The sequence below is a fragment of the Tinamus guttatus genome, unplaced genomic scaffold, assembly GCF_059628265.1.
Source record: "Tinamus guttatus ecotype Peru unplaced genomic scaffold, ASM5962826v1 Tinamus_guttatus_pri_ptg000155l, whole genome shotgun sequence".
NCBI lineage: Eukaryota > Metazoa > Chordata > Aves > Tinamiformes > Tinamidae > Tinamus > Tinamus guttatus.
The window spans coordinates 7,258,483-7,330,571 of record NW_028288689.1 but is presented as its reverse complement, the minus strand read 5'-3'; positions in this window follow the sequence as shown (position 1 = coordinate 7,330,571).

Sequence of the window (72,089 nt, the reverse complement as noted above, 5' to 3'; positions counted from 1 at the left end):
GCTGAGCTGCAGATGGGCCATCCATACTGGCTGGCAGAGGATGGCTGCAACTCTCTCTGATCATGACCGATGTTGGTGCCCACAGGCACCTTGTTGCCTCAGGAGCCACAAGCTGGACACCAGCATCCTGCTGGCTATGCTCCGCTGGGTGCTTGCTCAGGAAGCACCTTGGCTGGACCCAAGCAGCCCGCTGGGTCTGGCATCAGGTAGGCTGTCTTGTCAAGCCCTACAGTTCCCAGGAGGTTTCTTGGCCATTTTCAGCCCCATTCTTGGTGCTCAGCACCCACTTACCCACCGACACAAGACATCACCTCCCGCAAGTTTTTCTGCGCAGAAGACAGTGCCCCATACACTCTGGCAGCAGCGAGCTGCACATTTTTGACCTCCGGGCTCAATTACTGCAGCTCATTATATCTGGGAACAGAGCCAAAGAGGCTGAGAAAGCTTTCACTGGTGCAAAACATAGCAGCCTGCATGCTCAGATGCATAGGGACTGTGATCCATCAGCCTGCAGCTCCTGCTCCCTTACCCACCTCCCGCAGTTAACGCAGCACCCCTGCCCAGCCTCCAGCCTGGGATCCAAAGTGTTGGCATTCATTGAAACCAGCTTCCTCCCAACGCTGTGCTTCTCATCTGGCCGCGTTTGGGGAAGGAGCTGTGGCTGGAAAGGGGGCTCATGGCAGAACGCATTACTTCCCATGCAAGAGACACCGCAGCCGCCTCTGCTGGTGGGCTCTCATCTCCTTTGCTTGCTTTCTGCTGATCTGAAGGCCTTTCCATCAGAGATGTATGGACCCGATGGTCTTGGGTTGGGGTCTGGCTCCAAGGCAGAAGAGGGGCAAGGCGGAAGCATCAGAGAACAGGGGCAACTGTAGACATGCAGAAGGTGCTGGGCTCCTGCTCGGGCAGGTGCCAAGGGCACTCGTGTCCCTGCTCTGCACGAGGGGTCAGGGAGCATCCGGGTTTCCCAAGGCTCTTTGCACATGCGGCTCCGGCTGGGCAGGAGCAACTGGGCACCCCCAGCTGCGCTTCCCCAGTGTGGGCCGTGTCTCTTGGCCTCCAGCCACGTCTTTTTGCCTCCTTCCTTTGTCTCCTCTGTCAGGCTCTGCTGCTGCCCTCGCGGGTGAATCAATGAACACTGCAGTGATGCCCATGCAACAGTGACATAATAGCGGTCCAGGCATCCCTTTCACCCCTCTCCCCATCTCCCCTTTCATCCCCTCGGCTCAGCCCTCCCCTCCCCTCCCCCAGCCTCACTAACTCACTTTTCCTGCTAGTTTATGGCCAGAACATTTTGTTTGCAAAGTGCTGTCAGATGCGACATTAAGAGGCGCAGTAAATCAGAGCACAGGGGCCTCTCCAAGCCTCCGCAGATGAAAACCTTTTATCACAATTTGGATCTGTTTGCACTGGTATGAAAATTATGGCTCCAGTTTAGCATCAGCTTCCCATTATTCATGTCCCCGTGAGCAGCGCCTGCTAAATTGGATTGTTTCTAGCCTCCCCGCCCTGCTGGCCCCGAGAGCCCGGCAGATCCAGCCCTGCTTCCCATCCTCACCTTGATGTCCGTTCCTGATGGGAAGCGAATGGGAGGGAGGTCCCAGCTCCCTGTGCATCCTCCTGGCTGGAGGAAAGCTTGGGAAGCCAGACGGGAGAGGGAAGCCAGCAGAGAGCCTAGCAAAATGCGAGGCTTCTGCATCACTATGTCTTGAATCCAGGGCTGATTCCAGGGGCCAGGCACGGCCCCTGCTGTGAACAACAGCCTCGTCTCAGCAGTCCCCCTCACTGATGGGAAGGACCTATTGCTCCCTGCAGCTCCCTTTGCACATCCCTTCCCCATCCCCAGGAGTACTCGGGTTATTGGTAAGTGTTTGGAAGGAGGGATCTGGAAGGAAGGAAGGTGTAGGGACCAGGTGGAGGGACAAAAAAGAATGGGAACAGGCTGGGAGGGGAGGCCTTGCTCCTCGCATGTGCTATCCCAGGAGCTGGTGCACAGAGCTGGAAGCAGCGCTGAGTCCTGGCACGGAGCTCTCTGTGCTCCAGAAGGAAATGCTTACTTTGGCCATGGGAAACTGTGTCCCTTCCCAGCGGCGGCAGGACAATTCTGCTCCGTGCCAGGGGCTCTGCTTCTCCCTGTTGCAGTGCCAGCCAGGTCTGCAGTGTTGGGGTGCGGAGACTAAGGCAGGAACGTACTGGGGCCCAATGCCTCCTGTCAAGTCATTATGAGTCCTGGCAAGTCAATGGTTGGGCCAAGACCTAGCCTGGAAAGCTCATTTTGCCGCCGGATAACTGTTCCCCATCATGGGAAGCACCGCAGACAGGTGCTCCCAGATCTCATTCTTTTTCTGATGTGCAAGGGATTTCACACAACAGCTGCAAAGACACACTCTCAAGAAATGGGGAGCTGGAAAAAGGGCTTCCACATGAGCAGTCCTCATTAGACTTTCTGGCTCATCTGGGAACAGTTTCTTTTTTCTTTTCTTTTCTTTTCTTTTCTTTTCTTTTCTTTTCTTTTCTTTTCTTTTCTTTTCTTTTCTTTTCTTTTCTTTTCTTTTCTTTTCTTTTCTTCTCTTCTCTTCTCTTCTCTTCTCTTCTCTTCTCTTCTCTTCTCTTCTCTTCTCTTCTCTTCTCTTCTCTTCTCTTCTCTTCTCTTCTCCTCTCTTTCCTTTTCTTTCCTTTTCTTTCTTTTTCAGCTTTCTGTAGAAATTTTGCTGTAATTGTAAGCACACATTAAGAAAAAAGAAAAAAAAAAGCCCTCCAAACAAATCTGGAAGTCTGTTGTTACCAGCCTCTCTTCATATCTGTTCTACCTGTAGATATTTTGCTGTCCATGAGTGGGACTACAATAGTGGGTCCAGCTTCTATCTATCTGTCTGCTGCATTTACTTTTTCTAATGCAATCAACTGCTTTATCTGCATAAAATATGCAACCAGCCCTGTAACAGATACACCCATTGAACAGCACCTGCCTTACTTAAATGGCTGCACTTCAGCAGTGATAACAAGGCAATATGTATTTTAATTTTAACTTAACACCAGTGTGACTTCTCAGAATGAGACAATGTCACCGTCTGGCAAATCCCTCAGGGTTTATCTATCACAGACAGATTTGGAATGAGTTTTGCCGAGCAGGTGACCATCCCAACAAATCTGGGCATCTCGTGTATTTTTTTATTAACACTTATCCGGTGCTTGTCCCCCAGGCTATCATCTCTTCCCAGTCAAGTCCATGCTAAAGATTCCCATCTTCTGTCAATCTCAGGAGAAGTGAGATGACACTAATAAATATGCTTGCAGTGTTGTGAGGATCTTGTGCTTTCTGTGTTCTCTCTTGCATCGCAGGCCATTCAGAGCAAGACTGGCTTTATTTCTCTCTCATACATCACTGATTTGCTGCACTGTCAGAGTTCAACAAAAGCAGCAGTAATTAACCATTTAATCTGAATCAGACACTGGGTCATGTTTGCTCTTTCTGTGTATAAGATGGAAAATACTTGCAAAGATCGGGTTCTGATGTTATTTAGCTCAGTGTTAAGTGTCTTGACTCTGCAAAATTTCTCAGAGTCTTTCATTTTGCTCTTTAAGCTCGTTAGTACAAATTAAAAACAGCATTCATTCCAATTTCGGCTTCTTGAAATCCCTCCAAGATCTGTGCTATTATTCTTTCAAATGCTTTGGGAGCAGAACTAACACCACAAGACATTCACTTACATTCCTGATGTCCAAATGGTTTAATAAAAGCTTCTAGCTTCAACTTACTGATTCTGTCATTCACCTTGCCAAAATGTATGTTGTGCAGCCAGTTTTGAGACTCCGATTCCTTCCAAGAGCTTAACTGACATTTCTGCAGTGTCCTCGCAGCCTGCTGTTCACTCTTAAGGTTTTCTATGAATAATATAGATTAATTCAGTTCTATTTTTATTTACAACCTCAGAATTAATTGGGTTTGCAAGTGGATTTGTATTTTCAGTGGTTCAGGATTTCTAAATTTTGTCACGTTTTGGTTTAAGCTGAGCTTTTAGGAAGAATACATTTTTCTTGGTCACTGGATTGCTTGAATCATCTGTCCTCATGTGGGTTACACCATCAAGAGAGGACTGCAGAGTGTTCTTGTAGCTAGCATTGCATTGCATTTCTGAACAGACAGCAAAGCAAGATCTTAAAATCCTTTAGATAGATAGTGCAAGATTGAGGTCACACACGAGGTATTAGAGAAGCTTCAGCCTCATGTTGGCTTTACATGTAGTGTTAATGTGGCCTGGCATGCAACTCAAGCACAGCAAACCTCTCTAATATCCAGGCATTCTCCTCTGTTGTCTCAAACTGACCATGGAGCAATACATTTTCTGTGTCATGCAACCTCAGGTTATAGCTGCCAGTGAGTCAGGCAGGATTTTAGGGTGTTTTCCTAAAGTATATTGAGCTTAATTTCATGAACTAGTATGTTGGGCAATGAAAGAGAAGGAGATGTAGGAACAGCCTCAGCCTTGCCTTTCCTTCCCTTCAGAGCATCCTCGGGAGAAGGGAAAACCAGAGGCATAGGCTGGCCTGGGGACAGGAGGGGGAATGGGTGGCAGGGCTGGGGTACAAGGCCGGCATCTCGGCAGCCTGACTATGCAGTCCTGGCACTCCCGTCCCCGTGGTGTCCACCCCTGGAGACATTCTGAGTCAGTAGTCAGTATCCCACTGAGATATTTTGAAAGAGTTTCCTGGACACCCAAAGAGAGCACATTGCGGAGAAACTCACAGCGAGCTACCCATTGCTCCAAGATGAAATTTCCAAGCAGCTCTGCAGACAGCTGGTCTGTGTCCACCCACAAACCAATTCCTGACCCGTTCCTGCTCTTGTTAAAGCAGCATCTGAAAAGCTCACCACACTTTGCCTTATCCCAGAGGGACAGCAGCATGCAACTACCAGGCCTCTCCTAAAGAGCAGAGCAGATCTGGCCTCTGGGACTCACTGGGACTCTGCAACCTGGCAAGGCTCTTTTGCACCTGGAGGAGCAGAGGTGTTGGAAAAGCACGTGCATTTATTTCTAAACAGGAGCAGTTCCACAAGGGGAGCAAGGAGTAGGGGGTGAATGTAAGACTCTTTCATGCCTACCAACATGCACCAGGGAATGTAATTTAGAGAGACCTATCTAAAGCCATACATGCCTCAAGTCGTACGTGGTCTTTGGAGAGCTCAACAGAAGATGAAAATAATGAGTCTAGGAAGATATAGATGCAGTTAATACCTATTTCATATCTACAGTTGATAATATGTTGCCATAGTCTTGAAAACGTTGTGACTTGGAAGCCATAAAAGCTGGAAGGAACATGCTAATTGAGAACACAGTCAAGCTACAAATACAGAGGAGATACTAGGGCTGGCAGGCAATAAACCCAGTACCACAGAAAAAGGGAGCTGGGGGAGAAGCCTGCTTGAAAATCAGGAAAGAAACTACAGAGAAAGAGGAAAGAGAAAGAAAAGGGGACTCTGCATTTTGCTGAGCTTGGCTTGGCCTCAGGTAACTCTCCAGGTTGATATTAGACAATCAAAGCAATTGAATCAAATGAAAGTGTCATTAGAAGAGAGAATTTATTGCAAATTGGCAGCATGAATAGAAACTAATTGCCAGAACTAGAGATATTCACTCAAAAACTGCGAGGAAGGAAAAGATGACGTTTCCCAACTATTAACTGTAGTATATAATCTATGGCTTAAATTCTCTCTGTAGCAAAATAAGAGAGGGTATCAAATGTGATTCTTGATTTTAGGGTTTTTCTTAAAAGAATTAAATGGAATGTAGAGTCTTATAGAGCAGTAGGTCAGACTTTTGTGTCAAGCAAATAGCTGGAAATTGTAATAAAGAATGCTTGTAAAGACAAATGAATAAATATGATATAATAGGGGAAAGTTGTTGCAGTTTCTGTGGAAGGAAATCATGCATCAGAAATCCATTAGCATTCACTGAAGGAATCAATATGTGCACTGAGGTGATCTGGTCAATATAATCTGTTAGGATTTTCAAAGTAGTTTTGGCAATGTCCCTCGTCAGAAACTCATAGGGAAATTAAGCTGATGAGAGCCAAAAAAGAAGTTCCTCTCATGAATAATTCTCATGGTTAAAAAAAAAAATAGAGAGAGGGTAGGGCAAATGACTGAATATTTTTTCAGTGGAGGGAGCTGGCCAGTGAAATCACACAGGGAGTTTTGCTGTTCAGCATGGTCAGGAGAGGAAGTGAACAGCAAGATACAGAATTCACTAATGACATAAAATTAATTTGAATAGGCAAAAAACTCTGATTGTGAGAAGTTGCCAAATGTTTTCATGGTACTGAATGATTAAGCAAGAAAATAGTTTGATGAGACTGAACTTCAGAAAAAAAAAGTGATGTGCATGGGAGTGGGGGGGAACTATCTCATCTGTACACACAGAGTACAGACAAGGGAGCTCAGAGTTAGACTACCCACTTCCAGGAAAAAAGGCCATTCTGAGCCTTTGTGATGATAGAAAAGAAATGAAGTGATAAGGCTGGCTAAGAAAGAAAGAAAACAAAGAGTACAATTTTATTTGCTGCTCCATAAATCTGGAATGAGCCCAGCTTTGAAAAGAGTGGAATGGGAAGAGGGCTGGGAATTGACACATGCCATAGAAAATGTGAGTTGGAATGCCTATCCTCTGTTTCTAGTAGTAGCAAAATTATGAAGTACTAATTGAAAATTAAAATTAAATAAATAAATAAATAGAACTCGCTTCCACTGGATAGTCTAAATGCTAGAACTTAAGCTGTGCTTAAATGCCACTCATGGAAGAAAAATGCATCTCAAGGGTTACAAATACAAATTTACCACCTCTGGCTCAAGAAGTCCCTAAGCCAGAGCTTACTGGAGGGTGAGAGACCATCTGTGGATAGTATTAAAATATGCTTTTTTTTTTTAACCACCCTTGGTCATTTTTATTGGCCACTAGCAAAGATGAAATACAAGAGTATTTGTATCTGCCAGAGCCATTTTTATGTCCTTCTGTAGTGGACAGTACTTGCCAGGCCAACCTTGCTCCCAAAGACATTGTCTCCAGAAATATACCTTGAACAAGGGAGTGAGGAGCTGTGGTTTAGAAAGCATCTCTGGGGTGAGGTGGTCTAGGGATGGCTGAGCAGGGAGTGCCGGAGTGTGAGCTGGATCTAAGAGCTGGATTTGTCAAGTGTTTTGTAATGGAAAAAGCTCTAACGAAGTTTTCATTGCTCCTGAGAGGCAGTGGTGAAACATCCCACAGCTTGGGGCATAAACATCCTTTGGATTTGGGGGAAAAAAGAGTCCTTGAGCTTATAGTCCGCTTGGTTTTGCTTTGGGAGTCCAGAACAAGAGCTATTTGTTCCTCCTCTTCCTTTACTGCCCCAAGATCACAAAGGTGCAGGGAACCAGAGGGCAGAGAGCTTATATATCACAGAAGCCAGCATCCTAGAGTGCCGGTGGGGATGATTAAAAATGGTATGTAATGTCAGCAGAACAGACCCAAGACCTGGAGCATCTGTGAGGAGTCATCTGCATGCTCAGTTTGGACCTGCTCCTCCCTTGTGCTGTGCTACGATGCCACGAAACAGTTGACTGGCCCCATGAGAGAAAATATCTCCCAGTTTTTAGGGGAGTTGCCCTCTAATTTGGGTCAGAAGGGTGCCGTCTCTTGTGCCAGCCGTGCAAAGACTCATCTACGCATATCACTTTGAAAGACTTGCCAAATCCTGATATATTGCACACTATCTGTCTGGCTCTCCAGGACTGATGCATTTGGAAAGGTTGATAGATATCGTTCCTATAGGCTGAACCCCCAAAATTACACTTGGGGGACTGGGGAGGGTTGAAGTATATTCACAGCAATCAGCCCTCTCCTGCCCAAGGGCTGGGTTGGCAGATTCCTGCAGTTTGCAACCCTTAACATATTTCAGCTGTGTTTCAATTCTTGTTTTCAATAAGAAAGAGAGATGATAATTTCATGGGAGCTCATCCATGGCTGTAGCTGTGTGTGGCGCCAAATGGGATGCCTGGGAGCTACTTGGCCTCCTGTGCAGTGCCTAGCCCTGGTGGCACTGTCTTCCCTGCTCCCCTTTCAGCGGAGATGCTTAGCAAGTGCTCATTGAGCAGGGGCCCTCAGCTCAGAGTGTGACAAGAAGGCAGCATGTGCTGGTAGGCTGAAGGAAAATGCTCCTATGAGAGGACTGCTCTCTCATAGAGCAACCATGAGAACAGAAAAGTGCGTGGAGATCACAAGAACATAACATGGCCATGCTGCGTCAGGCCAAAGGTTTATGTAGCCCTGCAGTTCTCCTCCAGATGGATATTAGTGGATGCAGAGGTAAAGATGAGAGGAAACAATAGATCCTTAGAGGGGTCTTTGCCCTGTCAGCCCTCCCCCACAGGGCAGTGCTTCAGGAGCCTTCAGAGATGGAATTGGTACTCAGATCATGTTCGGTGCTGTGGCTTTGTCTCATCTTTTTAAAAATCTGTTTATGCTTTTGGCCTCCAACATTTGTTGCCTTCCAGGGCAACAAATTCCAGGTTTTAATTATGCACTGGATAAATTGGTATGCTTAGGCAGCTGCCTGTCCACCATGTTGGGCCCAGAGCTCTGAATAGCTCTTCCTGGCCCCTTTCTCACACTCTTCCTCTCTGGTGTCCTCCCTCCCCATGCTCACTTTATTCTTCTCAAGTACCTTGGCTATGATGAACCCTTTGTAAATCTTCTCCATTTCCATCTCTGTGGGATGCAGGAGGAGGGCATGAGAGAAGCTGGACTGCTGGAGGGCAATGACATTCTTGATTCCTTTCTTCCTTTCTTAATAATTCCTTGCTTCTGAGTTTCAGTTTTACCCTCTCCAGAGATGACATTTTAAGGCTATTGTCCACAAGAAATGACAGGACTCTTTCCTGACAGTGATTACTAGTTTGGAGCCCATCTCTGGTTATACACCTGGGGACTGATCTTCCTCACATGCCTGAGACTTTTATAAATAGTTATAGTTAATTTTGGTTTGCCTATACTCACTTTATCTCAGCAAACTTCAATTCTGCACACTTAGACACCCCCATGTCCAGATGATGAAGATACTAACTGGCTCAGCCCGGGTGTGAGCCCAACTGGATGCCACTTTAGGAGCCCTTTGCAGAGACTCTGTAGTGCTATTTACTTGGCTGTCAGAGCGCATGCTTACACTGTGTGCAATATCTGCATTGCACGGTATACATACTGTATACATGGAGGATTTTATAGAACAACGTCTATATTGAATCCAGCATGCTTAGCCGCACAGTCACCTAGAAACAACCCAGAAGCTCCCTGGAGCTGGAGGATGGGCAGTGCCAGGGTGAACCGCTGCTATTGTGCTCTGGGGTAGAGCCTACACCCTTCTGCTCACTCAAACTGGATCATGCTGGGTTGGCTGGGTCTTTCATTCCTTTCTGCCCTGCACCAGAATTGCAAGATGCTGTAATAGCTATTGGCAGCACCACTTGCCGGCCTGTCTCTCATTTCCTCACGCTGCTCTCACTGGGGACCAGCCACAGACCCTCTCCCAGGCTCTCCGAATGACCCTCCACTGCTTCCTGCTTCCCGCAGTACCCTGCACTGCCCAAGCAGTCCCGGATCTCCTGCTGGGCCTGGGCCTCTGCTTTTCCCCTTGGCACAGCGGCATCCCTCAAGCTCATGGCAGTTCTGCCTTAACTAGCATTCTCACTGGCAAAATAATGAGGAGCTTGAGAAAGGCCTGGTCCCTGTTTCTGCAGGGCATTTGTGTTGCAACAGCATCTCGTTCATGCTAAATTAATCTGCCTGTGAGTTCAGAGCTGTTGGTTCGGATAAAGCAATGCTCTTCAGTCTCACAGTGTTTCCCCCACCCAGCACATGAAGCCCGTGTCTGATATGAGATCGGGGGGAGATAAGGGTCAGGTGCAGGGTGGTGGAACTGGAGGAAAACCCACGCTGCAGAGGCCAGGCTACCCAAGTGGGGAGCAGGAACTCTGCGCCGGCATTAACTTCTGCAAGGCAGAAATGCTCCAAGCAGTTGACTGCCTAACTCAAAGTCACAGTCCCTGGAGCACTAAGGAATGGACTGAACCCTTGCCAGAGATTCGTGGAGAGAATGCTCATCACATGGCTTGCTTCTCATTTCCAGCCACCAAATTGCATTTACAAGAAGCAAAACATACATTAAATAACTGCTGAATGTCAGAACAAGCAATTGCTGTGGGGGATGATCTGCGAGAGAGAAGGAGAAACAAATGGGCAACTCAGGAGCAAAAAGAGAAACAATCGTCAAGGCTGGTATAAGTTGGAGGGAAAGAGGAATTTGGAAGAGGGTCATCAAATCACATGGGAGCGGGGAGAGCTGAGACAAGAGGTGGATGTTCTGGGGTTGGAGGGACTTGTGATATACTCTCTTCATCCCATGCTGTGACTACGGCTGATGGAGCAGCTGGGGGAATAACCCGTAGCGTAAAACGGCTCATTGCAAGAGTCTTTGCTTGAGGCTCGTGGTACTTCTCTTGCAATTGTTCAAAGGAATTTGATGCAAACATTCAGTATCCTGGATTATAAATCCAGGCAAGATGTGATGGTTCTGGAAGCAAATATGTCCATAGGCCCTGCTTTCATGCAGAGCTAGGTCTGGCTGGTAGAGCCTGCTCCATGCGCATGACCCTATTGCCTCTTTTCTGCTCTGATTCCAAACAGGAAGCAACAATCGTACCAGAATTGACCCAGGGGAAAATGAATCTGATGGGGCTGAATGTATGGACAAATCCCAGCAAATATCTGCTAGCTTTCTATAGTGGATAATGACATGTCCTCTGAGTCATCCAGTGATGATCCCAGGAAAGCCAAGCCTTTGAAACCCAGGCTGAGCTTGTCCTCAGGTTCCTGCTGTGAATTCCCACAGTGCCATTTATCCGAGCACGCTTCAGGAAGCAATTGGAGATTCCCATAGGCAGCAGCACTGCTCTGCCACAGCCTGCATCTGTGTCCTGAGGCAGCAACAGGCCAGGGCAGGGGCCTGCCCACATTCACAGGTGAGAAAATACCTCCCGATTCACTGCTTCTTGCCATGCTCTTGTACAGAAGCGGAGCAGGTGAATCCTCTGGCTTCCCAGTTCTTTCCTTGTCACGTTCAGGCAGGCAGTGTTTCCGCCTCAGCCCTCCTAGCAATGAGTCCTCAGTTTTTATTTTTCCCCAGGTAGCTTTTGTTTTTCATTCCTGTGTGATATACTTTATCGGGAGCTATATAGGCAAGTACAACGTCTGAATTTCCATCTCTGCAACACCCAGCGGGTAGAGGAGATGGTAGGGTAGAGCCTGTACGAGAAAACCTCTGTGGAAGTGAACAGATTCCCAAGACGAAGCACTGCCTTTTCTTAGGAAACTTTGTCATTGTTTAAGGGAAAACTCAAAAAGTAATAATCTCAGCCAAGCAGAGGAAGAGGCCCTTGGAGGCTGCTGAGCAGCAGCAAGGGAACCTTGCAGATCTGCATGAACAAGAGAGGGAGGAGCAGGAGAAACAAAGAGGATGACTTGGATCAGAGCATGCGAAGGAGGCTGCCTGGGCTGGGAACAGGACAGGCAACCTGGGAGCTTGCAGAGTAGCATCCCATGGATGCCCTCATGATGTTCTTTTGGTTTCCTCCTGGACAGCTTGCGTGGTCAGAGCGGGACAGACAGGATGGTCCTCAGAGCCGGTTCTGTGCTCAGTCACACCATGCACCGGTGTGTCCAGGGCACTTTGCGGGGCTGTCTTTGCCTTTGCTGACTGCCAGCAGCTTCCTGACACTTGGCAAAGGTCCCTCCTTCACTAACACCTCTCTGGGCCTTGACTGGCAACTGCTTATGGACTTGGTGCCTTGGAAGTTCTTCTGGGGTGATAAGGTGCACATTGAGGTTAGTTGCTTTTACTAGGGCTAGATTCCTGCAGGCTTCTGGGATGCAGGGAAGCAAGCAATAATGTCCTTTACAATCCCACATGGAGCCACGTCCCCTCCTCCAGCAGAGTCAGCATTCAAAGAGCTCCCCGAGATGCAAAACAAGGAATAGGAAGGAGGGAGGAGTTTGTTCCTGTGCGAATTCTTCTCTGGCCCTTGGCTATTGTGTGGCTTCCTCCTTCCTTCCTGCGGGCTGCGAGGGAGCTGGGCCTTATCGGGACTCTGTGTCGGACCAGGTAATCGAGGCCACAGCTGCTTCCTGCCTCGCCGGGTACATCGCCCTGCACGCAGGATGGAAGGAGATGAATAAGATGCTCTGCTGCTGAGAAACTCCGGCAAGGAACAGCGTGTGATTTCACTCCCCCACACCAGCCAGAGCACAAATCCTTGTTTCTAGGGGTTCCTGCTGCCTCTCTCCCAGCCTACTTACATCAGTTATCCCAAACAGGGAGCAGTCGGCTAAAACCCTGCTAATAGACTTTGCGAGAGCACAGTGCTGGGTCTAATTAACCGCCTGACGGCTCCTCTGTATTGGACATGCATGAGTCCCTCACATGCAAGGTGTGTGATCCACGCTCCCTGTGCGCTCCTGGGCTTGCCTCCGCAGGGAGCCGTCTGCATCGCCGAGGTTTATAATTCCTGAGCTCAGGCAGGCAGTGGGGATGGAGAGCCCAGGAACGGCAGGTTTGGATGCCCCGCACACGGAAAGATGGAATACTCTTAGCTTGATTTTAAATAATCCCTAGCTAACTGTTGGCTTGTCTCCATCCAAACGAATATCCTGCTAGAAGAATGGAGGTGCAGGGGTGTGGGGAAATTAGGAGAAGCAGTGGGATACTTGGAACGCCTTAAGCCCCAGTTGTCCCAGTACAGAACCCCTCAGGAGGACAACTGGGCAGCAGTATCAGCAATGCTGGTACATGGAAGGACAAGGAAAGCAAAACCTCCAGATCCAGAACAGCTCCAACATTCCTGGTGGGCACGGTGGGGTGTACCTGTGGGTTGGTGGTGATCAATCCCACCAGAGCTGAACCAGTGCCTGTGGCGAAGCTGAAAGAAAACTATGGCTTCTTGGTGGGCTCATAGGAGATCCAGGGCTGCCAAGGTTATCTGGGAAGGGCAATTGCGTTGCATGAAACCAGATTCACCACCCAAAAGATCAGTCCACACCAGAATGAAAATGGAGTCTTTCCAAACACTTCCAAAAGAAATGCGGGAGACCACAAATAGTCCAGAAGCCAGGTCATTCCTTCAGGCTGTGGGAGAGTCAAGCTCATGGTCTGTCTGACCCAGTACCCCAATCATTGGGCAATAACAGCTCTCTTAGAGACCATCCTACTGCTGTATTTTTTTGTATGCACACTTAGACCCTTGGTGGGTTAGAGGGGGACACACTGACATCCAGCAGGAGCTAAACTGCCATGTTCATATTTCATCCGGCTGCCTGGGCCACCAACAGGGTTCTCTTCTAGGACCCTCCTTCCTGACCGCAGATTCCACTCTAAATCTGAGAAGTTTATGTCAGTGCTAAAAACAATTACAAAAATTCATGGGAGAAAAAATCCACACAAACTACAACTTCCATCGTGGGAATTTTCTTTGCTGGAAATGCCAGGGACAGAAAACATAAAACTGTCACTTTGCGGTTGTCTTGCTGTTGCTCACTGGATCGGTGCATGGATTCGCTGTTGTCAGATGATCTTCTACAAGTTTCTTTGTGTGGCAATATAGGGCTAGTCCTGACTGCCAGGATGAGTCAAAAGACTTTTTTCTTTCTTTCTTTTTTTGGAGGGGAAATGAGACAGGGGATGGGGGGTAATCTCTGGGGCAGATGAACACCTCTCTCTGTTCATAAATGATCACTATAGGCTCTAGATGTGGCTGGCGGTTTATTTTTGGGAAAGGATCCAACGTGACTGTAACGGACTCTGTTGTCTCCTGCAGCAGCCACTTCCACAGGTGCTGTGAAAGGGATGATGACCTGGCCACCATCCAGGTACGTGTCCACCTAACCAGCCAGGAACTGCATCCTGGAGGTGCGCGGGCGCGCGTGTCAGCATCTCCTTTACGTTGAGCTTGGGCACGGGATTTCCTGCCTTCCCTCTGCTCCTGCATTGTGTTGGAGGTCCCAGGAGCAATCCCGAGCGTACTTAGAGGTCGTTGTTTTTCCAAGGATAGTGTTTTGTGCTTGGGTCGAGTTTCCGGGTCAGATTCCTTCCAGCTGGGGCTCCTCGAGCTGGAATGGAGGTTCTCTGCATCCCCTTGTCTGGTTACATTCTTCCTCCAAGGACCCGGGGAGCTGCTGCATTATGGTTTTTGTTTCAATCCTTGCTCTCTGATTTTGTTTTTCTACAGGACTATTGATCTGTAACCCTGCAGGGTGCTGGAGCGGGGGGTGCATACGGGAGTCCCTGTGCTATGTGCTGGAAAGAACACTTGCTTTTCCCCAGCTGTGGCTGTATCAAAGCAATTGTTTCCCATCCTCATTCTCATTTTGGGTTCCTTCCCACCCTATTGCCACGGGCTATTTGCTCCCCATGCGAAACTTTTGTGGCCACACTCGTATTGTTTGAATCATTGCCACAGTGTTTGTTTAAAAACATATTAATTAGGTTTTCAGTAACTGGGGTTTCCAGGGCTCTCTCATATTGTTCGGCTGGTGTAATTTGCTCTATTGATCTTCCTGGAGATATAACTCAGGGCCAATGTGCAGCGAGGCTGCGGCGTGCAGCTCGCTGTTGCTATTCGGTGCCACGTGTTTACGCGCGGTGGCCCGCGGTCCGGCGCGCGGGGCCCCGCTCTGGCTCTCGGCACTTTTCCATCACCGCCACCCCAGTCCGCCCCGGCAGCCGGTCCCCGCTCAGCGCCCGGAGCCGCGGTGCGAGGCGCAGGGCCGGCCGCGGGCGTCCCGAGCCCCGCTCGCCGTCACGTCGCCTCCGCCACGACAGGCCCGCAGACACCGTGGCTGCGTCTCCTGCTGCGGTGCGGCACTGCGATGGGTTTCCATGGTAACCCCCAAGGCTCGTTCCCCGACTCCGTGTTTTTTTTTTTTTTTTTTCAAAAGCGAAATTTTTTGTTTCCATCAAAAGAGCCTTTCTGCTGGAGACTCAGAGCCACCTCCCCCAGCCGGAGCCGAGGCTGGCGGATAATGAGCCCAGTCTGGAGCCGGGTGCCAACAGACGGTGTTCCCGGAGACTATTTCCACCGTCAATCTGCCCTCGTCCTGCAGTGGGTGCATTTTCCCACCACCCACCTCGAGCGGGAGCTGTGCTGCAGAATTGGGCTAGTGATGCTCGTGGGCCACTGGGCTGGACCTGCATTAGCCCTTCACCCCCTTCTCAGGCAGTGAACAGTTTCCTGAGCACCCTTCCTCCCTCCTGGAGGCTGCCGATGCTCTGAGCAACCCTTTTCCCTAGATATGAGCTGCACCAGCCCTGTCTGCCCATCCCGTGTCCCCATCCAGCAGGACCAGGAGGGGGACAGCGAAGCCCTGGCAGCGACAGCATCACCCCTGCTATGCCGAGGACTGTGCTGGCCCTGTCACTGCGGAGCTGTCTTGTCACCGGTCCTGACAGCAGCCCCTGGCTCCTTGCCACCCGCGTGCATCGTCGCAGCTGTCCCGATGCACCTGGGCATCGTGGGAGGTCTGCTAGAGATGCGATCATTTTTCTGCCAGCAGACACAATACATTTCCGAACAATAGTCATTGCGCAACTCATCTCTACATTTAACAGAATTTTACAGGCAGAATAAATCTCAGGGCCGTTATAAATCTTGTCAGTGAGGTAAGGAATGTGCATCCAGAGCGCCATGTCGAGTAAATCCTGCCCAGCTCTGGGACACATGAGGAGCATTCCATATTTCACACCTGCTTTGGAGCACATCAGGAGATAAATGAAATGCAGAAATGAAGCCACTGTACTTTGCAAAGACTGTGGCGCTCCAGATCGTCAGCTGGATGGAAAATGAGATTTCTTAGACAAGCTGGGAATGTCCATCAGGTTTTGCTCAATAGCCTGAGATGGAGCAAAAGTTTCCCAGCTTTTGTATCAATGAGGCCAGTGCTGTCACACCCAAGAGTTGCATTTCCATTCTGCAGTAAGAGTCTGGACAAAATCTGAGTGGATGTGTCTACTTCACGTGGTCTCAAATCTCCACAAGCCCTTGGTGCTTCTCCTCGCTTTGCCATTGGCCTGGGGTTTCTGGAGCTGATGGGCACTGAAGGACTTTTGGCACTCAGGACGTAGAGAGTTGCTGTGTGAAGTTCTTAGCTCATCTTTTGGGTTTGCCTCTGCACTGAAACATCTAGCAGCAGCATCCCCTAAACCAAGCTTAATACATTTCAGAGTTAATTGTGCAGAGAGGGAAATCTCTGGAAAGTAAAGTATTCCTTCCTACATACTGACAACAATACTAATGAGAAAAAAAAAAAAAAAAGCAAGGGACCTTCAGTCCAAGGTGAGGTGTTTGGATGCTTTTGGAGCTTCCTTGAAATTGTGGGTCTCAGTCTGCACATCCAAGCACATGGGCACCACCATATGGGCAGGACAGAAAAGATTTTGTGGGGCAATCCTAGTAGCTGCCTGAGAAAAGGCATTTCAGGCATGTCTGGTCTAACGATATGCAATTACAACAATGCTGTGGTTTGTTCTGCAGCTTAGAAGACAGATTAATTCCTATGTTTTTTCCAGCCTGATATCTCCCTTATGGGCAGATATTTGAATAGAGCGAATGTCTGGAGATTCAACAAAGTGTCTTCATTCCACAAAACAAGCTTACTAGTTAAGACATGGACTGATCTGTATGTTGGGTAGGTCTACAGGCTTGGAGGAAGGTAATAGTGAATGGGGAGGAGGACTAGAAAGGGAGTAGAGAGAATTTTTGGTGTTACATATGATGACCAGACCATGGGAGGGGATACCCATGAGTTTAGCAAGGCTCCAAATGTGACCAGTGGATGCAGAAGGATATAGAAGACAGTGAGTGCATTGCTATATAGCTTCCAAATAAGAATAGGGACATGAAGGCAGGTGAATCCAGAAGGCTTTGAGAAGGTAAAGAGAGGGCAGGAGGCATCTTGCTGATCTCAGAGGCATGACCAGTATCTTTTATTTAGGTTATATATGGGTAAGAAGTAAATGCATTTGGACCTGAGAGCTGAAAGTCATGGTGCTGAAGATCTTCTCCTGAGTGCAGGCCCAGGGCAAAGAGAGTGTGTTTCCATGCCGTCAGATGCGTAAGTACATATGGGTGCAAAAGGCAGCAGGAGGGCAGAGAAGCTGGAGGATTCAGAGCATTTTTTTTAATAGGATTACTACCAATAAATATGATTTTCCAATCCATTTTCTCCCTAACAAAAATAAGACTCGGTGAACTACTCAGGTCAGGGAGAAAGCACTAATCTCCACAACATCCTAGTGCTTAGGTATGACAGGTCCAAGCTGCCTAGTGCGGCTCTAAGTGCCCTGGTTATCTGCAGTGGTGAGGATGCAGAAGATCTCCGTGTGGGGCTGAGCTGCAGCAGGGGTAGGGGGGAGCCTGGGGGCACCTGATCTACTCACACAGTCTTTGGGAACTGGGCAGCGGGCACTTAGAGCTTGGGTAAATATCAAGTGCATGCGTGTTGACAGAAAACCCCAGCCTCCATCTGAATGACAAGAGAGAACCACTTTTCTCTGCAAATACCTGTTGTTCTTCTTTATGCACCCAAACTGGCTAAATCAGCTTGCAACCCGGGTCTGCCCACCCTGTAACCTTGTGGCTCAAGTCTTGCTGCTGCACTAGGGTCTGGCCAAAGCATCCTGGAGCGCTGAATCACAGTGTGGCCCTTCTCTCCCCTCCACACAAGAGCCTAGGTTCTTCCTGAGCTTGTCCTGAAGGGTGTCAGTAATTTTCTCCGCTTCTCACTGCAGAAACCTGACCCTGCCAGACACTAGACCTGTGAGAGAGGCTCTGGAGTCTTCTTTCACTCTCATTCTCCACCTTTTGCAGCTGCTGCTATCTGATGTGATGCAAACGTTCCTACACTCCATAAGTGCTTTGCTGTTTGCAGTCCCATCTCTGATTTCCATGGTACATCAGAACACAAGAGGCTGACTTTCCTGGCATCCCTGCTGTGCATTCATTTCGACTTGCAAAGAGAAAGTGCAAGTGTGTACAGAATGTGGTCAGATAAAAAAATCCCCATGGGTTCAAGGGCAGACTGGATGAGTTCATGGGTGAGAACTCCACAGAGGGTTACTAAAAACATAGCCATGATGTCCAGCTCAAGAAGTCACTGAACTGCAAATTGTGAGAGGTTGGGTGCGTATTACAGAGAAACGTCATACCTGCCCACCCTATCTTTATTCTCTTTCCTAGCATTTCTTCTGGGCTCTGTTAAGGAGAGACTTTGCACTAATCAGCCCTCTGGTGTCGCCCAGCCAACCTGTTCCTGTGTCCTGTTCAGTAATACCATGGAGGAAATAGCCCCAAACCATCTGTTGTAGGAGGAAACAAGCACTTGAGGTGTGAAGACATGAATTGACCCCAAAACCTGTCCAAAGAAAACTACCACTGCTCAGTGGTGCCCAGTTGTGCCAAGAACTTTTAAGTGTGGAAAGCGAATGGAAGCCAAAGGATAAAATTTATGCTCATGATGTTAACCCTCTGATAGCAGCATTGCACAGTGCCCCGGAGGGTGCTGGCCACCAGCAGGAATGGCACAGGACATGAGCATCTACCTGATCTAGATGCTGTGGCAGCAACAGGACATGAGCATCCGCCAAGGCTGAGTTATTCATCAGTGAACTGGTGAACAGTCCTCCATCTCCTACCCCTTGTTCCCCTGTTTTTGTGGAAGGGACTCACCCACATTAAAAATGATCGTGTTGTTTGAATGATTGTTTTTGCTATCCCAGTGCAGAGAAATGTGTCTAAAGATGGCCCAAGGGCATGTGTCGCTGCCCATGCTGTCTTCCTGTGTTCAATGGCTGATAGGACATCCCAGTGTTAGGACTTCTCTCAACCAAATTTTGTTTGAACAGAACCACATTTTTTTTTCCGGAACAAAAGGTTAAAAAGCCAGCAAACAGAAACCACCACAGCCCTAGGGCATATGCTCCAACAGTTAATTGCCCTCACTGCGGTGCCTCATCTAAATTTACCAGTTGCCTGAGCTCTAGCTCCGGAACTCTTCCTCCTTTGGTTCCTAAACGAAAAGGTCTATAATCAAAATCTATCCCCCAGCAGGCCCATACAAACAGATCAAATCACCTCATTTTTTTTTTTTAGCTGGTTATTAAAATTTGGCATTTATCTGCATGCATTTCGGCTATCTTCGCTTTGTCAGGTGACACTGTGCTGCGTGGAGGAAGGGTTGGTTGGAGGAGGTTGATAGGGCTGCCACAGTGATGGGAAGGGGCTACTGTGCGTGGGCTCTGTTCCCAGAGCATTTTGCAAGGGCAGATGGCTAGGAGGTAGGAGGCAAAAGTGTCAGCACACGTTCGATGGAGGAATAATTGGGAGGAGGCAAAGCTGGAGAAGGTTTTGGGGCAGAGATGAACTCCCGTTGCATCTGCCACTAGAATCCCCTCCTGCCCTCCTGTACGCCCTGCAGTGCTGACCTTTTCTTGCTCTTAAACTTGTCAACATGACCCTTTTGCTGATCTTGGAGTGATTTCCCGTTGATATATGAAAGGTTCTTGGGAATGTCATTTTTTTCTCTCATTTATTTTTTTTTGCCCAGCAATTAGCTGAATTTCAGTGTCTCCTTCCATTCAGCTGGAGCCGTGCACTGTGGGCTCACCTGCCAGAGCCAATTTGACCTGGACTGTGTTTGAATACATGATCATATTTCTGTCAAATTTGCAACAGCAAACCACACGCTATTTATTCTGACTTCATCCTAGCTACAGACTGGCTGTAAAAGACCAGGAAATACTGAATATGGCAGGAATTTTGCTGAGGAAAAGCAAATTCCACTGAATGCTTTGAACAGCTGAGCCTTCTGAGTTTGTACTGGATTAGGGATCTGAATGCAGCAGTGGTCTTTGGCCCACTCTTGGGCACCAACATCAGATCTGCTGTTTTACAAAACCATCTTGCATCAACAGTAAAATCTGAACTGCAGAACTTCCTAGATGCTGTTACAGTGCAACATATGCACCAGCAAGAGGTATTCCCTGTGCATTGGGAGTAACGGATGGCTGGGAAAAGCAGGGAGCAGCTGCCCAGCCAGAAACAGGGACAAGGAGGAAGAGACTCAAAAGGGTTTTGGAGGGTTTCTGCAAACACCTGGAAGCTGCAAGACCAAGAACAAGCCTAGAGCAAAGCATGAAGCCTCCTGGACAGTGATCAGGGGAAAGATTTCCTTATAATCTCTCTTATTTTTATTTTGTCTTATTACAGCGGAACAGAGTCCATTCCATTTTAGAAATTCTCTTGTGCTGGTCTGTGTTCCGCTAAAATCTGGCTTTAAAAAGCATCAGATAGTTCCCTCTCACATCCCTGGCCAGCTTGGGGCTCTGCGAGCACTCTACTGATTACAAGCAAATGCAGGGTGCTGAGATGGATACCCCAGCCTGGGGCATGCTGTGACATGGGTCAGGCCCTGGGTATTTTCTTCCCAGACAGTTCTGTCAACTAGCAATGATACATCATTCCTCCTTACTTTCTAATTCCTCCTCTGATGGATGCAGCCAGCCCTTCTCCAAACCTGACATTTATAGCGCCAGTTTTCTCTGGGTATAAATATAACCTGAATGCGTTGGAGTAGCAGGAAAATCGTTTAAATGTTCCCTTTGACAGCAAGTTTGAAGATTGCTGACACTAAAACCACTTACTTATATTGTTCTGTATCATCCTGCACTCAGCCTTCAATCATCCTCATTACAGGTGTGCCAGGCGCTTTGCACAGGGCTGCATGCATGAGCTCACCCTCTCCTGCCTGCTGCCCAGCCCACGGCACGTCCTAAAGCCCAGAGACCCTTCTGCCCCTGCTTTAAATGGAGAGCACATCTAGTAGCCACACCAATGCCAAAAGCAATGTGCCAAAGCCATGAGTGTGCACAGAAGCCTAAGGGTGAGATGGATGCACCCTCTGCACAGGTAGGTGCAGATGTACTCTCCTGTGCACATATACCTTTGGCCTATCTCAGTGCAAAATGGGGAAGCAAGCAACTCTGGTTACTTTCGTGTCCTCCAGTCCCCACCCTTAGGGTAATGGCACATGCCTATATGTGATAGATTTGGATTTAATTTACGCAACATGCAGATAGACAATTTTCAAATCCACATGCATTTCAGCATGCGTCCTTTGGCCTGTCTGTTGTCCAACTGGATACACAGAGATGTGGCTCAGAGCAGTCAGACGAGTGGATGGCCCAGTGTGCAAGCATATGAGCTCCAGGAGTGATGGACAAATGGACCTGGGCTCGTTTCTCCTCTCCATGGGAAGCCATGGGCGATGGATGACATGGTGAACAGCAGGATAGGGCAGAACCACGTGCGACTGTGTCCAGCGAGGGCTGCAGAGGTGCTGTTCTCTGGGAGAGACACCCATGAGATGGGGGCATGATGCTGCCTTCAGGGCAGCCGATGCTGCTGTCACCTGGAGTCTGTCCACCCTGCCCGCTCCGGATCAGTGTGAAGGCAATATTAGCGCGGACGTGCACAGCATCTGTCATGGGATACAAGCAAATACCTGTCACCGAGCTGCCGAGGACAGTCCCCTGCAAGATGCCTTACCCTGGCCATGACAGAAACGAAGGCAGAGCAGCTCATTCCACGGGGATATTAAAAGAGCCCTCAGGCAACTGGTCTCCAGGAGGAGCTTCCTCCACGACTCCATTTCCCCAAGCCTGTCACTGCACTGGGGCAGTGGGAACAGCAGATAGATACTGAAAAAGGAGCAGATAGCTAACAGGCACTGTGGCAGGTAGTAACATATTACGCTGACGCACTCGCTTCTGCAGACACGAGCTGGTGATGAGACAAGTACAGCGCTTTAAAAGCTGGGCAGGACGATGAGCCCTCGGGTACCACATATTCCTGTGACTGAGAAAAAAGACAGTCAGGGTAGGATATGCGACGGAAATCCAGAGATCTTAAAAAACAGGAGGATAAGTACATTTCCCTGCATATCCACAATAGCTTTCTGGGCCAAACGAATGGGACCAAAGCTCTCTCAGGGCTCTTGCAGGAGAAATGCTGAAGGATCTCAACCAGAGATCTCCAGAGGAGTGCGATATGGGAGCAAAAGCACCACAGGGGAAAGAGTTCTAAGAGATTCAGACATTAAAGAAAGATTGTGATGAAAAGGGGTGTCAAACACATGGTGACACAGCAAAGGATGCAAGCATTTTGTGGAAAGTTTGCTCTGCAATTAGATCTCCTCAGGAGCTAATGGCTCGGGCTGGGCTCTGCTGCCACGTGTTGTCATGCTAGCAATGACCTAAAGAACGTTGCTTTTCCTTCGTGAGGCACGGGGCAATGAACATGGATGTACACCCCACTGCGGACGAGGCTGGTGCGTGGCCTCTCCTGGCAGTGACCCCGGTGCAGGTGGCTGTCAGGACCACGTCCTCGGATGCGTTGGAGTGGCGGTGTAGTCAGGCACTTCTTTCCAGGGAGGAGATCACTCAACATGTGCCCTTGTCTCTGGTGATGCCAGGTGATGTTCCCTCCTGTAAACATAAGGAGAGATGACATATGCTTTGCTTTCTGCTTGGCTGGCTCTAAAGCGTTCTGTGGTTAATCCTCTGCTGAGGTGACACGCTGCACATTATGGGCCAGAATCAGAGGTGACATGAATGGTGGTGTAAGTGATGTGTTGGGGAGCTGGGGTAAGCGAGTGGAAGGTGGTGTAAAAATCAACATTACTGAGATGCCAGTGGGCAAGGAGAGGCTGGGCAGGACAACCAAACACCTGGAGAACTGAAGAAGAAAACGCAGCACATACTGAGCTTCTTTCCTGGCAGATGTCTGCCATGACCCAGCACCGATTCCCTGCTGGAGTGTTCATGGTACCAACATGCACAGCAAATCCTATCTCCGGGGAGGAAGCTCAGGGAAAGGTCTTCATCGCCACGTTTAAAGGATGAGCTGAGCTCCTGCTGAACATCCCTATGCGAAGGAGGAATGAAGGAGGCCAGCTCAGCAGTGCTCTCGTGCTCAGTGTTCTTCTCCTCAGGGTCCTTAGGAGAAGCCCTACCACAAAAACTGTCCCGTCAGCAAGGCTGCAGCAGTCTCTGTCAGCTGGTCCATCCAGGGCACTTGAGTATTGACCTTGGCTTCAGTGGTTTCTCCTTACACCGTCTTTTAGACAAATCTGTCAGATTGGTTTAAAACCAGCAGACTTTGTGTTGTGGTTTCTTTAACTAAAAACCCTCATAGACTACATAACCTAATAGGGAACATCTCATGCAGACCCTTGTTAGCATTCCCAGACTATTCTGCATGAGAGGAATATTATTCACAAGGACTTTGCCTTTTCCACTACTTTCTATCCTTTCCTTACGGCAGCTCAAGCTAAACACTGTTTCAGTCCATATTCTTGTCCCCCCATATATGCACCCAGATAAATTCATGGTTTTATTTATCACAAAGAGGGTTTCTCCACTCAAGTTACAGCTACAAAATCATAGCCACTCTTTCCCTTGCAAGACCTCCTCTGCAGAATGGTGACAACATACAGGGAAAATCCAAGTATTGCTTTTACTTGTGGGTGGCATTACCAGGATTACACAACCCTGGGTAATCTGTTCCAGTGCACAGTTGATCACTCTCCCAGTAAAGAAACTCGTGTTTAGATGAACATGTTTCAGCTGTACCCATTGCCTCTCATCCTTATGTTGGGCATCACTGAAAACAGTCTGGCCCCATCCTTTTTACATATATCTTTACATTTAGTAAAGATACTGAAGTATCTTTACTAAGGATACCTTTAGTATCTTCCTTCATATAAGATTCCCCCCTCAGTCTTCTTCAGCCTAAAGAGGCCCAGCTCCCTCAGCCTTTCCTCATAGGAGAGCTACTGCAGTCCCTTCATCATCTTAGTAGTCCTTCACTGGACTTGTTCTAGTAGTTCCATGTCCCTCTTTCCCTGGAGAACCCAGCACTGGACACAGGACTCCAGATATGGCCTCGCCAGGTCTGAGCAGAGGGGAAGGATCTTGACCTGCTGGCAATACTGTTCTTAATGCACCCCAGGATACCATTGGCCTGCTTGGCCATAAGGCCACATTGCTAGTTCATGGCTCATGTTATGGGAGACAGTGTCCAAAGCCTTGCTGCAGTCAAGTAGACAACACCCACTGCTCAACAACGTGGCTTTTTCACTCACTCTGGCAAGCACAACTGCTCCCTGCCCTTTGCCCACAGCAGTAGCATTGGCTTGCTATGTAGTTGGGTGGTCACACTGGCTGCAGGTCTCTCCTTCACCCCAATCTGTTTTGATCTGCTCATGCCCACTGGAACTGCAGTGTACAGACCCTCACCTGCACCGGCAGAGCTGCCTGCGGTCACACTGTGAACTAGATAAAGGAACAGCTTTGGCTAAAAATGCACACTGACAAAAAAAAGCAGATGGCTTCTCCAAGTCAGCAAAGTTCCATGGCCCCGTTTGGTGGGGAGGGCAGAAAGGAGCACCAGGAGGTCCCCTAAGCTGATGTCACTATCAGAGACTTTGCATCACGAAGCCACAGCCTCCAGTGTCTCCTATGTACCAGCTGCACCCAAAGCGGCTGCCATATGGTGCTGACTCTGCTGTATCGCGGCGTAGAGGAGCCTCCAGCACCGCGACGTGGCTGCATCCTCGCTGCTGGGACACCCAGCACTCCGCGGCGGAGCTGCCACCCCGCTGCTGCGTGGTTCCCTGGGATCCGGGCACCAGGAGCCACCAGCTCAGGGACACCAGTAAATTAAGCTTCCCTTTCTCACCCCTGGGAGCCTCTTGTCACCTCTGTTCCCTGCTCCTTGGTGCTGTAGTGGGAGATTAAAGCCATGCGAGACTGACTGCAGCTTTGAGGCATGGGGTAGGAGGGGCAGTTTTATTGCTAGATAAATAATTTAACAGGACAAAATGAAATTCACAGCATTGAGAATCTGAGAGATTTGTACAGTTCTGAGGTTGCCCACTCTTACCCTGACACACTGATGGATGGCTGTTCACCTCATAGAGCCATCAAACATATTTGTGCCCCCCATCTCACCCCCTCTAGCCCCTTTGCGTCTACCTTTCTGGGGGCCCTACCTTTCTGGGGTAGACCGTACCACAGCTCCATCCCTCACCGCTGGGCAAAAACGTGTGTATTTTCCAGCACCCAACCTCGGGAAAAGCTAAATATGGGTGCTCCTGAGGTTTGCTATCTTAGCCAAGCAGCACGGGCACTGCGAAGGGGATGATTCATGGCTGAGATGACTTACCTGGATGAATTAATCAAACCCAGCAGCAGTTGCTTTCTCAGCTCCCTGGCAGTGTGTGTACGCCTGGCTGTGTGCAGCTGTGGGGGAATGCATGTATACAAACAGAGGCCACATGCAGGAGGCTGGCACAGTTCTCTGATAATAAATTGTGCACAGAACAGCAAGAGAAGGGGAAAAGAAAAACCCTAACTTTGATGTGCAGACCTACCCTCCAACTTCCATCTCCAACACAGCATGTGTCCAGAGTGGCCTCCCTGGCCTGCTCCATGCTCTTCACAGAGAGGATGGGTATTGCAATAGCAGGGAAAATTGATTGCACTGGAAAAAAGTGCAAGGTGAATATTGGGTGGAAAACTGGGGTGACTTGTTCCCATCAGAAATGGTGTGAGTCATTGCCATGACTTCAGAGCAAGAGGCTGGGTGCCACTGCCAAGACAGATTGAAAAAAACAGCTTAAACAGAAGCAGAGCAAAAAACAGGGGGCTTAGAAGAAGGTACGGTGACTCCCAGCTCGATGACAGTGCACCAGGTGACTCATTCCAGCCTAGCAAAAGGGAATACTGTATTAGTTAACTGAGTGTTGTGCCACGTAACTCACTGCCACAGGAAAATGTCTGCAGCAGACTTAGCCCCAGGAAGTTAGGCCACAGGACTGTAAAGGTTGAAAAATTCAGCTCCCTATGGACAGTGTCGGCTCATTTCTTTCATGGGTGAATGATGATTCATCATAAGAGAAATCTGGTTTCTTAATCCCACTCCTCTTAGAAGCAGGCAATTTGGGAGCTCACTGCTATAATGTTAGAAAGATGCTACCAATTTCCAGCTTGATTTTCACGGCCCCTTCATCTCCATTTGGTGCCATACCAGTATTTTCCTTAAATGGTGCTGGGGTTTATTTCCCCTGTATTATAAACAGCAACTGAATTCCTGCTTAGCTGCTCTGAAATATTGCTGTGAAAATCAAGAATATGAGAAGACTTATCAGAAAAGAAAAATACCAGAAGGACTAATGCCTGGCTCAGGAGCTCTGCAGCCACTAAATAACGAAATGCCTCCTGCAAGGCAGAGCCTGTGGCAGCGACAGGCCTTGCGAGTCCGGAGGCATTGCCAGGCCAACACAGCTGCCAGCCAAGAAGAGAAAGAGCCATGCAGACCTCTGCCAAGGACGATCTCTGGGTCTTTCCAGCCCTGGGAAGGGCGTCTGTGCTTAGATGGTGGCCGGCCGAGAAGCTGAGGTGCTCTGTGCTACTCAGCTCTCATCGCTCAGCACAAGAGCTGCCCAAGGGGTTGTGTCAAATCATCCTCAATCGGAGAACCATTTATTTGCTTCATGTGGAGTTAAGAAGGCCCAGGCAGTGAGTTCAGCAAAATCCCTTTTGGGCCACAGACCCCTTGGGATGCTCCTGGATCATCGCTCCTCACGATGGTAGCTCTTGTAGAGATCTCACCAGGAAGTTTTAGCAGACTTTTGTGTATGTATGTGCATGCATGTAATAAAACAGATTTAAGTGGATAATATCATACAAAACACAACTATGTATGTTATTCTTTAGCAAGGTTACTCTAAAGAGATAAGAACATTTAGTTGTTGGAAAACAGAAAAAAAAAAAAGGACATTCTCCTGTGAAGGACTTGGTAACCTTCTCCTACAAACATTTTTTGCCCCTAGTTCAAGTTCCACATGGCTGCATGTTGGCATTAAGGTTAAGCCAAAACAATTTTTAGATTCAGCCCTTTTCCTCATGCAGGTGCAGAAGGCAGTGAGGAAGTGTCCGGTCTGTGTTAGGGGGAAGCAGGACAGGGTTCCAGCATCCCAACTGAGGTACCTGGACATCAGCTGTCTAAGTCTGAGTGAATTGCCCTAGGTCTTGTCACGGAGCCTTGCCTGAGGGTGATTCCAACCCAAAACAAGAGAGGTCCGAGGAGAACACCTCAGAGGAGTCTTCTAACTCCAACAGGAGCCTTGGGTACTTCTCTTTTAGATGCCAAGGGGCAACTGAATCACAGCCTGTGTTCAACAACACACTGCAACCAGTGTCTCCATGTCCCTGCTTCCCCACTGCATGACTACAAATAATGACTGAAGCTTCCAGCAAATATTTCCTAATTCAGCAAAATTTCAATATGCAGCTTTTTCATTTCCTGGAACTAAATCAGAAGAGCCTTTCGAGCCTGCTGCCAGATCATCATTTAGCTCTCTCTGAAACTAGGTTTTCCAGCTGAGAGCTCTCAAGCCAGGGTTGCCTGTGTCCATGCATATAGACCAACGTGACAGGCACAACAGCCCAGGGCCAGGTACCCCACAACTGTCAAGGCTTGCTCTACAGAACAGGCAACCACATACATGCCCTCAGGCAAACCTCAAATATTAAATTCCCCTGTGTAACGGAGTTTTCAGCTTTAATAATTATACTTAGCCAGCTCAGGAAAGGCCCTTGAAATCTTCTGATGGAAAGTACATAATTTAAGTGCAAGATACTTGTATTGTTGTTAGTGGTTAGTGGTTAGATCTCTGCCAGGTCTGCTCTCCTTTAACATCTTCATTTGATGTGAAAGAGGGAGGGTAAAGAGCATGTTAATTAAATTTGCAGAGGATATGAAATGGGAAGGTGCTGCAAATCCTGGTGAGGACAAAGAGCTAAAAGATAATGCACTGGGAAAGAGAGGTCAGGCATAGGAAGGAAATAGCCAAATGAAATTCATTCTGAACAACTGCAAAGTAATCCAGCTGGGGAAATATAATTTAACACCATGGAGACTGGGAAGGAGACATTTGGAAAGCAGTAATAGTGAGCGGCCTAAGGGACAGCAAATTACATTGGGATTTGCAGAGTGTTATGGTGGGCTGCAAGGCAAGAGGCTGCCCACAGCCAGTTTGCAGGCTCATCCAAATAGGTAGAAAGGTAAATTTTCTGTTTCCTTGCTCGAGGTGTTGCTATGGGTTATGAAACCTCTGTATGCTAAAAGATTACTACAAGGGTGAAAAATCTCATCACTTAAGCAAACACAGTGAGGTTTGTGTTTGAGGAAGACCAGGTCGATCTGGGGCTGTAGCAGGACCTGGGATCTTCAAGAGCACTCAGGGTGCCCTGCTATGCCCTTCTCCACTGCAGTCCCACTCAAAGCCACAGCCTATGACCAGGTCCTTCAGAGTCCGTCGGATAACGGATAACAGATACCCAGGCTTCTGCTACTGGCTCCATCATGTTTGAATGCCCAGAAGAGGCAGGAGCTGGGAAGGGCCTGCAGCACAAGGCAAGCGCTGGGCTGTGTCAGTCTCCTGGGCACGGCAGAGAGCAGCTCCTATAACATGTGATGGTGCCCTGTGACACCATGCCATCACCACCACCACCTCTCACTGTAGCTACCTCATCAACATCTCCAGCATCATCTGCAAAGTCAGTCTGTCACCAACAACCTCACCAGTACCACCTCCTCCACCACTGCCTGCCTTGTCGCCATGGTACATACAGCCCTGGCATTGCCTGCCCTGTCATCGCAATGCCAACATCTAGCATCACCTCCCCTGGAGCTGCCTCATCAACTCCGGCCATTGCTGGTACTTGGGCTGTGACACTTTGGTGCCCCTGTGGCTTCTCCAGGACACTGTGTAGCTGCCCAGAGTCCAAACCCCTGCACCCGTGTCACCACCCGAGGCCACAGTTTTGGTGCATCCTGTACTCACCCCTGCCCATATCCAGTCCCCCCTGCCCCACTAGCACAGCGACCTACAACTCCCGCAGTGCAGCTCTCCAACCAGCCTGTGCTCCCCATCCTTCTGCAGGATGTGGACGTCACAGGGCCCCAGGGCAGCGAGGAGGAGGCATCCCAGGATAATGGCTGCTGCTTGGGCTCTCTTGGGAAGGACCGCGCACAGCGCACGTTGCAGGTGTGGTAGGAGGCCGGGCGCTGCCGATGCTTGTGCTGCTTCCCAGAGCCAGGCCCGCAGAACCCCAGTTGCTCCTGTCACGCACACGCAGCCATGCAGAGCAGACAGCTCCATTTAAGATGTGCAGCAAGTTTCCAAGAAATCATGCTGTCTTCAAAGGGAGGTTGGCATGAATATTTCAGCGCAGCTGCTTGGCCCTGGCTACCACACTGTTTCGCCAGGAAGAGTCACTGCAGGAACATCCATGTCCTGCAGCCAGTCCCATGGTCAGTGCAGCAAACCTGGACGTGCATGAGAGGAGAGAGGCAACACTCTGTGTGCAGCACTGTGCCTCCCTTCAGGATCCAGTATGTCCCTTCCCTGGCCCCGTATCCCATTCCTGCCTGCTGTGGGATACCCTCCATGGGCCCTACCACCCTGGTTTCAGCTCCCAGCCCACACCGAGACACTCAGCTCCTGCCTTCACCATCCCTCCCCACTCCCCAACACACCACAGAGCCTGGGGCTGTGCATGGTCTGTCACTCTTGTTCTGCAGACAAGTTTCCCTGCCAAAGTATCAGTTTGGCAGCCAGGCTGCAGCTCATCGCTCTTTCCATCTCTGCCCCATCCCTGTCCCCATTCCCATGCCTGTCACCATCCCCATCCTCTTCCCCATCCATTTCCATTCCCTTCCCAGCCCCATTCCTATCCCCATCCCCATCTCTATCCCTATGTCCGTTCCCATCCCATCCCCATTCCTAACCCCATCCCATCCCATCCTTGTCCTCATCTCAGACCCCACCCCATCCCCATCCCTATCCCACCCCCGCCGCATCCCCATCCCATCCCCCCCACGCGGCTCCCAGCTCCCCTCCACCCGCCCGCGCTCCACGCGTGGCCCCGTCCCCGCACTCCCCCCGCGGCTCCGCGCGCTGCCCGTGGCCCTGGGGCCCGCGCTGGCTGCCAGCTCCCGACCGCGTTAGAAAAGGCAGCTCCGAGCCGGGCCACACGCCCGCGCGGGCGCGGGGACGCGGCGGCGGATGCAGGGGGCAGGCGGCAGGGCTGGGGGGGAACCAATGCACCGTTCATTAGCCTCACTCTGCCTGTCCTAATTGCCTGCTCAGGCTGAAACAATTGTGTTAGAGGCTGCTCTGCCTAATTATTATTGTTCTTCTAAAAATAATGGGGGAGGGAGAGGCAGGGAGGGGAGAGGGGAGGAAGGGGAGAGCGAAGCGCGGGGCGGGCAGCGGCAAGGGGAGAGCCGGGGACGGGGACGCGGCAGCTCGCCGGCCAAGTGACTTGTTTAATGACGGGGAGCTCGGAGGCTGGTAGGAAATAAACAGGTCTGAAATTGGTTAGTGCCCCCCCTCCGCCCACCGCCGCCGCTCGCCCGCGCTGTGTTTATTTCCGAGTGATCAGAGGGAGAATAAAAACCCATCTCGGGTAATAGAGGGAGAGGATTTAATCTGTGTGCCGGGGACTTCGGTAAACTGCAAACATCGATCCAAGCCAGTGGGGAAAGAAAAGGAAATTTACAGGCCAATAAAAGTATATTAAAAAATTTCCCCTGCCCTTTTCGGCTGCGGGGTCCTGCCCCAGGGAAGGGGCTCACGTGGGTGCCACGGACCCCCACGGATCCCCCTGTGTGGGGCGGCTCCAGCTGGGCATGGGGACAGGGATGGGGACGGGGGCCGTGAGCAGCCCCGGGGCTGCCGGCGCTGGCCCGGAGGGTTGCCAAGCAGAGGGGGCTGGCAGCCAGTCTTACACTTAAGGAATTAGCTCTGCATCATTTGGAGTTTTCTGCTCTACTAATTTTCGGTGCACTCCTCATTTGCGTCTTTTATCCCGCGCTTTAAAGGGGCAGCATCCTGCTGGCGGCCGCGGCTGGCGTCTCCCACCTCCTCCTTTCTGTCCCATGCACATTCCCCCCAGCAAAACAGGGCAGATTTTGCCCTTTCCTCCAGCAATCTCATCCCTTTGCCCCACTGTGGCCTTCTCACAGCACCGGTGCCTTGCTGACCCAGCGCAGCACAGCAATGCGCCCAAAACCTATCGAGGGGACTTGAGTAGCTGGGCTCTGCAAACAAATCCACCGTCTGCAACTTTGCCCTTTAGTGTTTGCTTTTGACTCACATTTGTGGTCTCAGCTTGGCAGCTGATAAAGACTGAATTTCAGTCATTTGTTGACTGACAGTGCACTTTAGACTTTGGGCAAGGTGAGAGTCAGATGGTATTTGGTAAGAGGTCAGTGCTTCCTCTGTACATTCCCTCTTCCAAGCACTCTAAATGGAGAGAAGGGGTTAAGCCCTTCGGTTAAGTTGAGAGAACAGGGAAGTGGGGTGTGTTTACACCTATTACTTAACCTGATGTGAATGGCCCTTATCATTGCATGGAGCAACTGTTTGCCTGCAAGCAGGTTGGGCTGGGGAGCATCTCTGGTCCTGCCTTCACACCCCCATCCCAGGCAGCCCCCTGGACTCTCCTGCTTCCTGGTCCAAGACATGTAAAGGGTTGTAGGAGAGGAAACATCTTTGGCACAGTCCCAAGAGATGCAATGATGAAAGTATGTAATGCTGCTGCTCTGAAGAGGCCAGAACGGGCATAAATGGTCCTTGGCAAGACCAAGAGTCCCCTCCTTCCTCACCCCCATATCCCTCCCCATGTTGCTCCTGCCATGTATGGCACAAGTGCTTATGGGGCTGCCTGCTGGAAGTGCTGCTGAAGGATGAATTTTCATCCTTTTCTGCATCCTTTTCCCAGGACCTCCACCCCTGCCAGGCTGAGGTGTCCCTGCTGCCAGTGCCTGGCTGGCAAGGTGGCATCCAGGCCCCGCGGTACCAGCCACAGCAGTGTTAACCTTCCACAGGCACCTCAGTCCCCTCTCCAACCCCTTGCACTGCTTCCAGCTGCTTCTTACTCTGAGTTAATGCCCGGTGAAGTGAAAGGACCGGTCTCAGCTCCACTGACGGCAGTTTTTCACCCTACAAACAGTGTGGCGCTTTTGGGCAAGTACAGATTACAATGCCAGGACAGGGAGGTGGGAGCCTGCCTGGCAGCAGGAAGAGGCTCCCTGCAAGGCAGGAGCATTCAGAGGTTGTCCACATAGAGCTTTGCCTTCCCACCATGAAGGTAAGCTGAGAACACAGTGTTCTAGCAACCAGCCCTATCATTTACCATCCTTTACCCAACAGAGCCCGATACTGATCATGCCATAAACAGCTATCGGCCACGTAAACAAAGGAAATCAATAAAGTTAAAAAAAAAAAACAAAAGAATCAAAGCTGAAAGCCAGTTCTCAACAGAGGTTTTCTCGCCCACATAAAGAGAAGTACCAGAAATTCCCTACAGTCTATTCGTGGCTTTGCAGCACGCTATTGATGCTACATTGATAGCCTCCAGACACTGCTGTGATGGGCAGACAGATAAATAGACCCATTCCTGTCTATCTTCCTGGATATTCCAGGCTCCTCAAAACTACAAGCCAAGGACTCCAGACACTACCAAACATGCCAAATGGCCCCGCACTGAGCGCTTTCTGCTAGACACTCTTCAGGACAGGGACTGTGTGGTGGCGCAGGGGATGCTGGAGCACCCTACCCTTCAACCACAGGCATCGGTGCTGGCAGGCCCCTTTCCTCCCAGCCCTTTTAATTATGGATCTTCAAGCTGTTAGACCCAAAACTCTTAGCACCACAGGGCCCCTCTTGTGGCTGGGCCTTGAGGGTGGCTTCCTGCTGTCCTCTCTCTTGCACAAGAGGGTGTGTGGCCCCACGCATGCGTCGTTACCTTCCTTTCGGCATTCTCCCAAGTCCTGCTCCCCCTCCAGCATCCACAAGGTTCCTTTGCAAAGCCTGCAGCTCCAGCAACATGAAGGAAGCCACTGTGATCCTCACAGCCAACTTCCTGCAATATGGAAGTTCCTGTAGCACTTCCCGTGCACTGACTTGCTCCCTTGCATGGTCCAGGAAGCCCCCAGGGCACAAGAACAGTCTCTATCTCAGCTGATCAAATGTGGATTAAGCCACATTTCCAAGTCAGAACCGGACTTTGCAATTCTGCCTGGGTCAACCCAATCCATCTCCCTCTGTGCAGCCTCTGGTGTGAAATCGGGGAAATCCAGAACAGGCAGCAGGGGCATCCAGGGCATCCAGGAACATCATCCCTGGCCAGAGAAATAGGTTGTTCTTTATGAGGAGGCTAAAGAGACAAGAGCTCTTTGGTCTTGAACAGAGATGACTGAAGGGGTATATAGCTAGAGTTTTGTAAAGACAATGAATAGCACAGAAAAGTGAATAGTGAGTGATTATTCATGATTTCTCATTAAACAAGAACAGAATGAAATTATCCTGCAACTTGTTTTAAACAAACAGAAGAAAGTTCCTCCTTTTATGGTACATTATTACATTGCAGAGCTCTTCTTTACCATAGGATGTGTTCAAAAAGGGATTAGGTAACCCCACTGAGGATGGCTCCATCAGGAGCAATCAGGCATGATTCTTAGGAATAATCTTCAGTTTAGGAAGCCCAGGACAGCTATACTGCAGTGGACAGAGGAAAGATGACTCTAGTGCACCTGATTTCCTTCCTTCTTCCCTAAGCATCAAGCACTGGGTGCTGCCTGCCCGGAGAAGCCTTTGCGCGGGTCCACGTTGCTGTGTGCTCTGACGCGATGATCTCGGCACGCACAGGTCAGGAAGCATGCAACGGGAACGGAACGGAGTGGGACATGGCTACAAGCAACTCTGGAGATCGCCAGGGAAGTGACAGTAATCGAGATGTTAAGTGACAAACGCCTGACTGTGCAACTCGGCAGCCGGCGCGCGGAGGGTCAGCGCGCGTGAGAGCAGCTGCTTGGCTCAGGGTAGGGAGCTGACACTCCACTCTGCGGGAGCTGCCGATGGCGGAGCTTCCAGCACGTGAAAGCTGCTGAGAACGTGAAGGATGGTGGATGGGAGGCCTCTTCCAGACGTTTGCTCTGGTGATGGGCAAGCTCACCTGGGGTGATGGGGCTTGAGCAGACTGGACAGCCGGGCGACAAGGAGCACCAGCTTAAGGAGCACTAAGGGGTGCCCAGCCACATATGGCCTTGATAGGCAAAGTTAAACAACTCGGGATGCCGTGGGAAGCCTGTCTAGGCTGTGTGGAAAAGAACAATACACATTTTGCAGGAGACAAACTGGAAGCTTTTTGCATTCTGTTCGCACCGGTGGTGTTGTGGCAGAGACAGACCCAGAGACAGACTGACCCAGAAGGATGTGAAAAGGGGCCAGAAAGTGGTTTTTTTTTGAAGCCAGCATGTCGTGGTGCTTTGGCATTTGGAAGGCAAAGGGATAACTGCGCTACTTAGTGGTTTTGACAGCCTCTCCCCTGCTTCTTTTTCAAAGGTTTAGTTATGGGCAAAAGACTATTGTAATGCTCCAGCTACTGAACACCAAAGGTGTATCTTTGAATGTCTGCCATTTAATTTAAAGGTTTAGCAAATTTTAAAACATTTTGCCTTTCCAAATTCAATTTTTTTTCACTATTTTTGGCATTATGATCTGCACAGGAGATCTTACATCAATCAGCTTCTTAAGTTCCCTTAGCCTCGATGACTTTGCCAAGAATTTAATCCAGTTTGCTTCACTTAGCAGCTGAAGAAACATTTGGCCTTTAATTGCGTTTTTGAAACCTTTGAATAGATGGAGAGATTTGGATACATTTTTGAATCAGCGGGGTGCCCTAATTGGTGCTCACCTTGCCAGGGCTGCTAAGGGTCGGTTGGAGAAGGCAACTCACTGACGCCCTAAGGCCAGTTCACACCACAGGAGGTCCTGAACGGCGTTATCCTAGATGCATTCTCCTGCAGGGACCACCCATAGGGGTGGTGAATTCAAAGGGATGTAGCAAATGACGGAAAACAAGTCTCATGCATCTCTGAAGAAGCGAGTTCACAGAAGAAGAAGAAAAAAATGCTGGATTTATCCTCCAAGAGCTGCCATCGCTGAGATTTAGATCACTTGAGAAAGTGATGCTTTCACAAAGTGACATTACGGATATTTAGATGCTTTCACGAAGTGATAGGCCTCTCCGCTCATTTAACCGCCTAGCTTCATGTCCTTAGCAGCATCGGGAAACCGCTCTGGTAGGATTACAAATTGAAATTTGTGTGTTGTGGGCTGGTTTTCATAAATGTAGCTGTGACCACTGAGAGGTCAATTGATTAATTTGTAATGGAAAACTGGTGAGATAGTGCAGTAGAGAGATAGTTGAGGAAGCTGTAAATGTTGTGAGTGCTGATGGGAGTCTTATCTAAATTTATTTCGGATACCTTTGTGTTATGCTTCAGTCCAGCATGCGCTTTCTTACACATGTCTGGCTTTGTGCAACTTCTAAGATTTCAGAGGGGGCTTAAAAGGACAAATCTGTAACAATATTAAGATTACCATGTACACAAATGAGAAGAGGATACTTGATACTATAACAGGTAGTAGGGAAAGGATGTTGCAAAAGAAATTCATGGGAAGGGAATATTTGGGGGAAAGTGCCGCATATTCAGGTCAGCAGAAACTGAGGTGATTTGCCATGGAGCCGAGGTTGTCAAGGTGGAAGTGTTAGCAGTAACATGCAAGGACACATAGGCCTCAAAGTCTGGAAGGGACAAATGGGATTCTTCACCTTGCAGGAGACCTGATGGTTCAACATACCCACCAGCACGTCCCAGTCCAGCTCCCAACAGCTTAGAAATCACTAAAATAATTAATAGACCTTGTGCCTGGCAGCACCCATTGGAGATGATAAACATCGCTCAACAGGAAAACTTCAGCAATCAATATCCGAACTAACTACATCCACTTCTTTGAAAATAAACTTACAAGGTGACAGGAATAATCACAGTAATGACTAATAATGAGAAGATTTCTTTCATCCTGGAGGAACCCTTCATGGACTGGCATAGGAGCAGTGGGGCAAAGCATGGCCACTACGTCTGCAGGAGCCTATACAATAGCCCCAGGCAGCAAAAGGGATATTGCAGTCAGCTAGTGCTATAGGGGAATTTCAGGGGGCAGGAGGGGATCTTTGGCATGATATGATCGTGTCTGTGTGAGCTCAAATGAAATTCATGTTTGAACACGGTTCCCTCAGATGTAGGACAAGGCCTTAGGAAGATTTCCACTATGCTTCTCACAGCAAATGAGAGGAAGCGGCGACGGAGAGATCAAGCTGTTCCTAAACGATAGCAGCACGGCTGTGCAAGCCGAGCCAAAGCCCCAGCACCAGCTGCAGCCCTGCAAGAGCATCCTCAGCACCATGCAACGCGGGGCAGAAGAGGGGCCTGGGCACATGCAGGTCGCTCCAGGAACCCAAAGCACAGCTGAATGTCAGGCACCTTTGCCTGACCAAAGCTCTGCCTCCATTACCAGACACTGTTTATGGATGTGCATCCCCTTGTCCAGGCAGTCAGAAAGATGATTCCTTGCCTTAACAGTTTAATTAGAATCATAGAATCGTTAAGGTTGGAAAGGACCTCTAGAGGTCATCTAGTGCAACCCCTTTGCACACGCAGGGTCACCTAGAGCACGTGGCACAGGCACATTAATTATCAGGCAAATTAATACAGGTTGGATCCTCTTTTCCCTCTATGACAGTGGGATCACCTGTTGCTTGCAGAGTGCAACCATTTCCAGCTGGTCTGCCCTGGGCTATTGGAAGAGCACCAGCAACATCCCTTTCCCTCCCTGGCCAGCTCCATCCCTCCTGCACCCTTAGCACTGCTGAGTGTCCTGAGCATTCCCGAGGGGAGAAGCCAGCGCCAGCTGGGTACAGCAAAGCCCCTGAACAGGTCTGATGTTTAGTGCAAGCTCTGCAAACCCACCTCCCAGCAGGATGCAAACACATAGAAGGCTGTAAGGAAAAACAGAAGCCAAAGCACTATCGCATAGTGATCTAGCTGCCGCAAATTGTTTTTCAGCTCCAACTGTCTGAAGGTCTGTTTTCACTCAGGCATTCCTATATTTCCTAAAATTCTCTTGGGAAAGGACACGTACATGCTCTGTGAGAGCTTCCCAGGACTGAGAACTGCAGAGCTTTCAATCTTCCCAAGGAGCCGGTGCCCAGGAATCCAGGACTACCTGGGAAGTGGCTGCAGAGCATCCCTAGCTTGGGGATGCACCACGGTTCAGCGCTTGCAGAGCCATCCCTAGCAGTATCACTGCAATTATGCTGTTGTTTAGGTGTCCCCGAGGAATGGAGAGCTTCTCATTATTTGGAGGACTGAGAATTTGGGTGTGCAGGGGATGTCAAAGAGGATTTTGAATCCAGAGTCCTATGAACAGATAACCAGCCATCCATCTCTCCATCCACCTGCCCACCCATCGCTACCCTTAATAAAAGCAGCAATAACAGACCAGTCTAAGCCAATGGAAAGAAAAGGAAAATGCTCTAAGCTCTTGAGGGGTTAACCTGCTCTCAAACATGGTTCAGTGAAATTGTCAAAAAATCCCTTCTGACAAATTGCCTGAGAAGAGAGAGAAAAATATAAAGAGCCGAGCGCATGGTAATGATTTCTGAAAACTTCCCCAGCACCAAAACGGCAAAAAAACCATTAGCAAAGCAAATTGTATTTTGTGCGCATAATTCACACCAGAACACAGAAGCCGGGCAGCCCAGCTTTCTATTATTAACGGGACAGCATGCCAAGTCATCTAGAAAGCTCCTCGCGCTGCCGTGACGCAGGGCAGGGAATCGGCTCTGCTCTGGGAGCGGGGGCCAAGCCCCGGTGCTCCAAACCGCTTCTCCCCCGCTTCATTGCCAGCAGAAGCACCGTGATGCTGGGAGCGGGAAACGCTGTCGGATTCCCGGAGAACAGCTGGACTGCTGCTGCAGACCTTGCCTTTACATGAAAGCACTTCCCAGCTCTCCTGCCCGCGTGGAGATGGCCACTGAGCTCCTCTGCGAGGACCTGCTTTGATGGCAGCTGTTGTAGGTTTGGGAGGGGCCCTTCAAAGCCGGGTCCTTGCAGGACACTGGTTTTACGGAGCTCATTTTCCCTTTCCTTTTGATCCCGCTGGGAGTGGGATGGGTTATCTGAGCATCCCCAGAGCTGCTGGGGAGCCCCAGGCTTGCTCTTTGCATGTCCCCAGCCTGGCGAGCGCCGGCCCGGCCGGACGAGCCTGCCGGAGCCAGACTCCACCCTGACTCCCGAAGCTCCGTCCCAAGTGCTCTGGGTGACTCAGTGCCCCGCTGAGCGGTCACCAGACACATTGACTCCAGATGCTTGTGGACAAACATCACCCGGAGCACTCAGAAGCCGGGCTCTGACATATTCCTGGCATAACCAGCACCCCCTGGAAAAATCATATTCGGATGAGTCTGCTGCATGCCACTCACAGAGATCTGGATTTTAGGATGCTAGTTAAAAGTGCTACCTGGGCAGTGCGAGCAGTCCTGGGGATGCTCTGGCCCCTGGTGCTTGCTGTGCACGCGGAAAGGGCTGCTTTGACACCCAGGGCATGGCAGAGTGTTCGGCACAGCCATGCAAGGGCAGTCACTGTTACATGGGAACAGCCTCAGCCAGGCAGAGCAGGGCCACAAAGCAGTCCCTGGCACCTCTCTGCCAGGTGCCCCAAGCTAAGAAATTCCTCAGATTTCTGAGCTTATACCCTAACTACTACCTTGCAGAAGACAGCGCTGAAAAAACCTCCCAGACTGCAGGACAGGACAGTCCCCATGTCCCCTCTCTACCCCTCTGCTCTCCCTGATAAACCAGCATCGTGCTGGGCCATGAAGAGCACCAAGATGCAAGCCTTCTCTAGCTATCTTAAGGCCTTTGCCAAAAGCTCTTCCCCTCTTTTCCAACAAAACCTCATGCAAATCCTCCGAGCCGCAGATCCCAACAGATCTTGGAGGGCTCTTTCCTCACCCTGGGGTTGTTCCAAGTCCTGGGGCATGGAGGCCCTTTTCCCCCCAGCAGTGCAATGTGCTTGATGTGGGGGTACAGTCAGTGTCTGCACAGAGCCCAGCTGTCATTATCAGATCTTTGTAAAGAAGGGCAGACTTCACGTTGATAGGAAAGGCCTCCAATTTCACTACCTCTCAAGGTGCCTCCATCTGCTCAGGAGAGCCGAGGGCTTCCTTCCCTGCTCTGGAACAGCCCTGCTGTGGGATGCCGGCTGCTCTGGGGTCACGGTGCCGTGCGATGTCCCAGGAAGAAGTGTGGGAGCTGCCCCTGCCTCCTCCCCAGACCTGCTGCACCAGCCTCAGCCAGCCCTGCTTCCACCAAGGCTGGGAACAGCTTTAATGCTGAGGAGTCAGGCTGGATTTTGGTCAGGGAAAGACTGTAATTCATTACTTATGCCCCAGGACAGGCAGGATCTTAATAAACACCTTCTTTGAATCCTGTAGATAGACGTTACATGAAAATTACCTACTTTAAAAGAGTATTAGCATTTCAAAGTCAAGCATTAGGAGACAGTGCAATACAATGCCTGCATACTCTGGCAGGATTGTACTTTGCCTCCTTGCATATTGTGATGTTTTTCATTTCACTGCTGCATGTTATTCCCGTCGGGATGGGCCACAGGATCGAAACCAGGACCTTCCGAACCACTCCCTGGGCCTCTGCTGTTGGATCTAGAATTAAAAACAACAGCGCGTTGTTACGCTCTCTATTTTTGATCTCAAAAGAGCAGCGTAACACACTTCTTCAGCAGGTTAAACAGCAGTACAGGTCAAGCCAAGGTTGTATTCCTGAGCCTGGGCAATTAAAAAAGCATTCCTTTGCCATATTATAAATCCACACTGCACTCCCATCCCAAGCAGTCCTTGCAGCCCTGGCTCACTGCTTTCCAAAGCATGTCAGAAGCAGAAGAGGTGCAGAGGAGAAAGATGGCAACGATCAGGGACGTGAAATAGCCTTTGCGGGGAACAAACCAAATAAATGAGAGCTGCCTACAAAAGCAGGAGGAAGATGACTTGGGATTTATTTTTTCTGTTAAATTTGAGGAAGAACTAGGTTCATCAAATGAAATTATGACGCAGCAGGATTAACAAAAGCAAAAGGAAACATTTTTTAACCAGAATATAAGTGAAGTGCGGAACTGAGGACTATAGGACTTTCTGCTCCTGTTTAGGTGAGCCCAGAAAGTGGTTACATAAATTAATAGCACAAAGATCCATCAAGGAATTGAAAACAAAGATACAGATACAATCTGTGGCTTGGGAAGACGTTCAACACAAGATTGGTTGTAGCTGCTGGAGGGTATAATCAGGGAAGCCATAACTGTTTGCTTACGCTGTGCGTATACTCTTTCCCTCAGCACTCTCCAGCACCAGCCGGTGTCAAAGCCAAGACACAAGATGCACCCTTGTGCATATTCAGAATAGCTACTCTCACATTCCCACGAGCATGCTTCCTAAGGAGAGATGCAGTTGTAGATAGAACAGTGCAGGCCTTTCTCTAACCCTAAAACATTTAGGGTGTGCTGTATTAGATAACAGAAAACAATGCTAGAAATATCTCAGATCAACACAGCTAGGAGGCCAGAAAAGCAAAACTGAGAGTAAGTATAGACTCTTCTTGATGTTGTTCCTGTTAATGGGAAATGAGATGACCATAAAATGCAACGAGGAGACCCAGTAATTAAAAATTAGGCAAAGGTAAAGAAGCCTCTCTTGTAAATTTTCAATAGATATATGTGTTTTCCTTCTCTGGTGTAAGATTGTTTGTCCTGATAACAGCGTGTCACGCAGATTAAGGCAACTTTACATCAGTAATAAAAGAGAAGGTCCCAACAGCACGTTGGCATTCCTTACGCACTGTGCCCTGTTTCACACAGAGATCCCCAATTGCAGGTGACCCAAACTTCTTTTGCAACCTAATGCCTCAACTAGGATAAGAAAAGCATGATGTATCTCCTGATACACTAATTACTTCTTGTTTTTCAGGATAATATTTCAAGTGTTTGAATATGGATATTTTTCCTGCTCATCTGCTATAGTTACGAAGATTGTACTGCTGTCATATGAGTTCTTATCTCTTATCTGCATTGCTTTTATCTTTGTCACTCATTTAAATGTGTTTGAGGCTTTGTGTAGAGTCCTGTCTCTACTCAAGAGAACCTGGTTCCTCAGCATGATTTCCCTAAGTGATCTTGTCTCTACACCCATTGCAGACTCTCAGCAGCGTCTCTTTAGGGCGCAATGTCCTTGGGCGTCTTGTATTACAGACATGCGTCCTGCTCCGAGCACTTCAGCAACGTAATTTCTTCATAAAACGGGGATATTCTCCATCCTTTCCTCTGTGTTTCATCCTCAGCCATTTCTTTTCCAGGCTCTGGCAAGCTAAGGTTTGCACCAGGTTTTAGACAGCCTCCTGATCGTGCCCAGCACAGAGTGCTTGGTTGGAGACCCCTCTCAGCAGTGGGTATTGGCCCTGGTGGAGTATTTTGGGTGGCTATGGAGCTTATATGAATGCACTGCATGAGAGATGTTGCCAGAGAGGCGCTTGCAGTAGCAGGAGACAGAAATTTGGTGCTGCATGCGCCAGGGAGCTCCCCAATTACACAGCATCTACCCGGCGGCTCAGTCCACATTCATGTGCACCAATGCCTCTGGTTGCAAACAATCTCCTTAACGATCACAGCTCGTCTGCTCCGACTCTCTTCCTCCGAGGACAAGGTTTGGTCCTGCCAGGAGGTGCGGAAGGAAGGTAGAGGCAGACAGTGCCGTGGGGCCAGGCCCCTTGTCCCGTCAGGACATGCACAGCCCATGCAGCGTGACAGGCCCGTTCCCGCGAGCAGGGAGCGGGGCCGCGTCTCCCGCAGCCGCGCTGGCCGGGGATGCTCCACGGCGCGGGCGGCCAGCTCCCCGTGTCATCTCGGATTTCTCCGCGGGGAGCCGGCAGGCAGATCGTGCTGTGCGGGATCATTACCCGCGTGTAACACTGACGCCGGCGCCGTGCCTCGGCAGGCAGGTTTCCAGCGACCGCGCTGCGCTCCGCGGCACGCATGGATCCGCGCGCTCCAGCAGAGCTCGCGGATGGGCATTGCGCAGAGCACACATTTCAGAACACTTTGGGGTAGGAACAGGATGTGTTTTTCTTTTTTCTTTTTTTTTTCCTCTTTCAAATTAAAAAAATCTCCTGTGCACCCATCTTGGCAGCCAAGGGAGGCATTTTGCAGCAGCCATAACAGATTTAGAGCCAGGGACCAGAAGACAAAATAATTTGCTAATTGGAAGTGGCACCAAACATTTTGCCTCTTGCCCCTTCTGTGATCTTGGTGGCAAGTGTCTGGCAGCTCGCCAGGAAAAGGAGCAAAGGGACAGCTGGGACTGGAGAGGTGGCCGGGGTGCAACTCCAGTAGACCCACCCTATTGTGTTCCCAGCACTCTGTCACCTTTAATTAATATGAGAGATGCCCATCAAAGGCAGAGCTGGGTGCAGGGCTGAAAAGGAGTGACAGGGCTGGGGCAGAGGAATTTCACACAACAGTCCAGGCATTTTCTAGCTCACTGAATCGTTTTTGCCTTTTTTTCAGATGGCTTTGCACTTGGCAGACCTCAGCAGCCTGGCGCATGGGGAGAGTGCAGCTTTCTCCACAGCCAAAAGAAGCCAAAAGTCTTCATTCACTCAGTCATTCATTCATTCATTCCACGACATACATTTATTTACTTACTGGAGCTGGGGCTCCACAGTGAAGTACTCTATGACATGTGCTTAGTGAGGGGAAGCCAAGTAGGAGCAGCCACCTGGCACCAGCAGTTGTGGTCACAACATCCATTGCACAGTCACCAAGTCCCCAGCACAGAGGTGGCCTCTCCAAGCCAGGGTGCAAGCTCTGGGGAGAGAGATCTTTGGGAGCAGGCTCTGCCTTCTTCTGCCTGGGAGAACAGCTCCTTGCAACATGGCTACAGGCCCCAGCAGAGCCCTGGCCACTGTGTCCAGAGGTGTGTGCAGGTGACCGTCTAAGACCTCTCTCACCCTGGTCCTGCTTCTCAACAGGCCTGTTGCCTTACCTGTGAGGATCTTCTCAAAACTCACTGTTTTAAGTATTTATCCAGATTGCACTACCGAGCCATTATTGCTCTGCTCAAAGTCCAGGATACCAGGTCCACCTGGTAAAAGTGGCTACACCCAATTCTCAGAGGCTTTTTGGTGTCTCAGCTCAAAGGTGGAGCACCATGATTCCTCTGGGCACTCACACTGCTTGTAGGTCCCTGTTTGTTTGCTGCAACGCTCACTAGCTTGGGGAAAGGCAAGCGACAGCAGAAGACCAAGGATGAGCAGGAGATCATGGGACTGTTGACTGGAGAAGGGGATATTTCAAGAGACCGGCTGATGGGGCAGGTTTCTGAATCCCTCTTCTCGACCTGCTGCAGTGTGGGGTCCATCACAACCTCCCAGGTCCACATAACTCTCCATGACCTGCAGAGCAAGGTCCTGGAGATGCTGGTGCACCTCACCATGGCGTGGAGCAGGAGCACAGATGAGCATAGCAGGACCTGCAGCTCACATGTACTTACCTGTCCCCTCTTCATACCCAGCAAAGACACTAACGAGGTCTGTGGCTCCGTGACATTTGCGGTGCAGCAAAATGGGCAGGGGTAGCCCATTTAAAATCTTTGCAGACCTTGCAGAAGTCTCACCCAGAACGTGGCCCAACTTGGCATTTGTCTAGTTTGCAACAGAATCATACTGAGTTAATCAAAATTCAGTCCATCAGCTGCTCTAACTCCCACGCCTTGCTGCCCAGCTAGTATTCCCTCAGACATGCTGCTCTCAGATGGATAAATACTTGTCTTAAGTTGCCATCTAGGGGAGCAGAAAAAGTCAGTTGTGCTGAGGTGGGTTATGAAACAAAATGCACTGGAAGCCTTGAGGTGCTTCACACTGATTGCTTAAAGGGAAACAGCTACCACATAAACTGTTACAAATAATGGAAATTAAGTCACTTAAAATGCCTGAAACACAGCACAGCAGAATAATTACAAACATGAGAAGCCTTTGTTTTAAAAGTCTGAGGAAGCGTAGGAAAAGTGCAGAGCTTGTTCGGTATTGAGGATGCTCACGCACCCCCAGCAGGATTTTGCACCAGGAAAACCCTGGGTTTAGGATCCCAGCATGGGAAATACTTGGATGCAGGAATACCAAGCCCTCCGAACAGTCTCTTGCTGCAGGTGGCTGAGCTCTCTCCTTCCCCGCGTGTTTCAGGATGCTGCGGCCAGCGCTTCCCGCGCCGGCAGCCTCCGGGGCGCAGAGCCCTGCAGCGCCGGAGCCCGGAGCCGCGAGCAGCCGCAGCAGCGCACGCTTCCACCAGCGTTATTTACATGAAGAACTTTGCCCAGGATCTCCTGCCTGCTGTGTGCTCAGATCCTCGGTAATCAGACAAGGTGTGTTAACACAGGTCTTTATACCGAGTCTTTTTGTTTTGTTTTGTTAAAAGCGGGAGAGAAAAAAAAGGGAAAGAGATTAAAGCAACGCGAGCTCTCCAATGAGACTAAATCCAGGTTAAATCCAGAAGGCATAGGTGATGCATATGGATAAAACAAATTCTTTCTCTCTGTTTCAGAAGAACAGAGGGAAAAAAATGCAGGGAAGAAGGATGGAGACACAAAAACTCTGGAAAACTGGGTGAGGGTGAGCAAGGAACCTCATGGACAGGGGAGGCACCGATGCTCAGCACGGGCATCTGGATGCTCTGCACCACTCTCTGCAGCTTCCTTCAGGGACGTGCGGTCCTTCCACAGGTCCCAGCTCCCACAGCAGGCTGGGGAGGTGCAATTCCTCGGTGGAAAGCGCTCCAAGTTCCTCAGACAAAAGCCTCCCCCTATCTGCATTTATGAAGTGCTTATCACGGTAGTGTCTCACTGCTCCGAGCCCTTTCCTAGAGAAGGGCAGAGTATTTCTATTGTTGTTCTACAAATAGCTTCCCCTGCCAGTTCCTTTCCTTCCAGGCTACTGAGTGGAGCTTGGCTTGGCTCCCTCTGGACTAATTTGATGAGAGATAATTATCTTGTTAATATCATCTTATTTTCATAAGTCCCAGCCTCTCTTTTATTAATTCTGTCAGTTCCTGCTTGTGTTGCTCTTAGGTCCGTGTCTTTTCAAAACAGTATAACAGGCACTTATGGGAGAAAGTCATAAAAAGAACAACTTAACTTGGAGAATGTAAATATTGACATTTTTCACAATAGAGATCTTTTTTAATCCAGTTGTCCCCACAAAACCTGCTGGCAGGCCTCCATGGGAACTGCTTGGACACTGTCCCTGCTCACAGGCAGGATGCAGACACAGCAGGAGATGGGCTCTGCAGGCTTGGAAGACCCACATGAAGGTGGCAGAGCGGCATGAGCAGGATGCCCGGTGGCTCCACAAGAGGACCAGGCAGGGGGATGGATGAGGACACATGACAACATGCACTCAGGCTAGGGTCCCTTCTTCATCCCATCATTGGATAGGTCTCACTGAACAGCACAGGCAAGGAGAGGATGGTGGGGAAGGATTGTGGACATGGGTGAGTATAAATCAGGTTCAGCCATGCAGGAAGCTATGACCCTAAGGATATAGTTTATCTGCGTGCTGTGGGTAATCTTAAGACGGCGTCGGGGAGGGTGAAAGCATGTTCAGTGAGACAGTATGGTCAGCAGAGCCCTCTGCCCTGGGGTGCCCACAAAATGCTTCATCACAGTCTTTTGGACTTCATTATCCTTTACAAGAACGTTTGTGGTTATTCTTGGCATTATTAACAGTACAATTTTATTATTATCTCATGTAATCATAGGACATGAGTCATTATTAAGCCATAACCTATAAAGGCAGTGGAGGCCCCAGAGCCCGACCAGTGCCCTTATCCCGCACTCACCGGGATCCCACTCTTCCCTTTTGGCACACCCTGTTATTTCCAAGACACCTACTTGTGTCCACCACAGCCCAGAGGACGTTTTGGGGTGTAGCCAAACACCTGGGCACGCTCTGAGAGAGCCCAAAGGAAAATCTGCTTTCTAGATCCTCTGTGCCCTGGACAGTACCAAGATGCTCAACTTTGTCAGGACCGAGGAATTTTTAGAATTAAATCAAACTCTCAGAACTGCTTTAGGTTCCCAAATTTTTTTTCTGGATCTAGACTTTCATCCCCAAAAAACAAAGCACTTGTGCAAACAGATAACACCGGCGATAGCCTCAAATTTAAGCACTCAAGCATTTTTTTTTTCTGAATCAGGACATAAATACAAACCACTTCTCTTTGACTTGACTTTTCTTCAATAACATAGATATCAAACTCATTCAATGGAGAGAGAAAACGAGTGGGTCGGGTAGACTTCCTCTCTGTTAGAAACTGAATTACATTAAGCCTGCTGATGACTGCTTGCAGGAAGGAGCTTCTTTATTCTAGTTTGTACAAGTACTCACACTGTGCTTGCCAAAGCATCCAAAAGCTTTCCAGTATTGCATTAAACAATGTGACTAATATCTGCACTGTGTTCATAAGCTGTGGATTTCAAGTCCAGAGCTTGGACTCATTTATTCACAGGACCAAACTCACTCAGCGACAAAGCAAGGAGGTTTGTTTTCAGTAGCGGCAGAAGCATTTATAAGCTTTTAATCATGCAGGCAAGAAGAATCTCATTCATTAGATGGTATGTCACACACCAGCACAGTGTCCTTTAGCTTAAACAGCCCTTTGCTTCTCTCAACGTGGTCTGATGTCATTCTGCAGGCTTCACCGTGAAGAGGGATGCTGCCTAATAAGCCCTTGGAAGTAATAGATTCATAAGACTGATTCAGCCCTCCAAGGCATATTGTGAGGAGACTCAAATGGCTGAAGTATTCAGATAAATACCTCTGAGTCCATAACTTGACCATTTTCAATGGTGTAGGAAGGTAAAGAGAAGAAAGATGGCAGGAGATAAAATAAAAAGATGGGCACAGAAAAATAGCAGGGGGAGGAAAAACAGGACAAGAAAAGAAAAAGAAGATTGCTTTACTCCCTTGCACTCCCTTGTGGATGCAGCCGTGGAGGGAATTGCACCTTGGCCTCGGTTGCTCCTTGCTCTTCTGGCACTGGAAAGGCTTGTTCTGTTCCCACGCTGACTGCTGCCCTCTTGGGATACCAGGGTTGGTGCTCAGCTCCAGCAGTTCAAAAGCGAGGGTCCTGCTCAAGGGGAAACAGGTATTTGGCCTTGCCACTGATTAGGCTTGTAAAGGACCTGGCAGAAAGCATACATCTTAGAGCATAATATATACAGTGTGCATGTTCCATATATTAATACAGATAAAGCAGGTTGTGTGATGTGAGGAAAGCAGAAAGCATTCAGACTTCTGGCTGAACTTCTGCAATTTACTGAAGCTGTGCAGCCCAAATACTTTGATCACATGTCCCCGGAGATATCATTTATGTGAAGCAGGCATGATATTTCTCAGAAATTGCCACTGATAGACATGACGTGGCAAGCTCATCTGTCAGTCTTCGTGTCAGGAGCTTCAGCTTCCCAGACCAAAGGAGACCTGGCACCTGCAGTGCCTCCTGCCTAGGAAGCAGATTTGCTTGTGAGCCGTTTTGGATTGCAGTGGACCAGGCAACGCACGCTCCTACATTGAGTTGTGGCAAAACTCACCATTGCCATAAAATAAACTGGAGTCTAAGAGCTCCGAGGGGTTAGGATGGTTCCTGACCAGCTAAGCAGGTTTTTGGTTACCCTGAGTCCACGATTGCAGCCTCAGCACCCACTGATGCTTCATGGGGTTAGGAATCCTCTCTCTGAACTATAAACTTTGTAGCAGGGATGCAGCACGGTGCTAACATGGATTTGGCTGCTGGCTATTGAGGTAGTAAACAGCCTTAATATGAAGCAAAATCCACACAGAAACAGCGGTGAAGTTACCAAATCAACAGATCAAAAAACAAAATAGACTGTTTGAACATGAATTACAGATGGTGTTTGCTGAGCACCTGCCCAGTATTTTTCTTTCTCGTTTTTCAGAGTGTGCCTTGCTACTTTTTTTAATGCCCACTGTCCTAGTTCTGGAACAAACAGAAATATTAATGTGCTCCCCAGATTTCCTATGATACTTATCATTCTGGTATCTGAGTGCTTCAGACATTCATGAATTCATTTGCACAAGATTCTGCAATGTGAAGGAGTTTATTAAGATTAAATAGACCCATTATTTCTAGATGTCCAATTTGGGACAAACAGTCCCTGATTTTTCTCCTGCAAGCTTATTACAGGGACGGCTTGTATGTTCACAGAAAGGTTCCCACTGGCTTAAACTGCATTGTGACTGCTCAGTCTTAAGCAATTTGAGCAGTAGGGTCTCTAGCCAGATGCCAGGAAATAAAAACACATTAGAAATCACTAGTGAACTATCTGGCATACATGACTTCCTCACCATCAAATGGGAACACTATAGCAGAGGCAAGAATAACACGAATGCTCCAGGGCAGCATTCCCTTACTTATCTTTCCCTTCCCACAAACACCTGCCTTCCTTTCTAACACCTCCCCAGTTTTGTGACAAACGAAGGGTCCTACAGCCCACAGGATAAACAGGATAAACTCAATTCCACACCACAGCAGCTGCATTCCAAATCTTCTGGATCTAGTGAGAAATGAAGATCATGACTCCACAATACAGACTTCATGACACCCATTCACAGATCACATCAGTTAAAGTGATACAGACAACCCTCACTGTTGGGTCCTCTAGCTTTCAAGGCCTTATTTTGCAATCTTCATGTCTACTACTGTTATTTTCTGAGCACTTCAGAAATAAATGAGCAAAAGGAGGGTTCAGTTGTGTGTCACTGTATTAATCCCCACACACCGCATGGCGCTGGCTGCTTCTCCTTTCAGGCAATGCATCGCTCGCTGTTGCACCCCAGAGCCTTCCACACGCTTGGTCATTTCAAACCCAGCCAATGTGGATACCAGCATTTCCAGAGCCTGCCCCTCACAAACAGGGACTTTGAATTAATTCCAGGCAATTTATCAGAGAGCCAACACAGAAGGTGGCAAGTGCAGCGCTGGATACCACTGATCAAAGAGCACCCAGTGGATCCACAGGTGCCTGTATCTGAAGAACCCAGGCAGCTCTCCTAATAACATACATCGACTGCTCCAGCTTCCTGTACAGGGCATCAATCATTTTTCCTGTTGGTTATCTTTTTCTATCATGTGTCTCTGGTGCATTTTTAATTGGTTAATTACTTTATTCATACACTAAGCACACTCTCAAGCTCCACTTATTATCAGCATTAAGTGTTCAGCTCAACCTATACATCTTTTAAATGCTATATTTGGTTGTTTCCTGATCGGCACTTCCTTTTCATACAATACCATAGGGGTCCTGCATATGCCTTAGCTAGTCATTTGACAGACTATAGCCATCCTGCTCATTAGTCTATTATCTAGCTGCTTATCAGTCCCATTCCCAAGCCCCTCATTACTGTAGCTGCAATTACAATAGCTAACACTCCTACTTCCATAGTACCACTTCATTTATAGCAGGCCACTGCCATTCAAGTTAACAGCTCCCCACAGCAATAGTAGGTTGACTTTCCTATATAAGCCAACACCTAGAGTGTATTAATGAACAGTAGAACTGCTTCATTTTGTTTGTTCACACTTCACTCTGGTACTGTGTTATCTCTTTTGTTAAAGGCCCCATCCGGGCTCCCAGCGAGGAAATCCAGCTCTTCCCTCCCACCCCATCCTTTCTGCTGCTGCTCTCTGGTTAGCCTGGAAGCTCTGCAGGGAAAGGAAATTGCTCCCATCCAGGATGGGAAGGTGCACCATTGCTCTGAAGATGCTTCCTGCAACCGGAGAACAGGATGGGCTGGGCAGGAGTAAGGAACAAACACCAGGGACCCCAAAACAGGAGACTGCCAGGGCAGCACAAGTTGCCTGCACAGAAGCAGAACCGCTGTCGGGCCTGGGTGGTGGCCCAGGGAAAAGGCAACTCCAGAAACCAAGGGACCGGGAGCAGGTTTTTAATCCCAGAAGTCACTGAAAGTTTCTGGGATGGAAAAGACTGAAGGAAGGTATTTACCCCATGAAAGCACCATGGACCAGGATTAATTTGTTTCGGTATCCTCCATGCAACCTATTTCCAATAGGAAAGAGTGTGATTGAGAGTTGTCTTATTTCAGGGGGAAGACGGGGGTCTCACTAAGCTTCTGCCATGGCACATCCCTACGAAAGAGGGAATAAATTCCTGCTGGAGTTTCCAGCCTGGCTGGAATCCTTTGCTGTGGTTCAACCTGAATGTTATTTGGACTTTTGCTAGAACACGGAAATGAGGACAGGTCCCAGAAGCCCTATAGGACCTGCAGTACACAGTGCTGCTGTACCAGTAGCTACAATCCCATTGCACAGTTATTCTGATCTAGCATCACATGGCTAGGTCAGAGCAGCTCCCAGCTCTTGCTGCAGATGCCTTTTTACTTCTACAGGATTATTTTCACCGAGTTCATGGCTGCACAGGTGCTAAATCCAACGCAGGAGCCATGGCAGAAACGTGCCATCAATGACAGGGGAAAGCATGAACACTGAAACGCTGTCTCCAAAACACTGCTCTGAGGCACAGGGCTTGCATGAACTACCCTTTGCCCCTGCTGCAAGAGAACAGCACTCCTGTGCACACTGACTGTCCGAGGGGCTCTCCTCATCCTCATGACTGCCAGCATCTCCCCCTGCTCCTGCAAGGCAGAGAAGGTACCAGGGTCCCATGCAGGGTCCCTTCCACCGTCCCTCCATCTCCCTGCGTCCACAACTTCTGGCCCGAGGGACACATCATCCCACTTTGCTTTGACTCCCTGCTCTTCCCTGCTGCTGGGAGCTTGGGAAGCAGCACACAGCTCCTCTCCAACAGGCTGAGGACAGCTCGCAAACCAAGCCTGATGCTACAAACAGGGTCAGCTAGAGAGCTGTAGGTCCTCTGTCCTTTCCCATGGCTCTGCTGATCCCAAGGCACAGCAGTACCCACCCATCTGGGAAAACAGGCTCACACAGAGGGGCTATTTTATATATTTAAAGCACTGTCTTCTACACCCGCACTATAATCCTGTGTGCAATATTAATCATCTAGCAAACGCTGTTGCCATGACACTCCTTAAAGCTATCAAAGCCAATGTAAGCACATCAGACCTGCAGCCCACCCACCCTACTCGTTTTGTCGGGAGCCCAGGAGCACCAGTGCCAAGTGCTCATGGCACAGGAGGGACAGGAACCAACTGTCTTGGGGGTTGCCTAGCCAGCTGGATGGGACAAGGAAAGTCCACATTTGGATTTTGGGAAGTTGTGCCAAATTCTGAAACCACATTCCAAAAACTGACTGAAGCCAAATATGCCCATTTTTAGGTCAAGCTGAAAAATAATTTTTTCCTTATCACAACATTGTCCTATCTTTAGAAGCTAAAAGGAATTATTAGTGTTATAATGGGAAAGCAGGAAAGAAATGGGGGAGGAGGGCACATAAACAAATACAGAGCCTGAAAAAGACACAAATGAGATCAAAAGAGGATGAGCTAAACGCTGAATAACCTGATGTGTGCAGCACTTACATCCTTGAGCAGCTGACACTTAAGAAGCCCCACAAGCAAGTACAGAACGGATTTGGGTCCTTCCCCCCCACCCACAGGGCAGCCCGAATGCTAAAAGCAACTGTCTTACACCTCTAGAAATGGGAGGAGGTCAATCCTGTTTAACCCCAAGTAGGGTCAGATACTGAAGAAATGGTTTCTAGTTAAGGATTAGCACTAAAGAAAGTATTTTCAGCAGGACCATCTACCCTCCTTGGGAAAGATCAGCACAAATGTGACTCCACATGCACAGACCTTGGTCAGGTGCTCACCAGCATCTGCTCACAGCCCCCATGCAACACAGGGACTTCTTTGAGGCTAGCTCTGGAAGTGGCTTTTGAGTCAAGAAGCAACAAGGGTAGGGCTGCTCCTAAGCAAGGAGGCACCAGAAGCAGAAACAACAAAGACAACACTCCAGAATAGGCACAGAAGAGGCCAACAACAAGAACAATCCACATCCAAACCCAACTAGAAACAAAAACTCACCCTCTCAAGACAGCAGGGCTGAGAACAGAAATACCTACAAGAGAGCCAAGGCCAGGATCAGGGGCCCACACCTGAGGTTCATTGAGCTGCTGGGCCCAGGGTGCATGAGTGGGACTTCCAGGTGAGGCCAGTCAGGCAATTACAACCCACTGGTGCCCTCAAGACTTGATGCCCTGACCCCACCAGCTGTTAGAATGGCTTTGGCTGCCGAGGTGGCTGATGCAGGAGTGCTGTGGGCGCATGTGGCTGCATGGGCAGCAGTGATGTCCCAGCATAAGGCCCATCCATACAGTGAGACCAGCTGGAGGTAAAGACAGGCACCTGCTATCCAAGGCGGGGCTGACATTAGATGGTCTTTCTGTGCTCGCGCTAAGTATCTGCTTATCCCCTCACACAGGTCCTACCAGACACCCTGGATAAGGAAGACAGCACAGCTGAGAGAGCAGGAATGCCATAATTAACCCTATGGTTGATTTCAAAGCTCTCTTTAGAGTTGTTCTCCTGACTTAGTCCCCATTGTGCTACATACTTTATCATTGCAGTGGGACATTTTGGCCCACTACAGTGTAATAGTGGGTCAACACAAAAGCCAAAGGTTTATTCTCTGAGAAAACATGGGAGGACTTGTCCCTTATGGGTGTATCTTTCCCTTATTGCCTTCAAATTTTGCTTTATCTCCTCTGCCTGCATCCAGGTACACTCACATTGCTAGAGAAGGGAAGCAAGGAGCTACTTCATTTTCTATAGCAGGAGATATGAGTGAATCTTTCATTTGTGCTTATGAAATTCCATTTATGACAATATTCACACCTACAAGCAGCTGGCGCCCTTCTACATATGCCAGAGGCTTTACCGGTGATGAGTTTCTGGCTAGAAGCATTGCCACTCACAACTGATATGTTAATGCAATTAGAGATGGTGCCAAGTGCAAAGCAGTATTTGTCCTGATATTATTGGTGATAAAAGAGCCTCCCGTGTGAGAACCAAGTCCATTCCCAATCTATCTGTATCTATATCTAAAAAAGCTTTCATTTTCCTGAGCTCTGCAGCAGGTTCTTGTGATAAATGGCTGCCATATCTTAGCTCCCAACTCCATTACATCCTATTCAAATCCCCTTCATTATAACAAGAAGCGGTATGACACCAAAAGCTTGTCTCCAGGATTTATGACACAGTGGAGACTCTTAGATCCACTAAACCCCATTAAAACCATCTCCCTTATAAAACATACACCTTATTATGCACTCCAGCGGCAGGCAGCGGGTTGCCTTCTGCCAGGCTCTTATTACCTGTGCAAGGGAGGTGCAAGGAGCCCGGACAAACAATCGGTCCCTGCTGTAACCGTGGGGCTGGTGCCGCTCTGCGCCTCCTGCCTGGCGTGTGTCAGGCGCTTCACTTGTGAGGAAGCCTTTGTAGAGTGAATTTTTTTTTTTTTTTAGTTCGCTTAGTAAACCGAGACAATATAAAATGTGCTCCATTGGCTAAAGTCAGTTCTTCTTTTTTTTTTTTTTTTTTTTTCAGGTCTTTTTCTGACACAAAGCCTTGGAAAATGGATTTCGGGTCAAATGCAATGTTACATTAAATCCAGAATGAAACATTGCATTTTGTTGTGTTTAAAGCCATTTAATTAGAATACATTTACTCTCAAAAATCTCGTTAAAAAAATGTAACCTGGCATTTCCACAATGGAGTAACAATGCATGCTGACTTTCAGATCCCTTCTTCTTTTGATCAAGACTGCTTACCAAGCATGGGATAAAAGCTCGCATTGTTTCAGTATTAGTTCCAGCTCTTTCCTCAGAGAGGAAATTTTGTTCCCAATGTGCTTGTGGCACCTTCTCAGGCTGGGAAGATGTGGGAAGAGGGAAGGGCTGTGGCCGTGATGACTAGGCACAGCCTGGGAGATATAACTAGGACAGATGACCCTGTCGGGGAGAAGTAACTGGGCAGATGTGGCATCCCTCATACCTGAGAAACAGATCTTGCTTTTATTCCAAGTCTTGTTGATTCTTTTCTCCCACTTTTCATCTCTCAGATTTCATAGCAAGAGCTGGGATATGACCTTCAGGAGTCCAGGCAGCAGCTCGTGTTGGCCTGGAGTGCAGCTCATCAGACTAGGTAAATATGTTTGTGTTTTCCTCTTTTTACCCCTCGTTTAGTCCCATCTCACCGTGTTGTTTATTCCACTGGATTATGCAAATCTATATGCAATCTAAATTAAATATGAAAAGGTAAGCAAAGCCTGCACCCACTCTTTTGGACCAGGCCAAGGACAGGGGCTTTGACCCCCAGTGTGTCAGAGACTGTCACCCCTATGCTGAGCCTGATGCTGTTTTGGAACTGTCCCACTCCTGTCGTGGGAATGGTCCAACCTCCTCCCAGCCTGGCAGTGCTGACTCTGTCTCTACCAAGGAAGTCCAGAAGTGCTCAGGATAGTGATGAATCAAGAAAGCTGCCACTCGCAAGGCTAAGCCTCTCTGAAGAAGGGGTATCTGCTCAGGAATCAGATTAAGGCTGCCTTGAGATGGGTGATTTTGAACCAAAAGTACCTGGGAGGCGAGTAGGAAGGTGAAAATCCTAGTGAGAAAATGCATGGTGAGAAGCAGGAGATCTGTCTGGATCACAGACATCCATAGAGTTGAAGAAGAATTTGATGCAGAGCTCTGGCATGCAGTGGAGTAATCTGTAAATAACTCAAGGTAACTCAAGTGCAAATAGACATGTTCTTGTGGCTTTTAAAGTCATGTAGATCAAGATGAGCAAATGTCTCCATGACAGGGTGTCGTGGATTATTGATATTAAGGCCAGAAAGGCTACTCTGTCCTCCTCCATCACCAAGGCCAGATAGTTTTACCAAGTGATTTCTGTGTCAAGTCTATAATTTCTGGGTAAGCCAGTGCAGCTCTTTTAGAGACATCCTATTTCAAGCTAAAACTCCAAGTGATGAAGAATCAGCCATCTCCTCCATTCATTGTTTAATGGCTAATTCCCTTCCCTGTTGGAATGTGTCTTCCTCTCAGGCTGAATTTGTCTGATTTCAGCTTCCAGCCTCTAGATCTTGTTACACCTTTGATTGCCAGATTAAAGAGCTCTCTGGTCTCAAATATCTTCTCTTTTGCTGGGTACTACTTCTAGCCTTATATGAAGTCACTATTTAAAGTCCTTTTCATTAAACCTCTCATTATAAAACATGTTTTTTTTTTTCTGAGTTTAGCTAACTTTGATATTTCTTTCTTGAAACCTCTCTGCATTTTCAGTAGTATTTTGATGTTTGACCCTGAAACTGGACATTGAGCACACTGGTGGTCTTACTGAAGCCATGTGTAGTAGTAATGCACAGTCCCATATGAATGTGAAGACAGTGTGCATTGCTCTTTGTCGTTCTCATCTGCAGGGAGTTCAAGTTCAGATGCCTTCCATCTGATCCCCTTATGCTTTTTTAATCCATTCTCTGTAGAGTCCCAATCTGTATGTATGTCTTTGTTCCTAGATGCATGGATCTGCTTTTCATTGTAGCAAAATTCAGACTGTTGGAATGGCTTCAGCCTTCCAAGTGATTCATATTGCCTTGGTGACATTTATCATCCTGCTGGGTTTTAGATCCTCTTTAATTGTTATCTCTAAAGATTGTACATTCTCTTCCAGAGCGCAGAAAAATATTGGGCTGTCGGCTCCCATCAGGAAGACCTATCACTGTTCTGATGCTATGCCCTGAAACACACGGGGTTTGTCTCCATGGTTCCCCAGCGATGGTACATCCAGTACCTTGGTCCACCCCTCATCAATACTAGTACTGCCAGAACAGTTCATTTACGGGACAAAGGCCAGGGTTGGTTGGTTGATTGACTGGAAACCAATGCGTGCACAGAAGGATGGATATTGTTGTACAATTCCTGCACTAGCAGAGAGGTGAAATGTAGCTGCGGTGTGCCATGGACTTGGGAGCAGCTTCCAGGCTCTGTAGGACAGATGTAGGCTTTTAATTACAATTCAGGAAAGCAAAAGGTAGAGGCTCTAAAAGAGTATGAAGGAGGCATACAAATAAGGAGCTCTGACAAGTTTGTCTGGAAGAGAAACAGCTCAATCTGAATTAGCTGTTCTTAAGTTAAATATAAATGCAAAGCTGAGGAAGGTGGCTGAGTGTGAAGTGCATGTACGTGTTGTAGTGACGGGAGGACGGGGACCGTAAGGACTGCCAGCCTTGCACAGGTTTAGGCATCTTTCTTGGCTGGCATGTCTCCAAGGGCTCCATCTGCAGCCAGCGGAGAGGCATGTTCCCCCAGAGGCTGATTCAGAGGTGAAGCTGTGGTGGGAAATCTAAGCAGAGGAGAATTAACCCCACAGAGTCAATCTTTCTCCATTAACTGGAGAGGAAGACTGAAAAGCTAGATGGTTTCTGGATGGGGCGATCTTCCTGTTCATTCAGAGTTACATTTTGGTATTCCTCCAGCTGAATAAAGGAATATGGAAGAAGATTTATCTGGAAAGTTCCTCTTGAATTATTTCTGTTATTCCAGAGCTAACATAGCAACCCTAGTAGAGCTTGCTGCTACTGGGGAGGTAATAACAGAGCAGGATGCACCAGGGGAACCTTGTGGTGGGTGATAGAAAAGATGGAGCCAGACCATGCTCGGAGGTGCACAGCCAAATGACAACAGGCAACAGGCACACATTGCAGAGGAAATCCCAGCTGGACAAGTTCTTCTCTATGAGGCAGAATGAGCACTAGACCAAGGGCCCAGAGAAGCAGTGGGATCTCTATCCTTGCAGATTTTCAAAACGCAACAGAGCAAGGCCATGAGCAACCTGACCTGGCTTTGAAGCTGGCCCTGCTTTGAGCAGAAGATTGGATGGAAACTTCCTGGCATCTCTGCTAAACTAAATAATTTTGTGGTTCCTTAAGTTTCAGAAGCCTTTTTCCAGAAGTCTCAATAACTGTGGTACGATGCAGGCCAGTATTGAAGTGCAGACTGGATTACTCATGCTATTCCTTAGGAATAATTAAGATCCTGTACCTCATAGCAAACAGACCTAATGTTTGACTCCAGAGCACTCCGGCACCACTCGATTCCCAACCCTGCAGCTGTTACCTCAACTCAGAAATTCTGCAGTACAGTCAGCTTGCACAATGAGGAATTAGCTGCATTAAAACTACAAGCACCCACTGAATTTGATGCAGAAACTCTTTTGATATTAAATCAATGCTGTTGCCACTTCAAAACTCTTTGCTAAAGACTGCTGGATCAGTACAGCATTGTCCAAAATGGCTGGAGCAGCTCAGCTCCCCTGAGGAAGTGCAGGAAGCAGTTTGCAACAGGAGAATAATAAAAACAGAAGCTGATGCTTTTCCTGGAATGGCTGCTAGCGGTGAAAGTTAATCTGTCATTGTTACACTTCAGAGTCTACATCAGTTTAGATGAATACGAGCATTTCAAGGCAACCCCCTAGACAAGCACAGTTCCCAATTCTAAAATGTTCTTCCTATGTAAAGATTAAAACAATAACATTTTAAGCCTGCAAGCTTAAATTCTGAAGCAGCGGTGGGGGAAGACGCTGCAGCGGTGCAGGAAGTCCTGCTAATGATGTCAGTAAATTGTATCAGAAGGATTCTCTCATTTTGCAAAGAGAGATGTAATAGCATGGGCTATTCTCACTGGCACTAAACTCGTTAGTTTGTTTACAGTGTGCCTTCCCGCACCATTCTCAGGTACAGATACAATCTTATTTTGTTTTTGATATTTAGAACCAGAAAAAACAGAGAGAAATCAAAGATTCCTAGGAGCATTGGATCCATTCCATGTTTTTATTGCAGGCTGCTGCTAGGCCATGACTCCCAATAATGCCTCATTTTGGAGACGGATGTATGGGATGGCTGGGGACAATGGCGGCAGGGTGGAAGGGAAAAGCATGGATGGAAGGAAGAGGGGAAGCACACATTGTGACTGACCCATGGTCATACCCAGGCCCCAAGGACCGAGTGAAGGTGCCTGGAGGAAGCGGCACCTGCAGAGCAGCTACGTGGGAGCTTCCTGGGTGCACCCCACTGAGAACACCCAGTGGCTCAGCAGCGAGGCTTTGGATGTCCCAGCACTGAGAAGAGGTGGGAGGGAGAGTTCTGTGTCTGCTGGAGACGGACCTCTATCCCGGAGTGGGAGCAAGCAGTGCCTGTTGTGCCAGCTTTGACACCAGCAGCGATGCACCCGCAGCCTGGAGGGAGCTCAGCCAGCTCGTTACTGCTTCCCACCTGCCACGGGGAAGCCTTATCTGCCTCCCTCAGCCCCTGGCTTGGTGCCCTCCCCTGCACACCGCTGTCTCCCTCCATCTCATTCTGCACCGCACCACGAGCCGGAGCCGCCTGCCTCGGCTCATCCCAGCCGTCACCACCGCAGCGGGAATGGGAAGCTTGTCTCCAGACGCTGTGCAATGTGTCACAGCATCCCAGGACCTGGCTCTCTAGCACATTTCTCCCACCCTCTTTTCAAGCCTCTACACCTGGGCAGGTGCTTGATGATTTCCCACCAGGCAGAAACAGTCTTTTTAGCCCCTGCAGCCCCTCAAAACCTAGGGGAGCTCAGATCTGAGGGTATCACAGGGAATGAACATCACCCAACGGCAGTTCCTCATCCTTGAAGAGGTTCTGGCTGGGCTGTGGCCCATATGACCTGCATGAGAGATAGTCCATTCTTCAGGATGGACCTCTGGTGCCACCTCTAGTCCTGGGATGCTGATTCCTTCTCACTGGAGACAGGAATGGAGCAAGGAGTCGAAGGAGACTCGAGCAACTGCAGTGACTGAGCATCCTATCAGCAGGAAGAGGGCCTTTCTGCCTCTCTCCCGAAGCCCTGGTACCTCTCTATACCAGGCAGTGACAAGCCTAGTATAAGCAACAAGCAAATCCTTGTGCTCTGATGGGCCTGACCCCCGGTTTGGGGCACATGGGGCTGCCTGGGAGGTGCAGATTGCAAGGGTGTTCACAGCTGCTGCACAGCAGCTCTGCATGACTCTCTTAGCGGGGTCCTCTCAGTGCTCCCAGCTCCAGTAATAGGGTCCTGCTGGCTGTTCTGTGGTTCCTTGGGTTATGGAGAGTCTTTCTGTATCAGCTCAGAGGGTGCTGGGCTGCTACCAGGGGAAACAAGGGGGGTTTACTGGAGTCTGAGGCACCAGCAAGAGAAGACGGTCTTATCTCTTCTTCCTTTAATAAAATGCTGCTCTGTCAGAGCAGAGATTTTGCTGCATTTATCTCAAGAAGAATGTGAGATTAAGCAGCATTGAAGGAAGAGCGCTGCAATATAGTGAGCGACCTGGGCGAGCTGGAGGGGAAAGGCTCCATCTACATGAGCTGGCCACCGGCAGAGGTGCCCAGGAGGAGGGAGATGCCAGGGACAGGCCAGGCCGTGCCAAACACTGAGCTATAGCTGGGTCTGATCCTGCACTGGGTGGGCGTTGGGAGAGGCAGGGGAGTCTCACAAGCATCCCTAGGGAGCTGCCCAAACAGAGGTTCTTACATCTGCCTGTCCATCCTTCCATCCTCCCTGACTGACTTCCCACAAGGCTGTACTCAGGAGGGAAGACTTGGTCCTGGCCTCTGCCATGGCTGTATCTGGCCATATAACACAATCAGCTTGCCAGGTTACTTACTCATCTCATTACACAAGCATAAATGCTAGGCAGACAAATACAAAGCAAAACAAGGTTTATGCCTTATGGCGAAAGCTTATTGCACCTCCTAAATTGGAATAAAATATGTACAGGTGAAGTGCTTAGCTGCTATAACATGGTTCACAGCAGCATGGGAAGGGCTCCTGCTTCAAGGACACCAGTAGGGACAAGGACCAGCCAGGCGAGTGCTGACACCCAAAGCACCAGCATCCCTATCCCTGCGGCTGGGGAGGCAGGAGCAGGGTGAAGGATGGTGGTGCAGGGATGTGCTCATAGGCAGCTGTGTGCACTCATTAGCTCAGCTGCACGTTCCTGTGCCTGCCTCAGTTTCCTCGCAGCTGGCTTGGGATGGCAGCACTTGTTCCCATGCCAGCAGTTAATGAGATCATGTTTGTACATGGCTCTGAACACAAATGTCTTTGCAATGTGTGAGTGCTAAGCACTATTAACAAGTAACAGCCGTTCTCCTTCGGAACAGGGCTCTGCTGACTTTGCCTGAGGCCATTCGAGCCCAGTGAAGCATCACCCTCAGCAGAGCTACCTGCGCTGCTGCAGGCCTCCATATCAGCCAGCACATGTTGTGGTGCCCTGAAAAGCAGCTGAAGGAGCCGGAGGTGGAGCTGTGAGTCCCAGAATGAAGCATCTGGATTTATCTGCTCGTGAGGATATCTGTGTAGGAGCCCGGGCTGATACCATGTACACAGGATGGTAGAAGGAGGTCCCCTGATGAAGTAGGGTGACTGGTTCCAGAAATGTAGGACCAACACATAGCTGGCATACATGGTCCCTTGCTGCTCTGTTGCTTGGGGATGAAGAGGTCCATGCACTTGCCCTGCTTTTTCTAGGCTGGACTATGTCAGAGGGTGATAAAGCAGTGCCAAATCCATGCCATTGAGCTGTCCTCGGCCTCTCCAGCTGGGCTGGACTTTTCCCTGCAGTGGCTTAACACCCATCATAGTCCCAGCCACCTCGGTACTCGCCCTTATTATCATGCTCCTCCTCATCCTTCCTCTTCTTGCTACCCCATCATCTCTGTGCTGGATCCTGCCTGTAGACAGATGATGTGCTGAGCAGGAAGGCAGGATCCAAATGGCAGAGTTTATTAAGTTGGGGTAGGAATCTCTGGCAGACTGGGTTCACAATTAGGCTCCCAAAGGCAAGAACATAAAGCATTCAGACACTTGGGATACAGGGCTGATTACCAGCATCTTTCATCATTAAATATTAACACCAAGGCTGCTTAAAGGCCAGTGAAAGAATTATAGAATTTAATACCTATCACGCTCTATCAATAGGCTAGGAGAAATATAGTCCTTTCTTCTATGTTTTTTTTTAATGCTTCAATGTAAACTGGAAGAGTAGCAAAATTAAACAGCACAATTCTTGGTTAGAAGCCACTGGGAATTGCAAACAGGGAACACCAGGGATCAGACTTGTTTGATATGCTAGGGGAGAGAGCTCATTAAAACATAGGCATTGGTACCAGAAGGAGAGGAAATTAAAGTATAATTTAAGAAAAGAAAACCCACCATGGCAGGTGGCTGCAGGCCCCTGCACTCCCCTCCGTGTCTGTCCGCTCCTTGGGACTTCAGCCAGCTCTGGCCTGGTGGCCTGCAGCTTCTTGGTGTGATCACACCAGGGAGAAGAAAAGGTGGATTTGTGCCCACCCAACTGTGCAGGATAACAGGATGCAGCATGAAGTCCTCGGTCCCTCTGCCTTTGCACATATGGAGGGTGATATCAGGGATATATGGCCGCGGCTCCCCAGCACTGGCCTCAGCATTGTTACTCAGAGAAGAAAGTTGGAGAAAATCCTGGCAGTCTGGAAAAAGACTATACTCTGGTTGTGAAAGATGCTATTCGTTTTACTTCCTTGTTCTCTGTTATTTTGCCATGTTGCATCAGGAAAAGGATGCCTGGGTCATGCAGCCCCTTTGGAAAAGCTGGAGGCAGAGGCTTTCCTAGAAGCAGCTGAAGCTCCATGAACAAGTCTTGCCTTTCCAGCTGCGCAAGTGCCTTCATCCCCCATCACTCCTGCTTTTCTCCTGAAATTTTCCTTTCTACTGCATACACTAACGAATTGTCCCCGCTCTCCCTCTCTCCTGTCGCAGGCACCGCGACAGAGCCGATCAATGCTGTAATCAAATGGCTTGAGCAAAGCCAGCCCGGTGCCTTCTGACTTCTCCATCAGCAAAGACTGGGCCCATCAGACCTGTCTTGCCTCAGGCACATGTAAACCATGTCTCCAGCTATGCTAAGATCTTCCCGGGCTGCCTTGTCCCTCTGCTTCTCCTTCACTGTCCCTGCTGATAACTGCAGAAACAAAATTTCACATAACCCAGTGATGCAGGCACAGTTAATAGGCCAGGCCACAGCTAAAATTGGAGCTGGATCCCTTAGATCTGAGAGCCAGTCCTTCCCTCAGGCAGCCTTGTTATCAGAGTCTGCCTTTTCCCTGTGGAAAGCCAACCTCGGCTCCAGACTCCCGTGGCTCTGAGGACACGGCGAGGATGGGGACACGCACGTGACTGAGACGGTGATGGCGCCAAGTTGGCAGCATTGTGCCTGCATGGCAGGATGCTCCCTCCAGCCCAGAGATGGGACACTATCCTGCTGCTAAAAGATGCTTTTTGTGCACCTTTCTGCATGATTTTTTTTTTCAGGAATATTGGGACTGGTTTGACTTGTGTAGAGTCACTGTCAGAGCCTGGCAGTGAGCTGCCCAGCCTGAAGCTGGAGACGTAAAACCATTAGCAGAAACCTTGTCTGTTCCAACAAATATTTTCCAGACTTTCCTTCCTTATGGCCACAGTTCAGTGGTAGAATAATTCAGGTATTGGGAGGCCTCATATGAGATCAAAATCATCATACTCATGTGATGAGGACCATCATGTCAGTATAAACTCAAATTGCTGGTCCATATCTGCTAAAAGGTAGCTTTGCACCGTCAGTCCATGTGTCTGCACAAGCACATAGACATACACCCAGCTGGAAATGAACGCTGGCCAGTACGGCAACACGACTGAAACAAGAGCTCAGATCCCTGCATGGGTCACAGTATCTTGAAAATGAGGTGAGAACAGGACCTTGCTGTGGAGCTCCTATGTAACCACATCCCTTTCTGCATATGATGCATATGATTTTCCTCATGATCTGCCTGGCAAATTTGGATTTTTTTTTCCGGAAAGGCCCTAGCATTCCTTAAATTTGCTGTTGAACAGGGAAATGAAGCGACTTCTCCAAGACTCCTGCAAGCCCTGAAGCAGAGACGTCCACCCAGGAATGCTAAGTTTGGGTCTGCCCTCCTCACCACCAAGCAGCATTTCTGGCCCAAGGCCATATCAAGCTGATGGGACCAGCCAGATGCCCAGACTTGGTGATGGGCTGCACAACCCCAGGCAAGATACACAACCCTGTGTACCCCCGGGCCCCCACGGACCCCAGCCCCACGGAGGAGGGCCCTGCACTTCCCTCACGTGCAAACTCCATCTCTTCTTGCTACTCTTCCGTGTCGCTGCATCTCAACTCCTATTCCTACAAAAATTCCCCTTTGCCCTCTTTTTTTGCACTGCTTTTGTTGTCCTCAGTTGTTTCTTCTCACTCGTTGCTCCTTGAGCAGCACGGCTGCCCTCACTTGCTCCTCTACACTTTGTGTGCATTAGGCGCTTGCCGAGCTCACGTGTCTGACCCCAAGTCAGAGAAGAAACTGGTTGCAGAGCTGGAAAGGCAAATCCAGACACGACTGCCCCTGGGAAGCTGATTGAAATAGCTAATTAGGTTCTCACAGCCATTCTCCTTGCCAGAATAAGACCATAACCTATTCTATATTTTCTAATTATTTCTCTAACTCAGCGTTCAGTGTCTCCAGACTGAAGTGCCAGCGTGGCCCTATATGGCTTATCTCAGATGCTGTGGGAAGGTTTTAATACCCTCTCAGATATACCTTTTCCTTTTTATACAATTTTTCCCCCATCACAGTAGTGCAGATTCTACCTCCCAGTACCATACTAAATAATTCCTGCCTTCCCATGTTTACACCACTCACACACATACAGATGGTTATCACTCTTTCTTCTCCTTTGAGCATCCCTTAGGTAACCTAAAAGGGTGGATTTTGTTTTTTCCTAGTGCTGTGCAGTACAAGTGGAAGCCCAGCTCCCGCCGGTGCCGACCACATGGCTCCCCAAACTGATGCTGGGGCTCCGGACTCGTGTATTACATCCCAAGAGCTGCATTCCCATTGCCCACAAGTACTCCAATCCTGCAAACATTTACAGGTGGAAGCAATTTCCAGCTGTGAAAAGTTATACTAAACTCAGGAGGACTGCTTGCAAATAAAAATTATTCCTGTGTAGAAGAATTAGCCCTATTTCAATCAAATTACCTATTTTAATTGTTATTTTTAAAACCACTCACTCTGCAGTGATTTTTCTTTTTAAATCATACTTTCACTGCTTATTGCTCCATTATCTCTTAGCTGTGTGGAAATGCAGTATTTTTCTCTTTGTGCTGTTATTTTACCAATGGCTAAGGTCACATTAACTCATGAAAGTTGCCAAAATCATGCTTCTTTCTCTATGTATGCTTTAATACTAACATTTGACTCTTTGCAGCGTCTTATTCTTCTCCATTACACATATCATTCCTTGGAGAATTGCCAATATGCCAACAAATCACTGCAAATTCTCTTTCCTGCTACTCAGACCCCTCCTTTATAAAAACTTAATTTCTCACACATTCATTTATGTGCTATTTATCAATTCCATCTTCCTCGGCAAATTCTTTGCCTTGCTTTGCCTTGCTGTGCCTTCCCTTCCCTTGCTTTTCCCCTTCCCTTGCTTTTCCTTGGAATGAAGAATCCCAATGACTTTGAGCTGACATTGATTTCATTCTCCTGCCTCTTTATTGCAAAGGTTTCCTTTTCTCTGGGTTATATTTGCAGAAGGTCCCTTTATTGCACCGCATATCCTTTACCATTAGCTTACACAGTTTCTTTGCCTATTATTTTTTCCCCACAAATGTTAAGAAATTCCAGGTTGCCTCCTGCTATTCCTTTCTGAGCAGAAGTTTCACAAGCCGTGGCTCTTTGAGTGCCCATACCGCAGTCATACTGTCTGCGTCTCTTACTCTTGCATCTCTTTTTCTCAGCAGGTCTGTAGGCTGTTGTGACTTAATTACCATTCCTTTTAAGATTCCTCTGGAAGCTGTGGCACTAGTTTATTCTAATATCCCACCCATGAAAACACTGCCATTTGTGTTATTACTGCTGCTACCATGGTTATTATGCTACAGGTAGAACGAGTGACTCCACGCAGGTCGGGCATATCCCTGACTCAAGCAGCTTGATCTAAGACATCAAACAGAGACAATTACTGAGGACAGAGACACTGTGCACGCACGCTGGAGCAGCAAGTCGGTTTGCCATTAACAAATTGCAGCTCCTTTGGAAGCGGGCTCCTGCAGACTCGGATACTGCTGGGGAGGAGCGGATCCAGGCGGGATGAGGAGCCGCCGCTGGAGGATGCTCCAGCCGAGCGCTGCCGGCAGAGGCTCCACGTGCTGGTGAGTGCTGAGAGCACCTGCTCGGATCTTGATAAATATCTTAAGCAGCAGGGTTACCCTGGTGTGACTTTCCCCATGTTGACCAAGGGCAGCACTTTTCCCTTTCCGTGTGCACATTGGCACAAGCACCTCGCAGCGAGGCGACAGAGGCAGAAATGTGGGGAGCTCTGGTCATGCACACTGTGTGCAACCCACCATCTGCTTTTCCTTACTCACTGAGAGCGGAGAGGTTGCCAAATAGTCTCCCAGGAATAACAATCTTCACGTTGCATTGCCAGGCCAGCTCCTCCATCTCATTCGCACAGCAGACATGCACAAGCCCCAAGTGCTGCTCTGGGGGGAGCAGCCCGCTGATGTTCACATGGTTTTGAGCAGATGAGAAGCACCAACTCAATGGGCACATCTTTGGCTTTCCAGCCTCTGCCCCCTCAGACCTATGGAGCATATAGGAATCTAGAAGAAGTAGCTAAATTTCTTCTTTACTGGACAACATTTCTGTCTAAGTGAAGATGTCTAAGGAAATGCTCATATGGGATAACCTGAAAGCAGTGAAGCAAGGCAGACTTGAAGCAGCTGACGATTTCACTCTATTAAAAAATCACTATAGCAGCAGATCAGTAGCAGAAATAAGAAAGTGGGGAAATTCCTAGTCTGAACAATATCTATGGTACCACCATATCTCCCAGCAACACTCACCAAAAATCAGGGACCAAGGTGAAAAGATGATAAAGAATAAGAAATTCTGTAAGGACCCCTTCCCTTTCTACAAGTGAAAAAATATATGCAGTCAAAGATTAAATGCCAGTTTGAAGAGGCATTCATATGTACTTCAAGGAATAGCTCCAGTACAGAAAACAAGAAAAGAACAGTTCTGAAGACTTCAATAAAGTACAAGGTAACTTGGAATCATTCCCATCCGTTCCTTAAATTTTCCAGACTATCTATTCTCTTTTATTTTATGTATGGCTCTCAGAAAGACTTTGCTACATCAAAGATACTTTTTGTATCCTTTGTTCAAATGTATAATTTTGCCTACAAAAATTAGAAATATCATCAACAGTGGAAAATAATTTATTTGTAAAAGGAACTACTTTTGTTTGAACTAGAGCTGGGAATTGAGATAATGTCTATGAATATGTGTAGTGAATAGCTGGAAGTATCTGAATTTATGGAAATATATGAATTCTCCTTTGCTGTTAGAAAATTACAGTTAGGGCCCATTGCAGGCCAAATTAATATTCAACATAATCTTATTCCCACACTGGGAACCAAAGAGACAATTGATCTTATTTCTACTAAAATTAATGAAAAAAGCTCACTGAGTTGGTCTTTCAACAGAGCAGTGCAGTCACTGTCACACCTGTACTAAGGCAGATTCACACCTTTTCCCTGTATCCAAGAGGCTCTGCTACTCCTCAGATTAGGTTTGGATTTATGCTCCAATGCCAGGTCCTTATTTCTCTGTTTTAAGTCACATACATAAAACTCCCTGTGAGCATCAGTAATTACGCTTATCACCCAGAGGTCACCTTTTTAGATATATTTTCTAGCTCTTCAATCTCCCTCTAAAGTAAGATGTTTTTCTTAATCAAGGTTGCCATGAGAGGCTCAGCACTTGCAGTCTCGCATGGAAGAGTATTAGTACTAGCAGACATTATTTTTTATTTCTCTTTCAAATGCATTGATTTTTTATCTATTTTATTCCAAGGAGGAGCTGTGGCACCTATTTTACATTCAGCGTCTACTTCAGGAGTTATAATAACTTGAAGCAATATATACTCAAGCCACCCAGTAGCTGTAGTGAAGTTAGATTTTTGGTCTGTCCTGCCAAATGGATGTCTTTGATATCTGATGAGAAAAAAGAATGTGTGACATCCAGTAGCCTCTTGGGACAGCTGGTTGTTTAGGTGCAAAAGTCAGTGTCTCTGGTCACATATTTGTTATGAGCAGCAGCCCTCCACAACAGGACTGTTGCTGCTGTTTTATTAAATAAAACATCGGTTAAAATCAAACCAACACCAGAGGCTATCTAAATAAGTCAGCCGAACCCAAGATAGGTATGCTAAAGAGAGGGAGCATTTGCCATGGATATATGAGCAATCTCAGCTTCTCAAAGCATGAGATTTGTGCGGTCCAAAGGAGAAAGAAGCTTGACAAAGATGATGCAGTTTGACTTCTATGTTGCAGAGAGCTATGCTTGCATAAGAGGTCCAGCGGAGAGCCAGGCCTCTCTGAATTGGGCAGTGATGCTTGTACAGGGACAAATCAATTTAGAAAGCAGTTACAGTGACCCGGGATTACAAAACAAACAACGACAGGCACTAGCGAACTCGCAACAGCCTCTCATCCTGGTGGCTAAATACGCAGCACTTTGTCACAGAAAGAGCCCACTGCTGGCAGATCTTTATTCTTGTATGTGAAGTGCTCTGCATGGGGACTGCATCTGGACAGAAATATCAATCCAGATATACTAAAACAAAACAGTGCAAAAAAGAAAAAAAAAGAAAAAAAAAAGAAAAAAAAAGAAAAAAAGTACTTAAAGTGCTAGCATCATTGTTCAGGAAGGAGCAAGCTGGGCTAGAACACTGAAATAACTGATGCTTCTTCTCTCCATCTTTCCTACTAGGAATGGCTGGCCATGGCTCTCTGAGCCAGTGGGAGACAGTTTCTCCCCTGTCTGGTATCTCGTCAGGAATCTCCTTCGGGACCAGAAGGTTGTTTTGACACTGAGCACTCACTAAACAGCTCTGCCTTCCTGCCCGGTTACCCAGCTGTTGTCTGCAACAAAGACAGGGACTGATAGACTTTTGCAGAATCATCTAGAAATCTGGATGGGGGGTGCTTTTAGCAGGTGTGTCTTTTCTGCAAAGATGACCCCAGTGCTACCTGCATTAGTACAGGTTCTGAGGCAGGCAGTCACAGTCTTCTCACTTCAAAGGAGAGGCCATCAAGGTCTTCTAGGACACGGTCTGACCACTCCAGAATCACAGCTCAGAACAAACGGAGGGGCAGAAAGCAAGCAGCAGGCCAGACCTCTCAATTAACTGGTACCAAAACCTTCAAAGCCTAACAGAAATGAGTGTTTCAAATTGTGCACAGAGTGTATTAGAAGCCCATGTAGTCTGGAGGCGTCCAATGTGCTTGAGGAAATAACTTCTGCAGCATGTCTGGGGACACAGAGCAGCTGGTGCAGCCCACACAGCAATTCATGGAAGAGCGTGCAGCAGGAGAAGAGCCTGAAGCCTAACGAGCAATAGTGCAACCCTCCCGTTAGCTAGTCCTGAAGCCCAGAGACCTTGTCTTAGATCTAAGATTCCCATCCTAATACTGAGCAAGAGCTGCTCAGGGAGAGGGGTCATTGTGCTGACCCAAGGCTGTTAGCAGAGTTAGGGCAACTGCTAGAGACAGGACTACAGGGACCAGTGACCTGAACGACCATGACCATCCTCCTTTTATGCTGGTGGAGAGACTAGGGAGACAGGGTGATATAAATAATACATAAAAAAGCAGAGTAATGTGTTCTCGATAAAAGAAGAAACCATTAAGCAACTCCTGCAGCTTTTAGGGCACAGCTTTCCACAGACGTTATTGGTAACAACTGAAACCATCCATGTGGTCATATGCCTGACATCTGAACCACAGGCTTACCTTGATCAGGGCAAGTGGTCAGGCTTGAGACAGGTTTGGCCAACACTCACGTCCAACACACCACTCTTATCGCCTCCGTTCCCAAGCACAGATGTGAACTGGTCCCTTTAAGCCGATCGGAGCAAACCTTGCCCTTGCCCAAGGCTGTGCCTTCACCTGCTCAGATGAATGTATAGGTGTAAATCTGTGTCTACGCAGATGCTAACTTGGGCTTTGGCAAATCGCACTGACTCACTTGCATAACCTGATTGAGGGGACCCTGAGGTACCTCTCATTTCTCATGAAACTGCAAGACAAAATACCACTCCATATTCCAGCCTTCCTCCACAGTCCTCAGACATAGCACTAAATGATGTGGGAGGTAGAAAATATGACATCATTTTTCTTTAAAAAGGGCATAAGGAACTAGAGACAAGTAAGTATGCTTTCTGTGACAGGCAAATTTGAAGAAACTATGATAGACGATAGAATTAATAGAAGCCCCGATAGATCTGGATATATTGAGGAAGAGTCAACATGGCTTCTCTGGAGGGAAGTCATATCTCATAAATCTATTAAATTTCTTTGAAGGTGTCAACACAGGTACCAGCAAGGATTAGCTGGTTGTTAAAGTTTAATTGCATTTTTCAAGTTTCTTTCAAGGTGTCTTACAAAAGGCACCATGATGTTACGCAGTAAGAGTGAAGGTTCCTCCACAAATGAAGAAGTGGTTAAAAAAACAGTAATCAAGTGAAGGATAACTGGTCAATTTTCATGTTGACCAAAGCCTAGTCACTGGGTTCCTTAAAAGCCTGTCCTGGGATCTGTGCTGTGCAACATATTCATCAATGATCTGGAAAAGTAGTGAATAATGAAGTGAGAGTGTTTGCCTATGTCACAAAGTTATTCAGGATCATGAAATCTAACACTGACAGTGAAAACCTCTGGAGGCTCTGCCGAGACTGAGTTACTGACAATAAAATGGAAGGTGAAATTCAGTGTAAATAAATGCAAGGTAATGTCAGGAAAGGTAAGAAAGAAAAAATCCGTAACAGCAACCCAATTTATACAGACAGTGATAAGCTCTGAATTAGCTACTACCACTCATTAACGAGTTGCTGGAGCACAGTGGGAGGTGTGTGGGAAAGCCTGTGCCTGGTCAGACAGGCTGCATCACTTGGGAAGGAGACCACGGCACAGCAGTGTCATCATAACCCCGCAGGAGCCCACTCCCCGTCTCTGTTTTCAATACTGCACAGAGTTCTGACCCCGTATTTCCATAAGGACACAGGAAGATCACAGAAACCAAGAAAAAACAGTGAAAAGAGTGAACACGGGTCTAGCTGTGACCAGCAACTCACGATACTCTGTAAGCTGCTGGATGTTAGGCTGCTACCTCCATGCAAGCACTTGATGCCAGACCAGGTCTCATACCCATTGCTGAAGTGTGTGCAGGTCACAGTTTCAGGCAGGACCCCAAGCTACGCTGATATTTGTTTGCATTCAGTGTGGTGGTTTCACTGGTCTCTTTGCAATGGTCCCAGGACCCTTTAACAAGTGTTCAAGTTTAACCTGCCAAGGAACAAGGGTCACTGCCCCTAGGATGGAGGGCCTTGAGGCTCTGAGGATGAATCTCAGATAATCTTCTCTATTCCCCAGCTGATGCAGGGCAGTAGCCAGTCTAGCCTCAACACAAATACTTTAACAAACTGCTCCAGGTTCAACCCTCATACAATACATGAGAACCCATATGGTGAGTTCATCAAAGGAAATCTTTATTTCCCCCTTATATAAGGCGAAGAGTGAAAAAAAAGAAATATTATTCAAAAGGACAAGAGAACTGTATAAATATAAATGTGCTATAGGAACTTGGTCTGTAGATAAAAGCTCAGATGAGCAGATAAAAGTATGTGCTGCAACGCAGTGAGACAATGCACAATGAGAGGCCTTGGCCTGTCCCTGGAGGCCAGGCAGGAGATGCCACTGACCACTGCCAGTCCTGCCAGCCACTGAATTGCAAAGTGTTCATTTCTCTTTGGACTGCTGAAGGAGTACTCAGCACTCCTACACTTGGCTCTCCTGTACGCAAGCAATGTTTAATTCCTTCCTTTTTTCTTTTTCCAGAGAGAGACAATTAGAAATAAACCTTCAGAGTAAAATAACCAAAAAAAAATCATATTCTGTCTAAAAGTCTATTTCAAGAAGAAAGAAGATCGCATGCGAAGAAAACGCTCACCAGTGAGGTTCGACATCAAAAGAATGTTTTGCATGGACTAAATAGAAGTATTCATTTTTCATACATGCACAGATTCACACTGACACCAGTTAGACTTTCATACGAGCACACTTTGTTTACTTAAAAGCTTGAAGGAAGCAAAAATGTCACAAATGCTCATGTAAGCCTGTATGTGCACCAATTGGACACTTCCAGCATGGCTGTTTGTACAAGCAAAGATCTCCCAATAGGCCAGGAAGCATTCGCATAAATCATCTGCCCAATCATTTAAGAGAATGAATAATTCATAGAAAGGCAAATGTGTTCACAAGCAATTCATATGAAGAGCAAGAGGCTATGCACTGTTTGCTATCTCTGCAGATCAGGCTTGGAAGTTGAACGTGCTTTTCTTCAGCTGCTGATCTTCCAAAACCTGGGGCAATTCTGTAGCTCAGTCCCTTTAAACAGTGCTGCTTTAAATGTCATTGGTTGTCACCAGTCCTGAGCTGCTTGTCCACTCTCTATGGCTGTCCCAATAGATGCAAACGCCAGTGTCACCCGTAAGCAGAGATGCTAGTTACTCTGTCATCTCTATATTACTCACTGGAAAGGTCATTTCTTGGGGCTGAAGATGAATGTTCAGGGCTGGTTTGCATTAGCTGTGGAGCTCACAGAGCCTGGGCACAGCTCCACAGACAGAGCTTGCCCTGGGGCCTTCCCTGCTGTCTATGGTCTGCACAAATCCTGTGCTTTACCTGT